The 64,296-nt window shown below is 39.2% G+C and overlaps 1 protein-coding gene across 4 annotated transcripts; it reads left to right on the top strand.

The window, feature by feature from the left end:
* The first annotated feature begins 3,927 nt into the window (after positions 1-3,927).
* Positions 3,928-33,188, top strand: LOC131246363 (uncharacterized). Of its 4 annotated transcripts, XM_058246415.1 has the most exons (7): positions 3,928-3,974; positions 9,395-9,437; positions 12,772-12,873; positions 12,948-13,278; positions 13,391-13,473; positions 32,119-32,206; positions 32,776-33,188. In XM_058246415.1, exons 2-7 carry the CDS (start codon positions 9,411-9,413, stop codon positions 32,880-32,882), a joined length of 738 nt encoding a protein of 245 aa, XP_058102398.1. In that variant the 5' UTR covers positions 3,928-3,974; positions 9,395-9,410; the 3' UTR covers positions 32,883-33,188. The 4 variants fall into 4 exon arrangements, with proteins under 4 accessions (XP_058102398.1, XP_058102397.1, XP_058102400.1 ...); XM_058246414.1 differs by lacking the exons at positions 3,928-3,974; positions 9,395-9,437 and adding an exon at positions 9,443-9,463; XM_058246417.1 differs by lacking the exons at positions 3,928-3,974; positions 9,395-9,437; positions 32,119-32,206 and adding an exon at positions 9,443-9,463.
* Positions 33,189-64,296: the final 31,108 nt, after the last annotated feature.

Genomic DNA, 64,296 nt, shown 5'->3' with positions numbered 1-64,296 from the left:
TTGAGAAAGAAGCACGGTGACAAGGGTTCCTTTGTGGATGAGTTGGTTACTAGGGGAAGGATTTCTGAGCGAGAGAATGAAAATTTATGATCGAAATCCAAGTCTAAGCAAGATGAAGTACTGAAATTGTGGGAAGATAGGATATATAAAGAATGAAGGATGGGAATTCAGATAATTTGACTAAGGAGGCCAATTCAGCGAAATCTCGTGAAGGTTCGGATGGTTACCATGTATTATCGGTGTCCAAAATGGGTCACTTCTATTAGGAGTGGATTTTGGATATGGGGGTTTCATACCACATGACCCTTCACCAAAGTTGGTTCATCACATACCGTGAATATGATAATGGTATGGTTCTTATATGCAATGATCATGCCTGTAAGATGATTGGAATTGTATTCGTTTGCATCAGAAAGTTAGATGAGGTGGAGCGTAATTTGACCGATGTGAGGCACATTCTAAATTTAAAGAAAAATATGATTTCTCTAAGTATTGTTGATGCACTAGGATGCAAGTTCATCAGCCATGATGATCTTATGAAAGTTTCAAATGGAGCACTCACTTTTATGAAGACACAAAGGTTCGAGCGACAATCTCTATAGGTTGATTGGGAATATTGTATTGGGTGGAACTATAACATTTGTAGCGGAATCCACGTTTATACATGTGTGGCATGCGCGCCTGGGTCACATAAGCAAGAGCGGTATGAATGTATTCTTATATCGTGGTTTAATTCATACTTTTAAAATATTTAATTTGAATATATGTGAGCATTGCATATATGATAAATATTTAAAATTATCATTTTAATCTGAAAAATATAGTAGTAAAGAACCATTGGATTATGTGTACTCTAACGTGTGGGGCGCCGTCGCCCATGGTTTTTAGAGGAGGGTTGTCATTCTTCGTAATAATCGGTCACGATTTCTCTGTAAAGGTGTGAGTTTATTTCATGAAGAATAAATCTGAGTAATGGAGAATTCATTATCCCAGTATTGTATGTTAATGACATGCTTATCGCCAACCATAACATTTCTAAGATCAACATATTGAAGGCTCGATTATCTAGAACATCTAAGACAAAATTTGGAGGCTGCAAATAGGATTCTCAGCATTGACATACAATGATATAGGAAAAGGAGCAGGCTATGATTGTCTCAAGAAGAGTATCTTGAGAAGTTCTTGATCAAGTTTGAACTTGATAAGACTATATCGGTTAGCACACCCCACACCGTTCACTTTCGACTTTCTTTAGAGTAATTCCGAACTATAGATGAAGAAAAGCAGTATATTCTTGTGTGCCCTACTCAAGTGTAACTAACAATTTGATGTATGCTATGGTTTGTAATAGACTAGAATTTCACATATAGTATGTGTTGTGAGTAAATACATGTCAAACCTCGGCAAGCAATAATGAGAGGCAGCGAAATGACTACTTTATTACATACGAGGTATGACTGACTACGTCTCGACATTTGAAAAATTTGAGGAAAAACTGGTAGGCTATGTGGACGCCGATTATGCTTGGAACGTGGACAATAAAAAATTGACTTCCAATTACTTATTTTTGTTAACGGGTGGAGTGATTAATTGGATGTTGAAGCCTCATTCTGTGATTGCCCTTTCTATGACTGAAGTGAAATATATGGCGGTGAGAGAAGCATTAAAGGAAATGGTTTAGTTGAGAGGTATGATGAATGAGTTTGAGCTTTAGTAGGAAGCTGCGCGTGTACATTATGATAGTGAAAGCGTGGTCAATTTGGCCAAGAGCTCAATATACCATTCCCGATAAACATATCAATGTGTGTTATCACTTTATTCGACAGATGCTAGAGGAAGGAGATATCATTCTTAAGAAGATTCACACAAATGAAAATTCAACAGACACGCTTATGAGAGTTGTTCCTATAGAGTAGTCCAAGTTCTGCTCAACTTCTCTAGGCTTGGCAAAGGATGAATAAATTCCTGTAGAGAAGTTTAGATTATGTTCAACTTCTCTAGCTTTGGTGAATGATGAAGAAGACAGAGCGCACACAAGAAGCAATGATGGAGACAATTAAAGGTAAATGAAGCAGCTTGAAATAACGAAGCATGGAGATTGAAGCCACAATGGAGATTGTTGAAATTGATGCCTTCAATCTATGTTGAAATAGGAGATTTTGATCGATCGATGACAACTTCAATTGGATTGAGAAAATCTAGAATTTTTCAGTTGTCTTTGGATAATTTTGGACATGTTCAATCGATCAAACATTGAGTCTCGATCGATCAAGATAATTTCAGACAATCAAGTTAGCACTTTGGACACTTTTTGAGCAAGTTCTATAGAATCGAACTTGTGATGTCGATCAATTGAAGATCATTGATCAGAGTCATTCGATTGACGGTGTGCGCAACTTCTGCATAAGTGGATGGTTTTGTTTCTAATTTTGAAATTGTGTTTTATAAACTCGGTTACTATAGGATTATGGTATATACATAATTGTTCTAGAGAGAGAGAGCTAGAGTTTGGAGAAAGGGGATATATGGTTTTCTACTTTAGGTGTTGATTATAAGTTGTCAATATCTTGTAATTTTGTTTTGTAGTAGATTGCCTATCGTTTTGTGCTGTGATTTTTTCTAGTAAGAGTGTTTTTTTAACATGTAAATTATTGTGTCATGTGTATGCTTGAATTTTATTTCTCAGTACTTATTTGATTCAAATATAGGTCACGTAGGTCACGTTTGAGTAATGCTTCTGTGCCCAACAGAACTCATGTGTTGTACAATCTTATAGTTGTAAATGATTTGTCCTTTATTCAAAAATGTCTAATCATTGATGTGAACCATTCATCCTGTGGGGCACACCCTCGATGAATCACCCCTCTCAACAGCAAGAAATTATTTTTCCTTAAAAATGTTAACCAAAAATATTTATTGAGAATCAATTTTACACAATTTTATCCTTGCTAGAAGCACTTTCTTGTTGATCATTAAAAACCTGAGCTGGAAAATTTAGACCACCTGTAAAAATCACCTGAGATTAAAATGGGTGCAGTCATCAAGGTGGTTAATCGTTGAAATATATAGACAGTCTAATACGAAGCAACAGACTGATCTGATTGTCCTAGCTGATCTCCAGAGTACCCTTTCTATGGCTGGGATGTTCTCTGTAACTGATACTTTTGATGGAAAGAAAGCCTTGTATGTGAAAAAGGTTCTCATTCAAATCACATGAATTTTACTTAACATCGATTCCTTAGTCATAGTCGTCTCTCTCACTCTCTCTTCCAAATACAGCTCGCTAAATAAAAATTGATGATTTCAGTTACAAAATTATTAAATTCGAGTAAATTTCGATTACAAGCTTTCAAATATAATTAATAATTCCAGTTCACGTGAATTGCAGCTGATCTCAATCTGTATGGATGCAAGCTTAAAAGTAAGTTGCCCAGTTCGCTATCAATTGTAAAGGGGATAAATGATGCACAATCACTTGGAAATTGCATTGGTGGAATGCAATGCATTTAAGTTAAACAGTCTAAATTATGGTTTCAAGTTTAGATGTATCAAACAAAATAATTATACTTAGCGGATTATCTTCCTATCATATCGTTGGACATCAATTAGGCGGTTATAAATGCAAATAATCCAATGGTCCTATTCCAACAAAGATATGTCCATGAATCAGAGGTTAGGATTGTTTAACCAATCTAAAATTGGGGCTGTACCTTAGAGATAGTGAGGTACACAGTTCAACTGGTTTAATAACGTGTACTATTGAAGCGCCTGAGTATTAAGCCTCACATGCCGGAGTACCAATTAACAGGCGAAAAGAAGTGCCGGGAGAAGGGTATTGCTGTCATTTCGGTTCGAAATTTAAACAACCACCGACCCCTTTCCCTCTTTCATCTTCTCATTACCGTTGAGCTATTTGGGATCGAGGGTTTTCTAAAGGGAATCGGGGATTTCGGATTTTAGGGTTTGGATACCAGGTTTTCATCTTTGCCTTTTCGTTTTTGTCTCAAATCCCTCTTCGAATATTGTTTATCTTCTTCTGATCTCTTTCTAGGGTTTGCAATTTCTGTTTATGGTGCCATCATATATATGAGGAATGATCATGAAAATCCCCAGCGTGGCAATATTTTACCATACATGTGATATTTGCGGGACATTTGAGCCGTGGAAAAGGTGGGACCTACTATGAAGATCGCCTGGTGGAAAAATCAGGCCGATTCACTCATCGTGTGGGCCACACATTGTTTGGGACCGATCATTGTCCATCCATTGTTTTCAATGGTGTGGTCCTCTTGATGGGTGGGCATGGCTGATTATTGCGCCATTTCATCTTCACAGTGTTTTGTTGCCAATTCAATCAAACTGGGCCACTCGTGTGATCAAGGGCCTAGATTGGGTTTTTGTGTGTGGGTAAAGTGCACAGGCGTGCCAGAGTCTACTCGACTCAAAGTTTGACTGAATCGCTGGTGTCCCCCTGCGATGAGCTGAACAGATTGGAGACTGGGATCAAAGATCCAGGATCCTCTCAAACACCAATATTTGTGCTTCCGCTCAGGCAATTTGTGAAAGGATAGGGGTTAGCCCTTCCGAGTGGATTCTTTTTGCCTTATGACAATAGACGTGGGTTTACGGACTTAAGGACTTGTTATTTCACTCTTTCACCAACACTCTCAGTTCAATATTTCTCAAAGGAACAAGGATACACATGGAAATTAAAGAAGGCAAAATGTTGCCGATTTCATTAATATTTGGAAATGATGTTCATTACAATCGACAAGTTACAAGACAACCGAATGAATAAACAAGAAAAGAAAAGATAAATACTTGATGCGTCTATCGAAATAGACGATCGAGGTAGGTGTGATAAGCTAAATTGGAACTTAGATGATCACAGTCCTACAACTTAAGATTGCAGAAAAATTACTTTTATTCCTAAGACACTGTAGAGGGAGCTGCTAGGCAGTAGCTATGTAAAACTAAGCTATGCTAAGGTGAATGAAAGATAATCTAAAAGATAGATTGATGTGTTTGGCATAGGGTTCCGAGCTCTTCTTTAGTTGCTCGTTTTATAGATTGTTAAGGCGGTGAAACCCCTGCTGGGGTTTCCTTCCTGATCCTGGATCTTTTACTCTCACATCGCAAGCTTTCCGAATAAGAAAATCTCCTCGACAGATCCAGAACTGGCCACTTTAGATTGGAAAAAAAGGACTCCAGTCAGAGCCGGACTCCTTGGCTTCTCGGAACTTCTCGTAGGTGATCTGTCGTGGAGATCTTTGTGGTCCACTAGATACCAGGCCTAGATATGTCAAGATTCCTTTGATCAAAGACAACTAGGTCAAGGGCTAGATCTGGATCAATCCTGGCTACTCAACATCTTTGCTGATGGTCCACTACACGGAACGGGCTATGGACCACCAAAGTTTTTCTGGATCTGGGCCACCAGATCAGATTCCGGGAACCTCATGGGCTTATTCGGGTGTCAAATCGACCATGGCCACTCTCTTGGTAGCCCCCCCTCCTTCACATAAAGGTACCGGACGATCCAAATCAAACCTCCTCCTGCACTTAACCATCCCACAAGTGATGGTTTGGAGTGACGGAGGGATTTGACTCTCGATATGGATATGCCATCGGCCCAAATCTGATATAGTTCCCCCATTCTCTTAATGCCGATTAATGTACGGTGGGGAAGGCTTGATCTAGCCGATGCGTCTATTTCTCTTGACTTGGGTCCGAGCCATGGTTGGGTTTGCTTGGACATCGGTCCGATCTTTGGATCTTCAGAATCTTCTCAAATGCTACAGCTACTCCGAATGTCTTTGGGAAGATCTCCCATTTTCAAAGGACTGAGAGACGGCCTAACCGATAATATCATAGCCAGATTTGTGATATATCTGTTTTCTCAGCGGGTCTCTTATAGACGTGCTGGGTATGTTGCCTCATTAACCGAATGCATATCGCTGAAGGAAGATCAAACGATGATACTCTCGGATGAGAGTAGGTTTCATGCTAGTTGCAGTCACGTAGTGTCGACCGGTGGCGACCTTTGATTGGTCCATGTCAGGGCACGGAAAATGGGTGTAAACACAGTGCACCCACTTTTTGCACATCATGGATGCAACACACGCAGGACATGCTGGTGGGAAAAAATGGTGCTGCATGGTAAAAGCCTAGCATGCTGGGAGCTGCATGTGATCATTCCTCCATAATCAATATATATGTTTGAATTTAGATTATTATGAGAAAATGGTTGATTTATAATCCGTATATGTTTTAATTGAGATGATTATGAGAAAACAATTGATTCATAATCTGTATATGTTTGAATTAAAATGGTTATGAGAGAATGGTTGATCTATAATCTGTATATGTTTGAATTAAAATGGTTATGTGAGAATGGTTGATTTGGAGAAGTTACAAAGAAATCTTAGGAATTGTTTAGCAACCTGCGAGTTTAATAGTTAATAATTTGTTTTCATGAAACAAATTAACAAATTCCCTGAATCTTTTTTGGGTGTTGAGAATTTAATTCTAGGAGGGAATCCATTCCCTTGGAATTTGCAAGCCAGCCTCTGGCTAGGAATCCAAAAACTGGTCCTTTGCTAGAATCGGTTTCCAACTGGAAACTGTTTCTAACCTTTTCCAGGTTCTCAAATGCATGAAACGACCCTGGAAAAAGAAAAAAGTTTCCATTTCTAGAACTGTACTTTTTCAGGTTGCCAAATGATCACCTAGAGATTTTCCCCCTTTTCTTGAAACGAGAAGAGAATACATCTATATACAACCATGTGTACGGCATCCAGACTGTTTCATCTGGTGGGAAAAGTCTAGTTCATGGGATGATCCTGGGCATCAATCAGCAGGCTTTCTCGTCCACTGTTGTCCGCTACGGATGGGGCATGGTGTCAAAAAATGAATTGGTTGGACAGTCATGGATATCCAAATGGTAGGTTTTGCCCCATTCATTGATCAATTTTTTTTTAATTTTTTTTTCCTTGTTGGTTTTTACATGGGTATAGATTTTGATGAACTTCCGATTGACAATTATAAAATTCCAATCTCCTTCAAGAGCAAGGAGGCCATACGTGCCGTTAGAATAAACCATATCTACGATAAATGTTCCCCTCTTTTTTTTTTTTTGCTGAATTTCACCTTGATCCATGAGCAGTGATCATCAGTCCTTTACAGGAAGTGCCAAGTCTTTTCTTCTAAAAACCCAACGTTCATACCTTTTTGATGAACTCTGCTGACACCCGAGCTTGGTACAATTTAGTTAGCTGCCTAGCTTCGAGTCTTTCTCATTGAGAGCTTCCAAGAGTTGGTATTTTCCTCTTTGGTGCTTTCTAGAGCTATCCGTAGCGAAGGAATTTGCATCTCCAGTGGTAGTACCCCTTCAGATCATAAACTAATGAGAAAGGTGTCATTTTAGTTGCTCCTCATATTGCAGTCTGATATGTCCATAATACCTCTGGGAGAGATTCATGCTGGACATGCTTATTCTTTGAACCATCTTTTTAAATGAATTACATATGGTTTTTATTAAGGCTTCTGTTAACTTGTTTGGAGCTGCATTATAAGCTGTCGAAGAAAAGTTCTCTGTCTTGTGCTTCGCGCAATACTTGTTGAAATGTTGGTCTCTGAATCGTGGTCCATTATCATGTATAAATTGCTTAGGGACCCCAAATCAACAAATAATATCAGACTAAAGTGGTTTAGTAAGACCAATGTTTTTACTTCAGTTAGTGTGTTTTTTCCTCCCATTTTGAGAAGTAATACGTCACTGTCAAAATAAACTGATGGTATTGGCGCTGACGGTAGATTAATGGGCCCTACAATGTCCATTCTCCTTACTTCAAAGTGCCGTGATGCCATTGTCAAATATAAGCGGTTCAGGGGCTTGATGGATAAAGTTCGCATGAAATTGTTCACATCATGGAGAATTCATTGGCATCCTTCACCAGCGTAGGCTTGTAGTATCCCAACCTTCATTTTTTGAAACGATCAAGATGACATTATGTTCTTCTTGAAGAACTTCCTTTACATATTTATTGTATAGGCAATGAAGCAATATCACATTGAACGATTTTTTATTTTATGTTTTTCACCTTGACGTCATCTAGGCCTTTTCTTGCTCCGGTGGTAGACTCTTAGGAGTTTCAACACCCTGTCAAGGGTTCGAGTACCCATAGGTGGTGAAATTCCATTACGCCGTGAGTGTGTGCGGTGTGTGTGCGTGTGAAAAAAATAAAAATCTAGGCCTTTTCTTTTATAGCATTGGGCAGTATTCCATTATGGATGTAGTCGATGAAGGCATTTTGCTGGTCTACAGTTCTGGACTCATTAATAGAAAATCAGCCATTTCCGTATTTCTTGGCATTCTGCAAAGGTTTGATAAGTGTCCAGTGGTAGTGTTGTAGTCGTCATGAGTACCAGTAGTGGTTAAGTTTGTCTGATTGTTGGGCCATGACATCTCTGTGGTGGGGTCCATATGAGCGATCCAGATTTCACATGTTTTCCACACGTAGATGGAGCACAAACTTCTTTGTGCCATCGAAAAGAGCAACAAAATTTCAGTCCCGAGGATATTAGGGTCTGGAAAAAGGAAGCTGTGAATTGTGAGGAAATGGTAGAACTTATTTCGGGATTTGTGTTCTCGAGAATGCCTATATTTCTTTAGTGCTAGTACCTGAGATTTTATGATGTTCATTTAGGGAAAAGATTATGTGCTCCCATTGCTAAACATAACATTCTGTAAAAATCTTCCACCGTTCTTTATTGTGAGCAGGATACCCACTCTCATTTCCCATGCAATTCTTTAGAATTTGGCAGGTGTTGAAATTTGGATGTTCATAGGATTTCCACCCAAGCAGTCTTTATATGTGGGTATGAGAACATGTAAGTTGTGCTTGTTTATTTAATGCTAAAAAATGCAAGATGTATTATTTTTGCTGCTGATTGTAATTTGCTGAATTCATAGTCAATGAGCATGAAGCTCTATTTTGTAGAAAATCCCAAATCAGAAAGTATCAGCTGCTAAGAGCTAAATGCCTAGGTTAGGCATCATGCACTAAATCTGCATACACGTTGGGCCCACCATGTGTATGTAGTGGCCTGGCCAGTTCTTCTATCGCATTGTACAATAAGCTTATTCTGCAACGCTTTTCATGTGGGGTCCACTGTAGTGTATGTATGGAATGCAACTCGTCCATCATGGTCAGGTCACCCCACCATGACGCTCCAAAAATTAGTTCGATCCAACCATAATGTGAGCCACTGCTTGATTTTGGGGGTTTTAGGTGGTTATCGATTGTTATCTATGGTGTGGCCCACTTGATGATTGCACAAGCTTGATTTTTGTGTATTCCTATCATCATGATGGGGTTCATTTTATGCACAGGTTGGATGACATACACATGACATGGTGGGCCCCACAAGGGCAGGTGAGCAACTTTCACACACCATGCAGGTGATTTTTATGGTCATGTTAGTAAGTGCTGTAGAATAAGCTTATTTTATAGTGGAACAGGCCTCCAATCATATCATGCACTAAATCTTCATAAATATGAATCACATGTCTGAGATTTGGACTGTTAATCTGTTGGATGGCTGCATGAATGGCTGCACCCCTACAAACTCAAAACGAACTAATGATCCTAGCAAAAGTAATGATGTGTGAAATGTGGTATATTGATATGTTTGAAGGACACAAGTGGCCCCCACCATGATGTGTTTTAGAGATCTAATCTCTCTATTGAGTGCACACCATCAACTTCTCCCTGAGCCCAAAATTTAGGGAGAATGGAAACTCAGATGGGCCACACCATAGGGGATGGTTGGGAAGGGACGCCCAACCAATAACCTTACAGATTGATTGTTGATTCCACCTTGACATGTATGTGCCGTCCAATCCATTCATCAGATGCAACCCACCAAGATGAAAGGACACCGAAAATCAGGCCCATTCCAGGACTCAAGTGGGCTGCACCACATGATTTAGAGTTTTAAGCATGATTTTACATTGCTCCCTCTAGTGTCGGCCCACCTGAGTTTTGGATCAACCTGTTTTTTGGGTTCTAGGGTGAACATGAGGTGGTGGTGTACATAATGGACGGGGTGGATGTCTGATACACATCACGACGGAGCCAACTTTGCTCAATACTATTGGATCAAGACTCTCTGTGTATGTAAACACAAACACACATCCTTACCATCAAAGCCTTATCCCAACTAGCTTGGGTTGAAGACATGACTACCGTTCACTATTTCACTTTATCTAGGACTATATCCTCAGTTAAATCATAGGCTCAGATTGTTTCTTACTACCTCCACCTACATCCTTTTGGGCCTTTCTCTTGCCCTTTTAAAGCCTTGAACTTGAATCAGTCCTAACAGATGTAGTTCTTAGCCTATGATACACGTGACCAAACCATGTAAAGTCTACTTTCCCTCATCTTATTACCTATTGGGGCTACACATAATTTCCCTCTAATGCATTCATTTTTAATTCAATCCTTCCTTGTCTTGCCACTAATACATTTCAACATCCTTGACTGCCCAACATTCTGTCCCATAGAGCATTGCTGGTCTTATAACTATACTATGAAATATCTCCTTCAATTTGATTATTATGTGGCAATCACATAGAACTACACATGACATCTCCATTTAATCCTCCCAATTCTAGTTCTATGATTAACATCCTTCTCAATCTCTTCATTCTCATGAAGTATTGACCCAAGAATGATATCCGAAGTGGTCTTTCTGGGGTACTTCTTGGCCATCAATTTTTAATTAATTCCTTGTTCTCACTTATACTAATTCTAAAAATTGCATTTCATATACCAGTGTCTTAGATAGCATGTAGCGTAGAGCGTAGCATTTGACCCTCTATAGCATGTAGTGTAAGCTACACAATACTTAATATTTTTTAATTAAAATAATAGAAAACTATGATAAAATTTACAAAATGCATAATTCCTATGAGTTCTTGATTGCGAATCTGGATCGTCAACCACATATTTCCATGCAAAATCTCTATCCTCTTTGCCTTTGGACATCTCTAAGTGTGACCTCTTTTCTTTATTTATTGAAACATTACAAATTCACAACATGGACCACAATTTGGATGGTTTGGATTGATGTAAGTGCTCTATCCATGATATGGACCACAATTTGGATGGTCCGGATTGACCTAATGTAGTGCCATGTGTGATGGGGATGAGTCACACTATTTTAAAATAGGCGCTGAACTAGCATAGAAGAAAAACTTAAAAAAGGGGAGATTTCGGGTTGCATACACTACTTGTGCTACACGCTACATATTGCGTATGCTACATGCTCTATAGCTTACGCTACATGCCTTGTAGCTTATGCTACTAGGGAGCTATGCTACCTGCATATGCTACGTATCGTTTTAGCTATTCTATGCTACAAAGCGTAAGTTACACACTACGCTACGAGCGCTACCAAAAACACTGTCGTATACTTTATTTTTGTTTGGCTATTGTAAAACCTTTAGAAAATGTTTTAAATATCGACGATGTCGGCCGCTACATCCCATGATATATATTGTATCCCACCTATGCGATATGAAACGCACAGGTAGTGCCGATATATCCCACATGTTCGATCCAGCGATCATTTTCAATTTCCGATCCTTTTTTTTAGTTGAAATTATGTTAAATCAATGTCAAATGGTTATAAATTATTGGTTCTTCATGTTTTGCTTGAAAAATCATGGAGTTGGAGCTTTGATTTCAATATCCACTGGTTCTTCATGTTCTCCATATATATATATTTTTTTGAAAATTTCCTTAAACCAATTGTCGGTTGAGACTAAGTTCGAAGTATCCAGGAGTATTCAATGAAACGATCATCACATACATTCTAATTTCAAAATTTGAGTGTTGGTGGTCCGATTTGGGAAAAATTGAGGAAAATTCAAAAATTTCCAAATTTCTCCCAAATTGCTTGCAATGTTGCACTCTAAACATGAAATCAAGCATGTATGAGGGCTGATCTACTAATTTTTTAAGTCCTTGTCAATTTTCAGAAAATAAAATTCATTTTTTAATTAAAAATTAATAAAAAAATAAAAAATTATTATTATTATTATTTTCAAAAATTTCCTTCAACCAGCTGTCAATTAAGACTAATTTTGAAGTATTTAGGAGTGTTTGATGAAATGGTCATCACATACACTCTAAATGTTATGCATTCAATTCGAATATAGTTGCGTTAGATCAGTTAGACAGTACATAGCTTAGGACCCTATACAAAGGAAACCTAATATGTGCACTTCTTTTTTGAGATGTTATGATTTAAAAGTTTGTATTAAGGTACTTTGTAACAATCCTTGAAGTTGCATTGAAAAATTCAACCATTTTCCTAATGTTTCCCAAAAAGTGCGATAAATTACCTGATACAAACGATATATCCCGTGGGATAACCGATATGTTTATGTATCCCAAGGTTGCGATAAGTAACATGATACCGATATTTTGAACACTGGCACTATTGACTAGTGGTTGGACCTCTTTAAACTGATCCATAATTCAATGAGTTGGCATATGGGCCAATTTGTAAAACTTTAATTTCATCTACTAGCTACTTTTTTTAGCCAATTTAAATAAAACATAAAATTTTTTGAATATCATTATTCAAAAAGAAAACATACAATCCTGAATATAAAAGAAAATGAAAACTTTAACATTTCAAGTTGAGTTATTTGTGCTGATTATATGATTGCATCTTCTTAATATGAATATAATGCAGATAATCTGTCTCTACAAGTCTTCAAAGGTTGATTCAAGCAAATTTAAATGGCTTCTCAAATGCCTATGGCAATTCAAAATGAAAATGTACACATTCATGGAGGTATTTTTCTTTATTCTTTTGCTTACATGACGAAATTATCAAGTGTTCTGATGTTTGAAATTTTTATGATCTAGAATGGCATAATAAGCATTCTATTTTCAGGAAAAGGTGCTATTGGTGCAAAAGTGGGTGTGCCAAAACCTGAGCAGAAAGGGCGTAAGGAGCGAAAAGCTCTAGCAGATCTTTCAAAGGCTGGAAAACCTTCAGTTTTCAACGCATCAACCCCTTCTTTAAAGGGGAAATTGGCCTCACGTGGCAATGAGAGCACAAAGAATGTTCCTAAAAGCTATATATTGACTGATGAGGAAATAAAGCAATGCAACGAATGGGCCGAGGAAGGGATAGAGCATGTTTATTTTTCGGGGAATGACTTGAATGCCCTTCTAAAAGATGTTGAGGAAAAACGTTAGTCCCCATCTATTCTAACATTCAACTCACTTCCCTTTTTGCATTGACCTATCGGTTTTTGTGCTAAATTTATAATTGCTCATACTCTTTTTTTTTTTTTTAAACTCAGGCGTGGAGAAGAAAGTAGAGAAAGTAATGTCTGCCTTGAGTGGATGGACTCAAATGGCTTATGGTCAGGAAAATCCATTAGGGGTATGTGGTCAAACTTAGTTCTAGGAGCATTTTAACTTAGTTCCACTTTAGAATTGTTCTCTTACTCTTGCTTCATGGCGCTCACACTTCTTGACATTTTGAGCACTGTTGCTCTTACTCTTGAACATGCTCTCCTTCCCACTCACTGTCCACAAGACCGCAACTATGGGTCAAATCATTATACAATTGCTTCCATTCCTTATTTGTGAAGTATTGTGGTGTGCATCGTTTGTGGTATGCAATGTTCGTGGTATCATTGATGTTATCTATATCCCAAGTCAACGATACAAAAACTAAAGTAAAATAAAATTTGCAAGATATTGTCAACAATATTGATAATATTGTGGGTATTATCGCATACATCAACAATATTGAAGATAATGACAACATCCCTTCGAAAAAAAAATGCACTTTATCATTGATATCGTGCGATCTTATCAATATTATCGACGATACTAGATTTAATACTTGTAAAATTTCAGAAAATATAAAAACCCTAATTTTTTCTTCTTCTTTTTTTGGGATGGTCTTTCCTAGGGGTGTTTTATATTAGTGCATTAGTTGTGTTGAATTATTGCAGTATTCCTTTAAAACTAGTGCATTAGCATCCTATTTATTAATTAAATATTTTTTTGTGACAACTATAATTTGGGCCCTTTTACAATGGAAAACCTTTTTTTTTTTTTTTTTTTTTGAGGATTAATGGAAACCTATTATTTATAGTTCGTTTTCTTGTAATATTTTGATTTCTAAGTGTATATCATCTGCCTTTTAACATCTCTTAAAGTTCCACTGAAAATTCTAACATGATCCTATTGTTTCCCTAAAAAAGTGATAAATTCCCCAATATTTGTCATAGTATTGACGATATCGATACATGTTTCCATATCCCAAATCATCAATGCATGTAACCAGTGTTTAAAATTTCACCGATAGTATTGATTTTATTGTGATAATATCAGTATCCACAAGCGAATGATATCGAACACCCATTTTTTTGTTTCCTTTCCTGGAATCGACGAGAAATTGCAGATACTTTTGATATTTTCGAGTTTTTGAATTGTTGATGATAAAGTCAACAATAACCCCATTCAATCCATTATTCCCACCTACTACCATCACGAGATTGTCGTTAAATATTGACAATTTCTCACTGGATGCGCACCCAACTCAAGGTAGAGATGGAATAGTGTCTGTGTAAATAGTTGAAAAATAAAACATAGAAGAACGATAAGAGTGTTTGGGATTTCATCAGGTGTAAGTGCAAGATCGAATTTTGACACATCTTGTTAAAGTTATTGGGGGTGGAAGTCTTATTTGAGGCGGACATCTTATTCTTCTTCCTCTTTTTCTTCCTTGCAACGACTCTCTCTCTCTCTCTCTCTCTCTCTCTCTCTCTCTCTCTCTGACAAAAATAAATGAGATGTAAAATCTCTCACTCTCTCTGTCATTTTCAAGGCAAAGTCTCCCATTCTCTCTTTCATTTATAAGGCAAAGGCTCCCGTTCTCTCTATCCTCATTTAATGAGCTCGAAAAATGCTCTATTGTAAAGAAGCAAGGGCCTGTTTGTTTTGGTGTAAATACAGGTAAATATGTGGTAAAGGCATAATAATTGCTTATGCAATTTGTTTGGAAATAGTAGAATTGCTCCTTGAAAATGGAACCTTGCCTCGTTGTTAAAACTCGGTAGGACCCACCATGATGTATGCGTTATATCCACCGTCCATTTATTTTTTCAGATAATTTTAGGGCATGCGCCCAAAAATGGGGCATATCCGAAACTCAAGTGGACCGCACCACAAAAAACATAGGTTTAACGGTGGTGTCATTATTCCCCTTGCTTCCTGTGGTGTGGTCCACTTAAGCTTTGGATCTGCCTCATTTTTTGGGCTCATGCCTCACAATGATCTAGCAAAATGAATGGACAACTTGGATAAAATACATACATCATGGTGGGGCTCACAAAGTCTGCTCCATTTTTTGTGTTAGACCTACCAGAAGGTGCAAATGTCAACATCGTGATATGATAGCTCTAGGAATTTACACATGTAATTAATAAATGCTTAATGCAGTGAAGTTATGAATAAATACAACATAACAAACATGCCCTAAATTACAAAGGAGTTTAATACTCCGACAGTGTATGATGCTATACACCGACACTCAGAAATTATATAGTTGCATATATATTAACTCATAAGACATCGACTAAGTTGTAGAACCTATAGTAACTGTGTCAGGACTTACCAGAAGGTGCAGATGTCAACATCGTGATATGATAGCTCTTGAAATTTGCATATGTAATTAATAAATTCTTAATGCAGTGAAATTACAAGTAAATACAACATAACAAACATGCCCCAAGTTACAAAGGAGTTTAATACTCTGCCAGTGTATGATGCTATACACTGACACTTAGTAATTATAGAATTGAATATATATTAACTCATAATACATCGACTAAGTTGTAGAACCTACAGTAACTGAGTCAGTCCCAAAATCAGATTGTTTGAACAATCCAAACCTTTGATTTGTGGGCGCTTGCAGAAAATTAAAATAAAATAAAATTCTATTTAAATATTTTCAAAAATTATTTGGATGAATGGGATGGATGCATGTTTGGATGGACAGATGAGATGGATGGATGTTTGGCTGATTAGACGGGGTAATGGATGGTTGGATGAATGGAGGGATGAGATAGTTGGATGGTTGGATGGATGGCATAGCTAGATGGTTGAATGGATGGATGGGATGGAAGGATGAATGTTTGGATGATTGGATGGGATGGATGGATGATATGGTTAGATGGATGGATGGATGAATGGATGGTTGGATACGGAAACAATATCATTATCGTTGATACCCAGAAATGAGGAGAAACATGGGGAGAACAGTGGAATTTTTTAGTGAAACTTCAGGAGATGCTAAAATACATAGTTGCATCCATCCAACCATTAATCCATTCATCCATCCAACCATACCATCCATCCATCCATCCCATCCAATCATCCAAACATGCATCCTACCATCCCATCTATCCATCCATGCATCCATCCATCCAACCATCAAACTATCTCATCATCCCAATCCAATCATCCAAACATCCATCCATCCATCCATCCCATTTGTCCATCCCATTTATCCAAATAACATTTGAAAATATTTAAACAAAATTTTATTTTATTTTAATTTTTGACAAGTGTCCAGAATAAGAGGTTTGGGTTGTTCAAACAATTTGATTTTGGGACTGACTCAGTTACTATAGGTTCTACAACTTAGTCGATTTATTACGAGTTAATATATATGCCACCTATACAATTTCTGAGTGTCAGTGTATCAAGCATCATACACTGCCAGAGTATCATATGATTGTTTAACTCCTTTTTAACTTGAGGCCAGTTTGCTATGTTGTATTTACTTGTAATTTCACTGCATTAAAAATTTATTAATTACATACGTAAATTCCAAGAGCTATTATATCACGATGTTGACATTTGCACCTTCTGGTAGGTCCTGACTAAGTTGAGATATTAAAGCTGATTTGGGATGTCGCATATATTCCTGCGAATATACCGAAAAATTCAAATGCATTCCAAATCCTCCCATTTACTCCATCCAAGCAGAATATTTGGATTTCAAATGCATTTCATTTACTCCCATCCCATCCAAACACAACTATGTAAGCCATTTACTCTTAATTCATTCACCTCCAATTCCATTTCCCATTTACCTCCAATTATGATCTCCCAAATGAGCCCTTACAGTAGAGCCTTTTTCAGGCTCATTAAATGAGCCTCGAAAATGACAGGGAGAGTGAGAGCTTTTACAAGTCATTTATTTCCATGAGAGAGAGAGAGAGAGAGAGAGAGAGAGAGAGAGAGAGAGAGAGAGTCGTTGCAAGGAAGAAGAAGAAGAAGAAGAAGATTTCCACCTCAAATGAGACTTTCGCTCTAATAGCTTTAACAAGAGGTGCCGAAATTCTATCCTACACTTAGACCTGATGAAGTCCCAAACATCCTAATCGTTCTTCTATATATATATATTTTTCCAGCTATTTATGCAGACACTATTTTGTTTGTTTCAAGTTGGGTGCAACATCCAGTGAAAATTTGTCAATATTTAACAACAATCTCGTGATGGTAGTGGGTAGGAACAATGGATTGGACTTTGTCGTTGACAATTTGAAAATATCGAAAGTATTGACAAATTCTTGTCGATTCTCGGAAAGCAAACAAAAAAGGGGTGTTTGATATTGTCCACTCGCCGATATCGATATTATTGCGATAAAATCAATACTATCGGTGAGATTTTGAACACCGATCCAAGCTATTGGTTCACTTGTGTTTTACGATTTATGCTCATAATAGCATAAATGTTTTGGTTTAAAAAATGTGGAAAAATATAAAATAGGGAAATATAAGAATTTATCACTTTTGTGCTTTAACATGTCCTCAATGATGTATTGGACCATTCTTTTGAAGAATGTTATCTTTCAACTTGACTTGAGTTTTAGTCTTTGAGCTCTAAATTCGGAGTTGAAACATTTGAGAATTTACTAATTCTTTGGGTTAATTATCAATTTTTGTTGTTGAAGTTTAAGATTTTAACCAAACATCAAGAATTAAAATATTTGTCGTTACAATCACAAATATAATGAACAACACACTATTGCAAGTAATTGTATGCATGTTATGCCAACTTAAACCGAACATTGATAGGTGAGGGACTTCTCCCCTACATATTTCACTGTAAGGGGGTGGCAAAAGAAGCCTGAAGCGCCCCCAAAGGTTTGAGGGCAACATCACCATTACATATAATATATGCCGTTTTACCATGTAAACTCATAGTTTATCTGTTCAATACATACAATTCTAATCGTGATGTAATCGACAACAATGGTTAAAATGTGAGTGAAAAAAAATGAACCAAATAGGCCTTAATCTAATAGAAGTCAAGCATGATTTGGTGGCATGGTGGCGTATCGTTAAAATTTGAAGCTAGTTGGGGTTCTCAAAAGGGTAAGGGAGGGTGGCATTGTCTTTATGAAAGGGGGAGGACGGTGCATGTTTGAGATGATTGATGTATGGAAGCCAATCGAATATTAATTTGCTGGAGGAGAGTTTTGGAGAGGGCAATAGCTGTCACCAAGATATTCCGTAATGGCCACCACCATTACTGTTACGATACGGGCCATAGTGGCCCTCATTACGGCCATTACGATCCTTTTTTTTTTTTGGGTTGAAAAAACCCAAAAAACTTGTATTGGCCTTGTAACGGACTGTTATGGCCATTATGGGGGCCGTAACGGCCTTTACAGGGTTGTTACGGGTTGTTTTTTTTTTCCATAACAGCCATTATGACCCCATAACGTGTAATAGTTAGCATTGTTACCTTTACATAACAGCTGTGATGACACACCACGGCTGTCACTCTCTCTCTTCGCATGTCGAAGATATTCCGATACGTGGCGCTAAGGTGTTTGGTGAGGTAGACGCAAGGGAATGTCTCGTGTCTTCAATTGCATGTGCGACTTGGGCTGAGGAGGGCCTCACACGTTAGGGAGGGACATCTCCCTCCCTCTCTCACGAAATGGTTATTTATTCCCCTCCCTCGTGCAAATTAAACGTGTTGAGAAACTCCTTTCCTTTCAATAGGGAGTTGGTTTCTCCTATGGCAATGGAAGTTAGTCAGATGGAGTCATCCTAGTTGAGGTTGGATAATCATAGGAGAGAATAGGGAAAGAGAGAGAAGATAATAAAGTTTTGAAGAAAATGTGTTTTGTGTTTTTTAGGTCGCAAAAACCCTAACACACTCTTTTATTATAATGCTATAGCACAACTACGTACTCAGAATAACCGAGCATTGTGCACATGCACACACGTAAAAACCCATACATACAAAATAAAACTATATATACACATACACCCTACTAACTCTCTATATCTCTATACTCCCCCTTAAGTTGGAGCATAGATGTTAACCATGCCCAACTCGCTAGTGATACAATGAAGAGCATCCTGACTAAGAGATTTAGTGAGAACATTGGCTAATTGCTTGCTAGAGCGAACAAAAGGTGTGGTGATATCCTTGTTAGTGACATTCTCCCGAATAAAATGATAATCAACTTCAATGTGCTTCGTGTATTCATGAAACACAGGATTGCTGGCAATGTGAATGACAACTTGATTGTTACAATGCAATGGAATGGGACCTAAAGGAGAATAACCAAGTTCCTGGAGAAGGGCGCGAAGCCAAACTAGTTACATGTTGCATGAGCTATTGCCCTATACTTAGCTTCGGCAGAAGATTGAGCTATAAGGGACTGCTTCTTGTTCTTCCAGGTGACAGGATTTCCACTAAGAAATGTACAATACCCTGATGTAGACCGCCTATCATGTAAACTGCCAAAATAGTTAGCATTGGAATAACCGGAAAGATGGAGATGACCATGCGGTTGAAGTAGTAAACCTTTGCCTGGAGCAGATTTGAGATGTTGAAGAGTACAATACACTGCAGTCAGATGTGCTGTACGAGGAGCATGCATGAATTGACTAACGATGCTCACAACATAGGATACGTCTGACTAGGTAATAGTTAAGTAGATAAGTTGACCAACCAACCGGTGATATATCCCAGGATCTGAGAGCAGTTCACTGTCATCAGGGGTGATTTTCTAAGTAGTCCATTGGTGTAGCAACAGGCTTGCATCCAAGCATCCTGGTCTTAGAAAGAAGATCAAGTGCGTATTTCCTCTGAGAGAGCACAACTCCAGTCTTTGATTGGGCAACTTCAATTCTTAGGAAATACTAGAGAGTCTTAAGGTCTTTGATCTCAAATCGAGGATTGAGAAAGTACTGAATGGCCACCGTACCCTCATTATGACTACAATGTCATCAATGTAGAGAATGAGCACCATAATCCTGGTGGGCCGCCGACAAATGAAAAGATAATGATTCACGGGGATTCGAACAAATCTAAACTCAAGGAGAGCATGACTAAATTTACCTAAACACCCTGATACAAAAAGTGAAGGCCAGAGAGGAATTGCATGCTTTGAATGTTTTCATGTTGCTTCCATGCATGATCATAGTCTCTTATACAGTAGGAAGGGGCCGATAGAGATCTAGTTTATCCCACATACCTCAAAGAGCCAAAAAAATACTCCTTCAGGGGTCTTGAATCATATTAACTTGCCAATATCAGAGATCAACTCAAACACTTTGGATATATTCTGTGCCTTTGAATACATGTCATGGAGGGTGTCCCGAATTCTCTTGGTCCGGGTCAAGAACATAACAGAGTTATTCACAGTGGAATCCATATTATTAAGGAGCCAAGCCATGACTTGGTAGTTCTTCTTAGTCCAGGTCTTGAAATTTTCATCTGACGGATCTGGAGGTTCATCCAATATGTAGGATAGTCTATCTCTACCCCCTAAAAATAATTTTACGGATTAGGCCCATTTTAGATAGTTGTTACTGTTCAGCTTGATTGTAGTAATCAACAAGGGATTCAATTATGAAGATCCCACACCGGATCCAGAAGAGTTTTTGTCCTCCATAAGGGCCCACGAAGAAGAAAATCAAACAACAAACAACTCAAATAAGGCACACACTATATAAGAATCTTAGATCCACACAAATCTAAGTTCTAGATGAGGGTCCGGGTCCAACAATAGCCTTAGAATTGAAAAAAATACTCCAATAATCAGAAATAGACTTGAATCTGATGTGAAAACATCTCACATACTAAAAACACCAACCTAAACATACACTAGAAGTTCCAGTGTATATCCAAAATCCCTAGGGCCCCAAAAACAACCCAATTGGACTACCATAGGCTTCACAACTTACTTAAATTTCCCCCTTAATGCAAGAAAAAAAAAAAAACACCTTGAGCTGTCAGATAGGGCAAAACTGACCTATCGTGTGTAGAAGATTCCAAGAAATCTCTATCGATTTGAGTAGAGTTGCAGAAAATTGAAGTTTGGGTTTTTTTTTTTTTTGTTGGATGAGAAAAGTGGTTCAAAACTTACCTCATATGACCTCCACAAATTCCACAAAAATCACTATAAATCTTCTAAAATTGAGATGCATCAAATCATGTTCTTCCTGATCGAAATAGTCTGTACGAATTGTACATTGCTGATGTCAGCTGTACGGTTGCTGACGTCAGCAAGTCCTTGTAAGTTCTAATCAACTTGAAAGTTGCTCTGATACCAAGTTGAGGTTGGATAATCTTAGGAGAGAACAAGGAAAGAGAGTGGAGGAGAAGAAAGAGTTTTGAAGAAAATGTGTTTTGTGTGTTTTAGGTCTAAAAAATCCTAACACACCCATTTATTATAATGCTATAGCACAACTACATACTCCTCAGGATAACCTAACATTGTGCACATGCACACGCCCAAAGACCCATACATACAGATTAAAAATACACATACACATACACCCTACTAACTCTCTATATCTCTATGGTCTTTCCTTGCTCAATTGGATGGAACTCTTCAAATGGTGGAGGGGATGACGTAGGACAACTAACCACTTGCTCTAAAAGCTCAAATTGATAGAGCGTGGTGAATCAATCCCTCTATCTCATAGCCCAAGTTAGGCCCTTAGCAGATCCCCCTTCGTGGGACTCTAACCCACAGGTCCTGGGATTGAAACCTGGCTCTGATACTACTTTTGATGCAGGACAACTAACCGCTTGCTCTAAAAGCCCTGGCTCTGATACTACTTTTGATGCAGGACAACTAACCGCTTGCTCTAAAAGCTCGAACTGATAGTGTGGCAAATCGATCCCTTTATCTCATAGCCCAGGTCAGGCCCTTAGTCGAACCCTCCTCGTGGGCCAACCTTCACATGGGTCTCGCCTCACATGAGCCACCCGCCTCACATGGGCCGCCCACCCCAAGTGTGCCCCCGCTTCACACAGGCCACCCCACTCGAGCCCGGTGTGAAAATGCCCCTACGTTAGGGGAGGCGGGTCAAACTCAATAGTCCCAAGGTAGTCAGAAAGGTAATCGTGATCTCGAGCTTCTTCAGGCACTCTCGGCTGGAGGTAGTTTCGTCGCATTGATGGAGGTTTCTTATATGCATGTATCAAAGGATAATTGCCAAATCATAGAGGGGATTGGGTTCTTATGGCTTGTGGCATGAAATGGGCCAGGAAAGTTAGTAGACTCTTGGGGATTTCTTTCGAGGAAGATTATGTTGTGTTATTGCAAACAATATGAGAAAGGGGTGCACAGAAAGAGTAGGAAGTGGCAATGGGGGATAAATTAATTTTTCTAAGAGGCATCAGGGAATTGAAAGCGATTGCGTGCTCGATGAATTATGACCGTCCATCAGGCTCCCGAGGGGGGGGGGGGGGGGGGGGATGGGGGGGATGGTAAGAGAGTGATTCCATGAAGATCTTAAGTTGGCTTGTTAAGGGTATGGGATGCCCCCAAAAAAGGGCTCAGATTGGGGCAATTTGTAAGAAATATAAAGCTTAGATGATTGTTATTCAAGAGACTAAAATAAGTAACATGAATTAGAGGGCGGTGAAAGATATCTGGAGAGGATCTTCTAAGGAGTGGGCTATTAAGGACGCCATTGGAGCATCTGGAGCTATTCTGATTGTATGAAATTCTTCACTTTGGCTCAAAGAAGATAGCTGGGTTGGGGAGTTTTCGTTCAGTTTGGTTCTTCGTGATAGGATGTTAAGGTTCAAATGGGTTCTCTCTATGGTGTATGGACCAAATTCGCTTGATCTCAAGGACTCGTTTTGAGTGGAGCTTGATTTAGTTAATGCGAGATGGGGGCTTTACTGGTGTATGGGTGCAGATTTTAATGTTCCCAGGTTCTCTTTTGAGAAGTTGTCTTGTGGGAAAATAACACAAAGCATGGTGGGTTTCTCTACTTAGGTGAGTAAAAATGAATTGGTTGATCTGCCTATGGAGGGAGTTAGATTCACATGGTCGAATGGTCAAGCGAATCTCGTTAATACCAAGCTAGATTCCTTTCTTCTGTCGGGCAATTAGATTGATACATTTCCCCTTCCAACCAACGGGAGCTATCAAAGCCTATATCTGATCACTGCTCAATTATCCTTGAAGTGGAAATGGAAAGTTGGGGCCTAAGACCTTTCGTATTTGAATTAGCTTGGTTAGAAGTGGAGGGCTTTGTTGAGTTGGTGAATTAGCCGTGATTTGTGCTTTTTCAGAAGTTTTGCCTGTTAAAAGTAAAGATCCTTATGTGGAAGGAGTTTTTTCATGATGACGAAGCACTAGTGGATAGTGCTTTGGAAGAGATTCAAGCGCTAGACATCAAAGAAGAAGGGGCAGAGTTATCCGATGACGAGCAAAGTCGTAGGGATTGTAGTTTACGATAATCACTTGAAGCAGGAGGAAATAAATGGAAGCAACGCTTGCGAGTGACGTGGCTTAAGGAGGGGGTTCATAATGCCAAGTTCTTTCATGGGTTCGCTAGCACAAGATCGAGTGTTAATAGAATTGAAACTGGTGGATGGGGTTAAAAAAGAAGGGAAATTGAACGTATGCTATTGTGTCTTTTTATAAGGATTACTCTTTGATGCTAATATCGCTAGATATCGGCTAGATAATTTGGGGTTTGAGGTATTATTTATTGAAGAGGCCGTATCATTGAAAAGGCTTATTTCAGAGGAGGAGGTGAAGAAAGCTATTCAAGAATTGGTTCCATATTTTTGGGACATGCTTAAAAAAGATGTTATGGGTTTTATTGGTGAGTTCTCAAAAAATAGCATGTTCGCGTCAGAGTTGGGTGCAACGTTTATAGCTTTGATTTTGAAGAGGGAAGGTGTTGATTGTCTAAAAGATTTTTGCCCTACCGGTCTCATAAGAGCTCCACAAGATCCTTGCCAAGGTTTTTGCTTCTAGGCTTCGTGCTATTTTAGGTCGAATTATTTCTAAGGTTTAGGTGGCCTCGTGGAAGGTAGGAAAATTTTGGGTAACTCGTTGATTGCAAATTAGGCAAGGTGTGCCAAAACGGTTACGTATCGGCCGTAACGGCCGATACGTAACGGTAATGGTGGGAACCGTTACGCGTTTCGGGGTCGTATCGGCTGATACCCGATTTTGTACCCGTATCGGCCGATACGGGCCCGTTACGGGGTGTAACGGCCATAACGGGCTTCTTTTTTTCATTTTTATCTCATTTTTTGCTGTTTTTTTGAAACCTTTTACTTCCAAACTGTTTCTCACTCCTTCTACTACTAATTTCGACCAACCTTGGCTAGGTATTTGAGATAAAAACACATTATATTACAGATTTTTTTGAATCAAAGCTTGGTGGGCCATTTTTCAGAAATTCGTCAAAAATAGGTATTTATATTTTTTTGAATATGTTTTGCTGTTTTAATCATGTCATATGATGTGTTAATCATATTAGAACATGTTAATGTGCATTTTACAGATTTGGGGTGCCATTTAATAATTTTTTCTATTTACGCATGAATTTTGGCCCCCTTTTTTTAAAATTCGAAAAATCAATTTTTAATCGTTGTTTTGCTGTTTTAATCATGCCATTTGATGTGTTAATCATAGTAGAACATGTTAATGTGCATTTTACAGATTTGGGGTGCCATTTTATATTTTTTTAATATTTTTTTCTATTTACGCATTTATTTTGGCCCTTTTTTTGAAAATTCGAAAAATCATTTTTTAATGATTCTTTTGCTGTTTTAATGACGTCATATGATGTGTTAATCATAGTAGAACATGTTAATGTGCATTTTACAGATTTGGGGTGCCATTTTATATATTTTTTATATTTTTTTCTATTTACGCATTTATTTTGGCCCTTTTTTTGAAAATTCGAAAAATCATTTTTTAATGATTCTTTTGCTGTTTTAATGATGCCATATGATGTGTTAATCATAGTAGAACATGTTAATATGCATTTTACAGATTTGGGGTGCCATTTTATATGTTTTTTATATTTTTTTCTATTTACGCATTTATTTCGGCCCTTTTTTTGAAAATTCGAAAAATCATTTTTTAATGATTCTTTTGCTGTTTTAATGATGTCATATGATGTGTTAATCATAGTTGAACATGTTAATGTGCATTTTACATATTTGGGGTGCCATTTTATATTTTTTTAATATTTTTTTCTATTTACGCATTTATTTCGGCCCTTTTTTTGAAAATTCGAAAAATCATTTTTTTAATGATTCTTTTGCTGTTTTAATGATGTCATATATGATCTGTTAATCATAGTAGAACATGTTAATGTGTATTTTACATATTTGGGGTGCCATTTTATATTTTTTATATATATATTTTTTCTATTTACGCATGAATTTTGGCCCTCAAAAATAATTGCAAACACCTAAATGTAAGATATTTTCATATTACATTCATTCTAATATATCTATCATTGATAGTAGATAGTTAGAAAATTAAATATATGAATTTTGCAGTCAAATTCAGGTTATCTGGTTCATAAATTTATCAGACAGTCCGATGAAACTTCTCACCAAAGAGTGGACCGTTACACTACCATAAACATGTTCCAATTTATAAATGAATGCATATTTGGAATGCTTAGAATATTCCGGATTTAATCCATATTTTTTCATATTTTTTTGACAAAAAAAATAATTTTGCGCCGTTACGGGCCGTTACGCCCCCGTATCACCGTTACGCCCCCATATCCGTATCGGTTTTGGAGGTCACCATTACGCCAACCGATACCGATACGGGACACTTGAAATTAGGTTATCAATTTGTGCCATAGGGAAGGGAAAAGGGGAGTAGTTTTCAAGCTGGATTTGGAGAAAGCTTATGACCATAGCATATTGTGCTGGATGTTGTGTGGGGTTAAATGAAGAAGCTAGATTTTAGAGTGCGTGGGCTTGGCTGGGTTTTCAATCCTGGTCAATGGAACCCCAAAAGGATTTTTCAAATTAGCTAGGGGTGTAAGGCAAGGGGATCCTCTATCTTTTATCCAAAGGGGTTAATGAAGGTTTATTCTCGGGCTTCAAGGTGGATAGAGGGGATTTTCAAGTGTTTCATCTTCAGTTTGCATATAACACCATCATATTCTATGAACTTGAAAGTCTCTCAGGATGATAATCTTAGGATAACTATTTCTTGGTTTGAAGTGGTGTCGGGTTTATCAGTGAATCTTCATAAGTCAGAAGTTTTGGAAATAGGGTTGTCCAGGGAGGAAGTGGGGTCTCTTGCAAGGAGGGGTCTTTTTCTATAACTTATTTGGCCTTCCTCTTTGCAGCGGGAAGGTGAAGAAGCAGTTATGGGATCCGGTCGTTGAAAGATTAGAAAGGAAGTTATATGTTTGGAAGAGTAGGCTCTTATCCTTGGGGGAAAGAATTATTCTCATAAAAGTGGTGCTTTCATACCTTCCTTTTTATTTCGTCTCTCTTCAAATGTCTTGAAGGGGGTGCTAGAGAAGTTGGAGAAATTTAAAAGGGATTTTCTATGGCAAGGCTGGGAGGTGAAAAAGAAATTTCATCTTATGAAGTGTGTTGATGTTTGCAGGCTGAGAGAGGAAGGGGGTGTGGGGATTCGTAATTTGGGCCTCATGAACAAGGCTCTTTTGGGGAAATGGATTTGGAGATTTGGTGTAGAGGAGGGAGGTTATATCTAGAAAGTTTGGGGTGGAGTGGGAAGGTTGGTGGCCTAAAAAGATCTTCTTGAATAGAATTTCGGGAGTTTGGAATTCTATTATGGACTCAAAAGATGTTGTCCTAAGAGGGGTGAGTGATCGTTCAAGGGTGAGGTTTTGAAAGGATGTGTGGCTTGGTGATGGAAACTTCAAGATCAAGGCTTGCTCATGTGGTTGTGGATCTTGAATGTTTCAGTTAATCCTTGTTTTTCACCCTAAGAGGATAGGGGGGTTTGGGTTCCCATATGTAGATGGGACCTCCATGAGAACGAGTTTGTTTTTCTCTTGAATTAGTTGTCAGGGTTTCTCTTTTGGTAAGGATTGATTCAATAAGGTGGTTGGAGGCAAAATTGGGGAAGTTCTTGATCAAATCTCTATCCTTTATGATGTCAGGTGGCCCTAGTGTAGGTGCTGAAGTGCACACGTTCTTCCTTTGGTCTTATGGGCCTCCTCTAAGGTGGTGGCTTTTGCGTGGTTGGTTGGATGGAATAGGGTGTTAACGATTAATAACTTGAGAAAGAGGGGCCTCATTATCATTAATGCTTGTCTTAGCAAGATGAGGAGTCGACGAGTAATCTTTTTATGCATTGTCCGTTCTCTAGGGAGGTGTGGGAAAGATTCTTCGGGCTTTTCGGTGTTTCTTGGGTTTTACTGAGATTGATTGATGAATTCTTTAGGTAGTGGCATGTAAGTGGCTATGGTGAAGGTGGATCTGAGGTGTGGAGACTCTCTCCTAGCCGGGCTATTTGCTATTTGGAAGGAATGGAACAACAAATGCTTTCAGAATGTGTAAGGGTGTCAATGGGTCGCGTTGGCCTGCCTGGATTCCACGCTTAGCCCACCTTGGGTTGGAGTGTTAGGCCCAGGGGCTGGGCTCGGGCTTGGGCTAAAAATTCAAGCCTATTGCTAAATCTAGCTGGGCTTGGACTAGATGTCCAAAAGCTTTTTAGCTCGATCTAACCCGTCAAGGTTTGGAAAGGGCACTTTTGTAATATATTTTGAAATATGCATTAAGATATGGGTTTTGAACGAAGGATTGGGAGAAATCTTGAGGAGGAATTTGTTTGAGTAGATAAATTAAAAGTTTAAAACATAATCGAAAAGGAGTAGGATTGGAATCAAAGGAAATTGCAAAATGGGAATTTGATTTGCAGAAGGAGAGATGGGAAGATGGAATCCATACATCCTTTTAGGGCGCAAATTTTCTCCTGAGGTGGAAATTCCAACGATTTCCTCTCTATCTCTCTCTGTGGGAATGGCTGCCTCTTCAGCCACAGCTCCTGCTCTCTCAATCAATCTTTGATCTTTCCTTCTTTTTATCATATGGTGGGCACCGTTTTGGGCTTGGGCTCGGGCCGGGCCCTACATATGTACTCCGGCCTGAGCTCAAGTTAGACTATTTTGGCCACTTGAGCCAGGTTTGGGCTTATGTTGAAGAATGCGGGCCGAGCTTGGACAAAGCTTGGCCCGGCCCTCACCTGGTTCGTTGACATCCCTAGACATGCGTGGTAATCCAAGGGGAGTATTTCTTTGAGCGAAATCTAGTGTCTTTGAATGGGCAGTGGCTTCTTCTAAAGTTGAGGCCTCTAGTTAGAGCGGGTTGTAGTGCAAGTGTGCACTTTGAGGTTTTTCTTTTCTTTTCTTTTTCCTTGTATTCTTTTGGCTTTGCGGTCTCACTAATAAATGGTCATCTTTCCAAAAAAAAAAGAAGATGAAATAAAGTGTTGTTAGTTGGTTGGCTTTGTTATGATTTTCCCCAAAATGGAACGCTTCTCAAATCTTGTGTTTTATAAAAAATAGGCCATTATTTAGTCAAAAATGAGTTTCTAAGCTCTCTCTAAGGTTCAAATATAGAAGAAAAAAAAAATGAAAAAATGCGAGAAATTTTGGAAAATAAAAATAAAAATTCAAGAAGTGGGCTTTTAAACATGTCATCATTGATCTAGGTCAATAGGAACACCAATTTTTCAGGATACCCATTTCACACCCGTTTTGTTTATGGGGGTCGGTCAATCCAAACTGATATTCAAAAACAGGCTTTTGAGCTCATGGGCGAAGTGTGCGCTGGGTAGATGTTGAGCCAGTGGGTTTGAATTCCAATCAGAAAATACAAATGGATTATCTGGTGAGTCATTCACAAACAGAAACAAGTGTCCTTAACTCCATCTAGAACGAAACATATTCTTAAGGCCAATGACACAAAACACCACTTCAAAGACATGCTAAACAATAACAATGTAAAACAAAGGAGAACTGACTACATTTCTGGTATGAAGTTATAGGTCGAACCGAGTGCATATCTGGTATCTTCTCTCGTGTTTCCTTGTAAACGTCAGAAATGCCTCTCATGAAGGACAAAGCGGATTTACATTTAGCTTAGTAACTGAACATTTGAAAAGAAACCAACAGGAAGGTGAGGAGTAACCTTTACACTAGTGAGTAATACTTATGGAATCCACCAAATTCATATTTCATAGTGACATTGCCTCTAAGATCAATGAGGATCAAATCTCATCCCACTTGCCAAGACTAACTTATTTTGCAAGATTACATTGGAGTGGTGGTTCCTAAGAGAACCTTTTTGCCATTTTTATCAACTTTCCCTTAGTGCAACATGAACCTTCATGTCGCTGGTTTCTGTCTCCAATCTCTTCAATTAGTGAATCAAATCATCAATAGATTTCCAACTTTCAGGGATCTATAGACCTCAAAAAGAATTGTTTGAGTGGAAACTTTGCTAGAGAGGTTTCGAAAGATCTACTTTGTTCTTCCCTTGAGATCGAAGTATAAAAGGGGAAAAGAGGGGTTTGAGAGAAGGAAGAGTAGAAAAGAGGAGTGATTAAGGCCTCTCTGTTTGTCTGTCTGTCTCTATTCTTATTTTATTTAAGGGAACCCTGATAAAAAAGGAATGGTTTCCTGAAGGAGCTCCTAATACATAAACTCACATACCTATCATAATGAAAAGTACATTGCGTCACATGCATACAAAGACACGTACACCATCACACATGATCTCCAATAGAGACATTGCATTATTCCAACATTAGCCCATATTTTGCACCTCAACTTTTCAAAATGCATTCTCCTCCGGATGCAAGGCAAGGACTTTTAAATTAGGAGGAATCAACGCAGAAAAATCATGCGGGGGGGGGGGGAGATTGGAGGGGGTTGGTTGTCACTCAACAAATATCCAAGCCAATATACAATACACTACAAAATGCCCAATACATTTTCCTGCAGTAACATTCCTCCAAAGTGCATCTGCTTTCTTTGCCAAACCTCCACCACCATATTTTCCTACACCACACTTATTTGGGTGCATTTTCCCTTTACACTCAATCATGCCATATATTCTACTACTTCGCTGCTCCAAGTAACCAAGTAATACCAATCTGGCATCTTAATATCATCTGTAGATATTTACTTCTTTCTTAATCTACGATAACTATTAAATTTGGCTTGACATCTTTCCTGGGTTGTGGGAAAGTGTTTGATATTTTCTTTCATGTTCAAGCAAGGTGGTGTTTTCATCCAATGATGCCTGATGTTGAAATAGTTGCGGTGCAACACTTCTCTGTTGTTAAGATTGTCGTGAGTTTAGTGGTCTTGTGTTGGATCGTACCAAAAATAGCGTGACCCGTGATTTAAGTGGCCCCACCAAAAGAAACAGTTGGGAGAGGGATGTCTACCCTTATTTCTTACACGCCCACTGTGAGGATTCTGTGAAATCCACTCAAACCATCAGATGCCTGACTAAAAGTTACACTTGGGGCCCAAAAATCAGGCCCATTCGTGATTTATGTGGGCCACACCAAGGGAAACAGTTTGGAGGGTGGGCACCCCCCCTGCACTGCACAGTTTCCAATCATGTGGTCCACGTGAATAAAAAATGGGCCTGATTCTTGGGCCTAGCATTGGGTAACACACCTGATGGTCAGAGTGGATTTACATGCACATCACAGTGGGCCCCACCCTTTGTTCACACAGATGGTCTCCAGCGGTGCTGCTTGGAGGAGCCCATCACTTGGTGGTCCAAATTCCACGTGCAGAATCAGATGGTTACTACAGTCTTCTCTGTGTGATGTTTTCTTTTTTCTCCGTCCACAATTGATTAATTACTCGGACAGTTTGGATTGCCATAAAGCTGTGGCATATGAGACCAATATTTTTTGAGGGTGCTGAAGTAGGATGGAAGTCTGGCCTATGTTACTTTTTTTTTTTTTTGGGTTAGTTTGTTAGTACACACCCATGTCAGTACACACACTCCATGTTAGCCACCCCCGCTAGGGATCGATGCCAAGACCTCGAGTGTTGAAACGAGGTATCTCCACTCAGTCTGCCAGTTGAGCTATGGATCTGGGTGTAGTGGCCTATGTTACTTGAACAAACTCTAGAACTACGTATTCAATCTCATGTCTTAAAGAAGAGAAGATTTTATTATGGCTATATAGAGCATCTTATACTTCAAGACATAACATGCAGATAGAAAAGAAGGTAAAAGAAAAGGATAGAGAATCCAACAAACAATCACTGTCACTGTTGCACCGTGGGCTTTTTGTTGTTCATCAGTTTTTGTAATCTGATCATAAATCGTACGATTCGATTTTGCTCTGCACCCAAATGCGATTCGATAATTTTTCATAGTAGATCCAATAGCACGATTCAAACTGTTTAATATTGTGTTTGATAACATTGGATGTATGAAACATTCAGTTTTACACAAAAAATACCTTGTTTTAAGGTTTCATTCCTGTGTCAGTATTTCTTTGTTGTTCACTCGTTTGTTTGCTTTTTGATGGTTAGCAATTTCATACGTTTCAAAGTTTAAGGTCCACCATAACAAAAAGGAAGAGGATTTGTCTCTTTCCCATGCTAAAGTATTCCTCACTTCTAGTGAACTTTCAGTAACTGCAATCCCTTTTTTTTTTTCCCCCGGTAGAAAAAGCAGCTATTGGTCCGAATTTGGTAGAACTAACATCGCAAAATTGGTATAAATTAGGAAGCTGACAAAGTCTCTAAAGATTTTATGAAGCTGGAGTTGGAGCCAGAAATGCTACCTCCTCTCAACTGTTCGCTGCCAATTTCAGGTCTCTCTCTCTCTCTCTCTCTCATGTTAATAACTTAATATCTCACCTTTACTAAACTCTCATCACAACCACATGTGCTAACCTGTCACGTGTGTGAGATAACTACGCTATGTGCTTGCTGCTGATCCAGCGGGCAAGAAAATGGAAAATGCTCAAGAAATTGGTAAAGAGAAGAAAAGAGGGATGACTGCTTTGATTGAGAATGTATGTGACAATACACTATATGGCTTGAGGATTCACTCATCCAAGGTTGGGGATTCACTCACCCAAATACAAGAGGATTCACTCACTCTCAAAGGTGATCAGGAGATCTCACAAAAAAAAAGAGGAAAAAGTGAGAGAGGGATTATCCTCTTACCAAACTACATTTATAGAGGGAGGGAGGGATGGAGTTAATTGGAGTGCCGTTGGGGGATGGAGCCCACGGAGACTGTTGGCCCCACTCCCCTACAGACCTACCATGTAGATGACCTAGCCATGCCAGTAGACTCATCAGATGTACATTGACTGTGGACAGCTTTCAGCTCTCTCATGTTGGGATGGTATTGTTAAAATTTCTTTTCTTTCAGGTAATGAAGAAACCAATGACCTGTTTCCCGAAGAACACTTCTGTCTGCAGCTCTATCCAGATATCAAGTTGAAGGAAGAATACGAGGGAGATGTACACTGCCTTTGAGACGAGCACATCTTAGACCTACTTATCGATGATTCGATGATTTTTCTCTTATTCTGGGTTGAGCTTCAGGCTGTTGTTATCCATGTATAACATAATGCGAAGGCTCACCAGCTGCATTCCATGTAATGAAGATTATCACATGCTCATGCTCATCTATGCTGTACTATTACCGTGGAGTTCTGAATTGGAATAGCATATGCTGCTCAGCTGAATGAATTCTTCCTTACCGGTTATTTCTCTTGTTCTGTTTTGATGTATTCGTGCTTTTGCATTTCATAGGATTATAAGAGATGAAGTTAGATTTCACATGCTTGTGTAGTCAATGATTCCCTCTCTCACTGATAAGCATACATGTTATTTTGTGATGGAAAGAATTAAATAGGATATAAATCAAAACAAGAATTAACCCAACACTGAAAAGTTTCTGAATTGAAAGAGTGCATTCGATTACAGAAGGCTACGATGAATTTGATTTCTTGCCAGAAATGACGCGTGGGCTTAGTTGCTTTGTAGGAGATAGTTCACGTGGTCATGGTATTAGGTAACGGTAATGGCTGGCATAACAGCCCGTCGAATGACCTTTTATGATACGGGCCATGATGGCTGTTACGGCCCTCACAATGATCAATTTCTTTAAAGGAAAAAATGTATTGGCTCCTTATCAGCCCATTATGGGCCCACATTTTTCAAATTGGGTGTTACAGCCCTGTATTATGTAATGGGTACATCGCATGTGCGTTCTGGATAAGATCTATTAACTTTCCCTTTTTGCGAACCGGCGAGCTGATCTTAGCAAAACGAAGCTGCTCCTCTTTCCATCTCTTCTCTAGAAACTTCTAGCCATCTTTTAGGGGGCTTTTGGATGGAAGTTACTTTAGATAAGCTACTTATGTCTTAAGTCGCTTATCTTAGTTTCTACTTATTAAGCATATAAGTATGTTTGGTAAACAATATACTTATCAGTTTCATCTCTCTTTCGTCTCTGTTGATTCTCTCTTCAACAACTTACGAATGGTAGAAAAGCTTAAAAATGAGCTGAAGTGATTAAATAACTTTAAGTAAAAAAGTTACTTATTACTAATCATAAACCAAACTTATACGAAATAAGTTATATAAGTAGAAAAAGTAACTTATTTGGTGGTATCCAAATGGGCAAATAAGTAGGCTTTTAAACTTATGTAAGTTAATAAGTTACTTTTATTAAATCATTTAAGTTTGGTTATTAAACTTAAATAAATTGCTTTTTAGAAAAGGTAATTTTTTTTATTACTTTTCAACTTCCAAAAGTAACTTATTTCCTTCATTTTTATCGGTGACACAACAACTTAGGAAATTATTTAAGAGAGTTTACTCTCTTTAGGAGCCATGAACCCCTTCTAAGTTTATGAGATTGGAAAATCATTCAATGAATGGATAGATGATCTAGTGGGCCTTACATTGGCTCATATTGAGGTGGCCCCAGATAATAGACCTTCCAGATCAAATGTCCACCCCTAATGATGAATGACCCACATCGAAGGTGAGCCCCGCATAATGGGTAACCCGCATTGAAGGTGTGGCCCACATGATGGGTAACCCACATCAAAGGTGGGCTCCACATGATGGGCAATTAATAATGTTGGGCCGCACATGATGGATGATCCGCATCAAGGTGGGCCTAATGATGAGTGAGCTAATGATGAATGGTCCATATCTAAGGCGGTTCCCACATGATGGACGGCCCATGTCGGAGGTAGGCCCACATGATGGACGGTCAGCATCAAAGGTGTGCTCCACATGATGGGCAGTAGATATTGAAGGTGTGCCTCACATGATGGACAATAACATTGATGGTGGGCCCCACATGATGGACAATAACATCAAAGGTGGGCCCTGCATGATGCACGATTCACATCAAGGGTGGGGCCACACAATGAATAATCTACACCAAAGGTTGGCCCTACATGATGGATGGTGGATGTGAGGGGAACCAAATAGAGTTTTAGGATTGAAGCTTGGCCTGTAAAAGGATTGCAAACCTTTTTTGGTTTGCATATACTAAGTTGCTCATGAAAGCAAAGGAGAAATCTTGAAAATACAATGATTTATTTGAAAGACACTAACATGTCCAATATCTCCAATGGGTTAACCCTATTCAATGTTCTTAGCCTAAGGTATGTAGATGTACTGTTATTCAGAGAGGAGATTTGAGGGAAAATAATGTGTTAGGGAGCAAATGATCTCCCCAACCTATTGTAACTTGAAATGTTGGTTCCTTACTCATGCCTTGGTGATAGACTCACAAGAGTTTCAACATGAGGTCATGGGTTCAACTACCCATTGTGGTGTGAGTGTGTGGGCGTGTGTTAAAAAAATAATAAAAAATAACTTGACATGTTCAATGACCTATAAGGCGTGTGGTATGGCTAACTGAGGGCTACTTTGGTGGCAAGCCCAATAATCGGAAATGTAAGACAGTAAGAGGGACCACAATCATAATGGCTAATTAACCCTCCTAATAATAATGGTAAAGAAAAGGACAAGGGTAAGGGAAAGAAGGCATGTTGAGACACTATTAGAAGTAAGGTCACTTCTAAAATGTGTGCGTGCCCTAAAGAAGCAACTGGTTCGTGAAGGCAATGCATGTATAATTCTCCTTTCCTTTCATTTTCTATGATATCCTCAAATGGAAATATCCCACATGATAATGTTTGATGAGCTACTAATTATGGTTATGTAAAAGATGGGAAAAAAACAAAATGGAAAGTAAAGTAGAGGACAAGTATACATTTGTTAGGAGGGGAGGAGGATTGTAGAACAAAAAAAAAATAGTAGAATAGTGCTAGTGGATGTGTTAGTTTAGGGCCGGTGAGATTGTATTACTAATCCCACTTTGGAATTCGGGATGTCATGTCTAGAAGGTATCTGAGATGGGATCAAAATTAGCTTTATATGCTTTGGAATATGAGCCTTGTATTAGAAAGGGTTATGAGAATGTCTCTCAAAATTCGTCATTGTTTCCCAAATTCATCTGAAATTCAGAACATACTGTGTCGATCCTGCCCTGCAATATGCCGATCCAGGGAATAGGTGTGGGATCCACACTAGCAAGTTATGTGGATCCCACCATGATGCATGGGATATATCCAGACCATCCATCCATTTTCCGATATCATTTTAGGGCATGGGCCCAAAAATTAGGCAGATCCAAAGCTCAAATAGACCACACCATAAAAAGTAATGGGGATTGAATGCATACCATTGAAAACTTCTTAGGGGCCACAGAAGTTTTGGATCAATATGATATTTGTGTTTTCCCTTCATCCAGTTCTTTGTGACCTCATGAACAAGTTGGATAGCAAATAAACATCACAGTGGGTCCTAGGAAGGTTTCAATGGTGGGTATCACTGTCCCCATAGCTTACTTGTAAGCTCTGGATCTTCCTCATTTTTTGGCCCATGCCATAAAATGATCTCGTAAAAAGGATGGGCGGCACAGATATAACACATACATTATGGTGGAGACCACAAAACTTGTTGACGCCAACACACTAAGGTCACGTCGGGCTTGTGATAGTTCCATACAACGTATCCAGGGATGGTGGATTTTGCTGCATCCATGTTCAATCCAAACATAATTTGAATTTAAATTATAGGATTTACTTTTTTTTATAATTACATACCTAACATGGGATAAACCTTACATTTGCATTTATTGCAACTTTTACAATTCCATCCACCTTAATCTCACCTAATACAGCTGCCCAAACAGGCCCAGAGTTAGTGACCTAGAATAAACTATTTAGTTTGCTAGACCTAGTTATTATTATCCCTTCGTTTTACAAAATTTGATGGCTCGATTGTTCGTGTGTATGTTTTTTTTTTTTTTTTCTTTTAAAAGAAAAAACCACACGCACACACAGCGCCTCACACTCAGGCCATACTGAAATTTCACCACCTATGGGTACTGGAACCCTTGACCAGGTGTTGAAACTCCTAAGAGTCTACCACAGTAGCATGAGCAAGGAGCCTTCACCAGGCTTGATTGTTTATATGATTGACCATTATTCCTCATTAGCAATGGCCTGCGCTTTACAATTGACCTGTGTGTGATTTATGATGGGATGTTGTGTGATCGACTCTCTTCACTCTCTAAAGAACCTGTAATTCATTACCGTTATACCTGTAATTTGGAGCGTTGGCTCCACCGTATTCCAGTTCTCCCGGCTCCATCCTACACCGACACACAACGTCTGCAAAACACGTTTTACGAGGGCGAAGCGTTATGAGTAAATTCTGTGGGGCTGCTGTCTTGTATGTGTCTTATCCACACCTTCCAATCCGTTTTCCATCTCATTTTAGGGCAAGAGCCTAAAATTGAAGCGTATCCAAAGCTTAAGTGGACCACACAACAGGGAATAGTGGGAACTAATGAAAAAGTTGGATAACAAATAAACATCACTATGGGCCCTACAAAGGTTTTACTGGTAGATGTGATTATCTCTGATTTTTCATATGGTGTGGTCCACTTTAGTTTTGGATATGCTTCAATTTAGCCTCATGATATAAAATGAGCTGGTAGAACAGATGGGTGGCTTGGATAAGACATGCATTATGGTGGGTCCCACAGAGTGTAGCATACCGACTTACTGCAATCCTCATCCTTTACAACCAAGCCCTGTTGAGCACACCGTGTTTTATACGGAAATCCACTCCGTCCATCAGATGGCAACCATTATCTTAACCATACATTTACAGGATCAGCCTATAAAAAAAAACTCTGACGAGCCACAGGAATGGCCACAATGTAAAACTACTCGTACAACCTCTGGATTTGCACAATGTTGCTCGCTAGGATCAAGCTGATTATTGTATTTTCCCTTCATCCCTTTACACCTGATCAACTGGTTTGATGAAAGATGCTCATCATGGTGGCCAATACACAAACCTACGGTTTGTATACTATCTTCATTTGTTCATGTGGTGTGGCCCACCTGAGTTGTGGATCAAGCTGATTTTTATTTTTTAATTTCCTTTTGGCCATGATGGAAAGGGACGCAGATTGGCTACTCACACGGCTAGTGGCCACTGGTAGGTGCTATGTGGACCCCACCATGATATATGTATTTTATCCATGCCATCCATCGTTTTTTTCAGGTGATTTTATGGCACAAGCCAAAAAATGAGGCAGCTCTAAATCTCAGATGAACCACACCACACAAAATGGGTGATTGAACGGCCGACCACCATAAAAACTTTCGTGATTGAGGGCGTTGAAAGTTTTGGATTAAGCTGATTTTGTGTTTTCCCTTCATCCAGGTCCATGTGACCTTATGAACAAGTTGAATGGAAAATAAAAATCATGGCTGCCGCCCTTGGGAAGGTTTCAATAGTGAACATTATTCTCCTCACTATTTCCTATGGCATGGTTCTACAGTTCTACTTGATGTTTGAACTGCATCATTTTTTGGCTCATGCCTTAAAATGAGCTGTCCAAATGGATGGAAACTGTGGATAAAACAAATACATCATGGTGGAGCTCACAAAGCTTTGACACCAGCTACCTCGGCTCACCAGCCAAATTAGCCAAATCCCTGTGTTTTACTTGCGGGATAAATAGTTGTCTAAACGTGTCATTACTTTTTTTATAGTCAATTTTTTATGCACAAGAAATGAGATGAACTATGCTACCAGAATACAATATTGTTTGCTATTCAAACAACTTCCTCAAAATTGAAATCTATGTAAATGCATGTTTGAAAAATGTCATGAAAAATCATCCTAGAAAGAATCACTGGACATTTCATTTTCTTTACTTTAATTTCCTTCTTATGGAACTCTTTGGAAGTTGAAGGGCGGATTTTCCGAGAGGATAGGAGATCAACTATCTCTTCCATTGGTTGCCTTGCTCGAAGACTTTTATTTGGGGGTAAAATGTGTTATATTTGACCAGAGTTGCTACTAACTAATTATTAAGATTTTATAGTCAGTTAGACATTGTAGAAACCTTAAGATTGAGAACTCGAATATCCTTAACTCTAAGATAACTCGTGAGTTTGCATTATAGAGATTTCAAGTAAGGGACTGTGGTTACAGAAAGAGATTGTGTTAGGCACCCCTTCTGTTTAAATGGATATAAGGTCTTAATAACTTAATAAGATTCGACTAATTTACGAGGAATATGATTAGTTCTCGTGTGCAGAAAGTGTAATGTGATGCAATGATAGTAACGATTGATTGAACTGAATTTTTGATGAGCAGGATCCGATTACATCGACAAGTTACAGAGCATACGTTTGAAAATGATCGAGTGCAGGGTGCAAAGTATGTAAAAAAGGTGATGTATGGGATGATGCTGTATTGATGCTTATGATAAAATGATGGCTAACTGACTAAGGTTTTTGATGGATGTGTTCCGATTATATTGGCAAGTCTCAGAGCATACGCCCGCCAATTAGATACAAGAAAATAATGAAATGCAATATAATGTTGATGTATATGAGGGGCAAGGGGGTTAAGAAGGGAATGAGTGTTGCACGATACTCATGCTCTAATTTGATGAAACTAATTGATGCTTGAATGGTTAGATAAATGGTAGTATCGTAAAGCTTAGATCGAGTAGCTCAGATTTGAACTTAGGTGGCTTAAGAGGCTTGGACTCTAGCTAGGCTAAGCTAGACCAGGGCCGGACTCTATCTTTCTCTCTCATTCTTTCTCTCCTTAGTGGAGGAGTGGATCAGGATCTACTGGATGTAATGGGGAGCTCATTCTGAATTCTTGATGCTTGAATTGAGAAGGGGAGGGGGCTATTTATAGCATCAAAACTCGATTTTCCTGTAATTTCTGGTGATCCTAAGGGCAAAAGGTGGTTGAAGGGTTAGGATTGGAGATTGCCACATGACATCATCTCATGGGTTGGATGAGGTGGTAAAAGTATAATCTTGGTTAAGGAGATGAGCATCGGAGTAAATACACCCCAACCACACACTTAGGATCTGAAAAAGAGAGATTCCACATGCTCAAGGGACGTTACCCCAAAGATGGGAAGTGTCATGTGGCCAGCGGCAAGCTAGTCGTCGCTGGTCCCCACTTAGACTCCCTACTTTGATAGGCAGCCTCCTCTAAGCTTATGGAGGATCTGCTGTGAAGGTTGCTACTTTGAGGTTTTACCTATTTCTTTCTTTGAGCTTGCTTTTAGGCTTAGGTTTGGGCTTGGTTTTGGGATTAACTAGGTGAGTTGACTGAGTTGTTAGATTGGGTAGGCTGACTGCGTGAGTTAACTTGCTGAACTGATTCAAGGCTCTAGGGTTTTTGGTTCCTAGGGTTTAGGACTAGGTTGACTGGGTTTACTGGGTTGAATGTGCTGAATTTAGGGCCTGTTTGATATTTAAGTGTGGGTTTAAATACCTTGGAAATGGATAATTATTACCGTTTCACCTGTTTGAATATTCATGGGAATTTCCGTTGTGGAAACCGGTTCAAAAGAAGTAGCTTAAATTTTTGGACCCCACCTTGATGTATATGACATATCTGTTCCGTCCATCCATTTTACAACAACATTTTGAGACATGAGATAAAAAATGAGGTAGATCCAACCCATACAAAAAGAAACAGTGGCCCCAGGAAGTTTTTAATGGTAAGTATTTGATTCGCATTTTATTGTGGTGTGGTCCACTTGAGCTTTGGATATGCCTCATTTTTTGGCTTATATCGTAAATTTATCTCGACATAATGGATGAACGGTGTGGATATATGATATGCATCATGATAGGACCCACAAATATTTCACAGTATTCTCCGTTTTTACATGAAAAAGTAGGTTGTTAAATCAAATATAGGGAAGAGTGCGGCAATTACAGATGATTATTACCATTTACGGGGGCATTTCCCAGGGAATTGGAAAATCAAACACGCCCTTAGGGTTTAAGATTGGAGTTTTTAGGATTTAGGCTTCTAGAAATAGGGTTTAAGATTGAGATTTGGTTGACCATTCATCAGTTCAAACTCAATCAGCTTATCAACCTAGGGTGGCGTGTTTACATGAACATACCTTGGACTTCTCTTTTCTTTTCAAATCCTTCAAAACTCTCTCTCTCTCTCTCTCTCTCTCTCTCTCTCTCTCTCTCTCTAGACTCCATGGGGCCACCATGCGGTGTATTTTACCTATATCATTCTTTTGTTTATTTTAGGAGACGAGCCCAAAGTTGAAACATATATAAAGCTCAAGTAGACCACACCACAAGTAACAATGGAATTGAATGCGTAGCCACAAGTTTTGGATCAAGGTGATACATATGTTTTTTTTTTTTCCATGCAGGTCTGGTCCGTGTGACCTTATGAATGGATTGGACGGGAAATAAATGGAAGCAGATCAGCCATTGTACCACACATTGATCTAGATGGTGTGTTGACATCAGCAAGTTATGTGGGTCCCATCATGAGGTATGTGTTATATCCAAATCATCTACCTGTTTGGCGAGTTCGCTGTAAGGCTGGAGCCAAAAAATAAGACAAATCTAAAGATCGAGTGAACCACACAGCAAAAAGCAATGGGGATTGAGCGTCTACCGTTGAAACCCTTTTGGGGTCACATAAGTTTTGGATCAATATGATATTTGTTTTCCCTATTCATCCATATCTTTGTTACCTTTTGAATATATTGGATGGAAAATAAATGTTATGGTGAAAATTATTATCCCCACTTTTATTTGTGAATGTTTAAATGGTGAAAATTATTATCCCCACTTTTATTTGTGGTGTGGTCTAGTTGAGATTTAGATACGATTCATTTTAGCTCATGGTGTAAAATGATCTCAAAAAATGAATGAACGGTGTGGATATAATTAATAGTTGGGGCCATGTAACTTTGATATCCTTTGAATCGTTCGTACAGCCTATGTTGGGGATTTGTATTGTGGAATCACACAGATCTAGATCTAGGATAGCAATTCAATAGTAACAAGCAATCATAGAAGAACACAAAGTTTAACGTGGAAAACCCTTGTGGGAAAAAACCACGGCACAAAGAGATAGAAATCCATTATGAAAAGAAAATGACAAGAGAGAGGACTTACCCGATTCGAACAACCTCGAATGTCACCCTTGCAACACCCTTTGATAGCCCTAGAACCCTTTAGAATACCTTTAGGAAGTCTTAGAATACTTTAGAATAGCCCTAGGGACCCCTATTTATAGTTTAGGAAACTCTACTTACACACCTAGTCCGGAAAAGTCCGAAAACCACTTCAAATTTACCCAGTTCGTGCAGGATTTGCGTAACCTCGACTGGTCGAGCGGCCCGGACACCAAAAATAATAGCACGCTGGAGCAGTGCTCGACTAGTCGAGCAGCTCACTCGACCATTCGAGAGACCCAAAACAAATTTAAGGCATCTGTCTGTCAACAATCTCCACCATGCCTTCAATCTTCAACCATGTAGCTTGTTGCCCTCGTCTCTTATCTCTGCATCACATCATAGCTTCAATCAACACTTCTCGTGCACACTCCGTCATTCTTTTACGCCATCTCCAAGCCCAGAGAAGTTACACAGAACTTGAACTTCTCTGTACGAACAACCTTGGTGAGTATGTCTGCTGGATTCATGCTGGTGTGAATCTTTTCCAGTGTGATGCCTCCTTCCTCAAGCACCTATTGGATAAAGTGGGACGAACATCAATGTGTTTAGTACGTGAGTGATAAACAAAATTTTTAGCCAAATTGATAGTGCTCTCACTGTCACAGTTAACCGACATGGTTTCCTGCTGAAGTCTCAATTGATTTATCATGCCTCTGAGCCAAACACCTTCTTTAAATGCTTTCGTCACTGCCATATATTCTACTTCAGTCGTGGAAAGAGCCACCACGGACTGAAGCTTCGACATCTAACTAATTGCTCCACTCGCTAGTACAAATGAGTATCCTGAAGTAGATTTCTTGGAATCTATACTGCCTACGTATTCGAAATCCACATATCCTACCAACTTTGTCCTTGTTTTTTCAAAAGTTAAGATGTAGTCTTTCGTACCTCGAATGTATCGAAGTAGTTATTTCACCGCTTCCCAATATTACTTGCCGGGGTTTGACATGTATCTGCTCACAACACCGACTGCCTGTGAAATATCTGGTCTTGTACAGACCATGACATATATTAAACTGTCAACCACATTCGAATAAGGCACATGAGACATAACTTGCTTTTCCTCATCTGATTTAGGACATTGTTCTGAGGAAAGCTTAAAGTGAGCCGCATGGGGAACAGTCATCGGCTTTGCTTGGTCCATCCCATACTTGATCAACACCTTTTCAAGGTATTCTGCCTGTGATAACCAAATCCTACTCTTCTTCTTGTCTCTATGAATATCTATGCCGAGAACCCTCTTTGTAGCCCCCAGATCTTTCATCTCGAATGTCTCTGATAACTGAGTCTTCAGTATGTTGATTTCGGACATATTATGACAGGCGATCAACATATCATCAACTTACAGTATTAAGATGATGAATTTTTCATCACTCAGTGTCTTGTAATAAACACAGTGATCGTATTCACTCCGAGTAAATTTCTGACTCACTATGAAAGAATCAAATTTTTATACCACTGCCTAGGCGACTGTTTCGGGTCATACAACGACCTTATTAACCTATAAACTTTTTTCTCTGCCCCTTTCACTTCTTAGCTCTCTAGTTACTTCATGTAGATCTTCTCTTCAAATTTTTCGTGCAGGAATGCAGTCTTGACATCCATTTGTTCCAGCTCGAAATCGTATTGGGCAACTAGCGCCAACACGAATCTGATAGACACCTACTTAACCACCGACGCGAATATCTCTGTGAAGTCGATTCCTTCTTTCTGAGCGTAACCCTTTGCTACCAATCTAGCTTTGTATTTATCTTATTTCCTTTTGAATAACCACTTGCTTCCGATCGCTTTTTGGTCCACAAGAAGCTCCGCCAGCTCCCATGTGTGATTTTTATGCAAGAGTCTATCTCATCGTCCATAGCCGCCTTCCACTTTTCTGCATCAGGCTCATCAAGAGCCTCCTAAATAGTAGACGGGTCCCCCTCATCTGTAATGAGGGCATATGCAATATTAGAGTTGTCCCTGTATCTTGCCGGTAACCTGCGATCACGCGGTGGATTCCTTCTCACAGGTGGCTGCTCCACCTGATCCTTTACCTCTGTCTTAGTATCTGTCTCTGCCTGAGTATTGTTTATGTTAATCTGGACATTTACGATTACCCTTTCTGGTTCCTCTTGCTCATTTTGATCTTTCTTCCGAAATAGGGAGCTTTCATTGAATCTGACGTCACGGCTAGTGATGACCTTGCATGTGACCTTGTCGAATAACATGTAATCTTTCATACCAATGTCATAGCCAACAAAGATATACTTTTTGGTTCTATGATTTAGCTTATCTTTCTCAACTGACGGTACATGAGAGTAAACCTCACAACCAAATATGCGTAGATCTAAAAGTCAATTTTTTGACCACTCCATACTTATTTTGAGATTTACATTCAATTGCTACTGAAGGAGACCGGTTCACCAAATAATAAGCCATGTTAATGGCCTCAGTCCATAGGTTCTTGCCCAACGCAGCATTACTTAACATGTATCTGACCCTCTCCAAGAGAGTCTGATTCATTCGCTCAGCCACACCATTTTGCTCAGGCGTGTGGCGCACTATATTGTGCCTGATGATCCTTTCATCCTTGCAATAATCATTAAACTCAGTGGAAGTAAATTCTTTACCATTGTCAGTCCTTAAAAGCTTTATTTTTCGCCCTGACTGTTTTTTCACCATTGCCTTCCATTGTTTGAATATGGTGAAAACTTCAGATTTACGTTTCATGAAGTAAACCCAAACTTTCCTGGAGTAGTCGTCAATGAATGAAACAAACCATGACGACCCCCAATGGAAACTTCTGGCGATGGCTCCCATATGTCAGAGTGCACATAATCGAGCACTTCCTTACAAACATGTTTTCCAGATTAAAAGACAGTTTAGATTGTTTACCATATATATAATGCTCGCTATATCTAAATCAGAATGTTTAAAAGTTAGAATCAAACATCGATCAGAAAGTACCTTCATGCCCCGCTCACTCATGTAGCCCAGACGAGCATGCCACATACGTAGAGACGTGAAGTCTGTAATAGCTGCTGCCGTTCCACCTACTAAAATGCTCCCAATCAACCTGTAAAGGTTTCCGTGCCTATGCGCTCTCATAACCACGAGTGCCTTCTTTGAAACTTTAAGGACACCATCAATACTGGTGAACTTGCATCCTATAGCCTCGAGTGCATTGAGAGAAATAAGACTTTTCTTCATATCAGGAATGTACTTGATGTCAGTCAAGGTATGCTCCATCTCATCAAACATCCTGATGTTCACCGTGCCAATAGCCACAACATTACAGGCATTGTCATTGCCCATAAAAACCTAACCACCATCGCATTCTTTGTAACTGGCGAACCAACTCCGATGATGAGTCATGTGATATGATGCTCCTGTGTCTAGGATCCACTCATCTGCATGATTATCGTGAACATATCCGATCATGGACACAGATAGAACTTCACCACCACTTGTCTCTTCATTAGATGTGACAACATTGGCCTCCTTGGAAGAAGCCGCTGAATTTTCATTCTTCGCTTTAGGATTTCTATAATTCTTCTTCATGTGTCCAGACAACCCACAATTCTAACACTTTAATTGTCCTTTGCCCCTGCCCTTGGATTTGGATCTAGGCCTTGAGGATCCTGTATCTCGCTTAGAATCTTTGCCCCTCGTAATCAGTGTATCGGAAGATGCCCCCATGTCGCTATTTAGCTTTCTCATAGCCTTCCCTTGAAGGGCTAAGATAACAGTGACAACACGTAGAGTTTTATTTATGGTGCACATCGTGTCCCTGAAAGACTCATATGATGCAGGAAGAGAATTCAATAATATACATGTCTGTTTCTCATCTTTGACCACTTCCTCCATATCCAGCAATTTACACATCAATTTATTAAAGTTACTGATATGGGCTTTTAGATCTCCCCCCTCTGCCATCTTGATGGTATAACACTGTAGCTTCAAGTGTAGGCGATTTTCAGAGGACTTCTTTGCATAGATGTTCTCTAACTTCGCCCACAAACTAGCCGTAATTTTTTTCCTCAAAATATTATAAAGAACCTCATCCGTGAGACAAACGAATAGAGGCTAAAGCATTAAAACCAAGGTTTTCCCATTCATTATCTTTCATGGTAGATTTCTGCTCCTTAAGAGCCTTAATGTCGCCTTACTTGGTTAGCAGACTAATCATCTTAACATTTCATAACTCAAAATTATTTTTGCCCGAGTACTTCTCAATATCAAACTTGCCGTTTTCCATTATTACTAATCCTGTAGATTCAGATTTGTGCCCCAACGATTGCTCCGATACCACTTGTTGGGGATTTGTATTGCGGAATCACACAGATCTAGATTTAGGATAGCAATTCAATAGTAACAAGCAATCACAAAAAAACACAAAGTTTAATGTGGAAAACCCTTGTGGGAAAAAACCATGGCACAAAGCGATAAAAATTCACTATGAAAAGAAAATTACAAGAGAGAGGACTTACTCGATTCGAACAACCTCGAATCTCACCCTTGCTACACCCTTTGATAACCTTAAAACCCTTTAGAATACCTTTAAGAAGCCTTAAAATACTTTAGAATAGCCCTAGAGACCCCTATTTATAGTTTTGAAAACTCTACTTACGCACCTAGTCCGGAAAAGTCCGGAAACCGCCTCAAATTTACTCAATCCGCGCAGGATTTGTGTAACCTCGACTGGTCGAGGGACCCCCTCAACCGGCGAGCCATCCCCTCGACTGGTCGAGCGGCCCGGACACCAAAAATAATAGCATGCTGGACTTTGAGTTGAGCAGTGCTAGACTAGTCGGGCGGCTCACTCGACCGGTCGAGAGACCCAAAACAGATTTAAGGCATCTGTCTGTCAATAGGCCGGAGCTCCAGTAGCGTCGGCGCTAGTATTAGAGCGACACATACCCACACCAGCTATATCGCTGGTGGTTGGTACATCAGCCAATTCGGTTCCTAGATAAACATTGTATTATCGAGCTCATGAAGTTTCAGACGCGGTTTGGCCAGTGATGCTGCCACCAGCTGGATGGCTAGTAGTCGGTGCTATGTGGACCTCAACATGATGCATGTGTTTTATCCACGCCGTCCATCCATTTTGAAAGATAATTTTAAGTCTTGATCCAAAAATGAAGTAGATATAATTCTCAGGTGGACCACACGAAAACAGTAGTGATTGAATGTCCACCATTAAAAACAGTCTTGGATGAAGAGAGAATATATATATGGGAAAAGGTTCTATGCTGTCCAGCTCATGGGAACTTACCATGAGGTTGAGTTGTGTGGGCCCATCGTCACATGTATCGAACATCTACCCCATCAGTCAGATACACCATTCCATATCCATGACTTGTGTAGGCCACACCACATACAAAAGTTGAGAGGGGTTACCTTCCATTAAAATATTTATAATCATTTGTTGGGCCCACAGAGATGTGGTTCACTAATCCAGCCCATTCATTATGTGTGTCCCACTTGGATGAGGGGCTAGACCAAGTTTCAGATGCATCCAAATTTTAGGTGGCCCCACCAAGTGCTTTTATATGTTTTAGGCATGTCTTCACATGATTTTAGATGGTATGGTCCACCTGAGTTCCGTATACGGCTCATTTTTGGGATATCCCATAATTTAAAGGGGACTAATCAAATGCACAGTGTTGATGGTCGACACGCATCACGATGGGCCCCCAAATGTTAACCTTTAATGATAGTCCAAATTTCACACACACACACACACACAATATATATATATATATATATATATATATATATATATATATATATTGACAGAAGGATTGGTCCCAAAGAAGTTTTTAATGGTGGGCATTTAATAAAAAATGTGTGGTCCACTTGAGATTTGGATCAACCTCATTTTTAGGCTCATATCATTTTGAAGAATGGGTGGACAGCAGGGATGAAACAGATACATCATGAAGGAGCCCACGGAGCACCGACCACCAGCCATTGGCTGATGGCAGGGTGAGTAGCCAATCCGTTTCCGAGAGTTCCAACCGGACTTGATCATCCCATAGTTTTTCGACGTATGGTCCACTAGAGCTTTGGATATGCTTCAATTTTAGGCTCATGCCGTAAAATGAGCTGGCAAAATGGACGGATAGCTGTTGCAAAATATTGATTTTAAAATATATATTTAATAATAAAAATATATAATATATATTTTGGAAAATACCTTTTTTGTGGGTTTTGGGAATAGTCCCACATTGGAAAAGGAGGAGAAGAAAAAGTAGTTTATATGAGAGTGGTGGAGTATTATAATACTTACCCATATGGTCCAAAGGAAAATGGACTTGCGTGTTCTAGTACGTAGCACTGGAACACCCGCGCGCGCGCCCGCGCTCAGGTTCGAGCACGGGCATGGGCTCGATGCTCAGCTATAAAACGGCTAGCCAGCTCTCACAACAGTCAGCATGCAGTTGCTATAATGGGCCATGCACAACAGTCAGAAACGGCCATAAAACAACTACTTTTCCAACAATTAGAAATTGTATTAATGAGATTTATGTCCCTGGACCATAACCCCCAGCCACCATAGCGTATAAAAAGAGGGTCTGGATGGATTTTCAACCCATCTCTCAACCCATTCCAGCAGACCCATACGAACTAAGCCTAAGCCACTCTTCTCATATACACCAATAATTCCAACAATATAGCGAGGTTCGTCTGAACCATTGCTTGAAAATTAGATTAGTGGTGTGGTCTAGAACGTTCATCTGAATCAATAGCTGAAAATCAATAAAAACAGACCAGTGCAGTGGTTTAAGTTCCAAATATTTTTCTTCTTTCCTTTTCTTCTGGGATTTTTTCTTTTTATGTATTTCTTTCAGACTGTGTAACAAAGTTCTATTGGTGGGCCTTCGTGTTGCTGAACACAGACCCACACCAGGCTCGTCGTATCCTAGAAGCGATTTGCCTGTAACCTCTTCAGCATACTCAATTCACTTGAATAGGGGCAAATAACGCTTTAAAGACAGCGTTCCCAACGTGCTTCAACCTATCCTTATTTCAGATCAACTTGGGTTTTTCGGTTTTCATATTTTACAGAAAATATAATTCCATAAAATTTCCAACAATAGCATGGATAAAAAACACATAAATCACCGTAGGCCCATAGATTCCGGGCGCTTCCCAGCCCGCCATCTCTCTTAAGCCTCTCTCTCTCACTCATATACCATTGATTCCATAAAAGTCCCACTCTCGCACTCATATACATTGATTCCATAAAAGTCCCACAACAGCCCATCTATAAAATTGCCATAATATCTTATAAAACAAGTACCATCAAACTTCAGTTCACTAACAACAGCCCCCTAAACTGTAATCTACTCTACAAGACGTTAGGAAAAAAAAAAAAAACCATCCAAGAAAAAGAGATTTAAAAAAATAGAAGAAGAAGAAGAAAAAAAAATTACTCTCCCCACCTTTTCCTCTCAAAACAATTCATGTGGGTGACCAATCAAAGACGAAGCAAAATCACACTCTCTTAGAAAAAGGGAAAAGAAAAACCCATGTCTGTGCCTTGCTGCTGCGTGCATCCAACCATACTCTCTCTGTCCCTCTCTCTCTCTCTCTCTCTCTCTCTCTTAGAGAAAGGAAAAAAGAAAAAAAGTCCGTGCCCTGCTGCTGCGTGCATCGAAGCATTCTCTCTCTATTCTTCTTTTTCTTCTCTTTCTTCTTCCACTTCTCTTTGGAAGGAGGAGGCCAAAACAACAAGAAAATGGAAGTTATTTCACTTTCTTCTTACAGATAACTCCCTTGCCTTTATATAAACGAACAAAATGCTTCTCTCTCTCTTCCTTGTCCCAATGGAAGCACGTCGAGACCAAAATCAAGGCTGGCATGGTTCCACGTCTGCCCCTTTGATTCGCTGCAACAAGCTACTGCACTAGTAACACGTCAGGAGTGGATTAGGTGCCCCCCGGCCTCACAGCCGACGGTGCAGCCCTTACCGTGGGGTCCATCTGGATGTACGTATTTTATATCCATGCCGTCCATCCGTTTTTTCATATTATTTTAAACCATCCTCAAATAAATGAAGTAGATATATATCTCAGGTGAACCATATTATAAAAAACAATCGTGATTAAATGTCCCACCATTCAAAACTTACATTGTTTCCGTGAGTTTATTTGATAAGGTCTTATAAAATTAGATATGGAAAAAGAAAATATCAGCTTAATAAAAAAAAAACTTACAACCAACGAAATGATTTTAATGGTCAATGGACAGTGTAGATATAGAATATATAAATATGTCCCTCAGATGATGGCCGCACCCAATCCGCTCTCTAACACGTCGCCCTTCCTGACGTCCTACGTAGCCATCTTTCTCATTTCCACGTCATCAAGAGTCTTCGCACCGAATCTCGGACTCATACGTGTCGCATGTGTAGAGCGACTTGGAGGCGCGCCGATTAGGTACTATCACCGCCTGTTCGGAGCCCGGGACAGGCGGAGGCTCCAATGACCACTGAGGGGCCACAGTGATTTATGAACTTTATCTAAACCGTCCATTCATTTTTTCATATTATTTAAAAACATTATCTGAAAAATACAGAAAATCGAAGTCTCGAAAGGACAACACGGTGGTAGTTAAATTTCTACCGTTGAAAAAATTTCTTAGGGACCACAGAAGTTTTAGATCAAAAATATATTTGTTTTTTCACTTCATCTAGGTGTATATGACCATATCAAGGGGTTGGATGGAAAATAAATGACACAGTGGGCCCTACAAAGGTTTCAACGGTGGGCGTCCTTAGCACCGTTGCTTCCTATGATGTGGTCCACTTGAACCTTGGATTTTTTTTTTTTTTAAATTCTTTAAAATGACATGAAAAGAGGGATGGACGGTGTGGATAAGATTCATACATCGCTGTGGCCCTCGGATCCTCCGCCTGTCCCGAGCTCCTAACCGGGCGGTGGTAGTACCTAATGGACGCCCGACTCGGAGTCAGGACAACAAACGCGCACATGTTCCACTTCCCTCGTTAGCAAGTCACTGAACGTGGTTTGGCTGGTGACCCTAACACCAGCCAGCTAGCTGGTATCAAAGCTCTGTGAGCCTATCATCTATTCCATTCATTTTTCTAATTTTAAAATGTGAACAAAAAAAATGAGAGGGATCTAAAGCTCAGATGAACCACTAACGGAAGCTTAGGGATTGAATACTTACCCATCAAGCTGAGATTTATATTTTTCCTTCATCCAAGTCGGTGTGGCGTGACCAAATTAATAGGCCCAAAATCAGCTCCGTCCATTTATCAAGTGGATCACAACGGATTAGCCAATGAACATGTGTGTAAAATACTCTGCGGAGTCTTTCTAGCCATACATTTATTTCCTGTAACGAGGCCCACCTTATGCATGGAGAGGCCTAATTTTTGGGCCAGCGCATCTAAAAGGCTGGATCCACATGATCCACAGTTTGGATGCTGTACACGTGCCTTATGCAGATGGGGACGTGGAACAAGTAGTGTTGGGCACACCACCCCAGCACTGCTGCGGTGATGTGTTGGGCGTTGTAAGCCCACCATGTATGTGTTTTATATGAAATCGGATAGCGTACATAGTAACTGAGTACGCTCTTAAGGAGCTGAGACTAAAATTGAAGCTCAGGTGGGCTCACCTTGAATGTATGTGGTCTTTCCATGTCATCCATCCGCTTTTCCATCTCATTTAAGGAGCTGAGACTAAAATTGAAGCATATCAGAAGATCAAGTGGATCATAGCTCAGGAAACAGTTGGAATAATGATTTCCACATTGAAACGTTTCTAGGCTTGATGTTTATTTGTCATCTAACCTGTACATAAGATCATACAGACGTAGATGAAGGGAAAATACAAATATATCCAAAACTTCTAAAGCCCCCCAGACCTTTTCAACTGTTGACTTTCAATTCAACTGTTTCCTATAGTGTAGTCCATTTGAACATTGTATATGCTTAATTTTTAGGTTAAAGCTTTAAAATTATCTGTTAAAATGGATGGACGGAGCAGATAAAATACATAAATTATAGTGGACCTCACAGAGTTTACTCGGTATGCTAAGCTTAGTTACTCACTACGCAATCCGCTTCCGTTTTTTATCCACTCCTTCTATCTGTTTTGCATTTTTAACCAGGGGCATATATGACTGTGGACCCCACCTTTTATCCATTGGTTTTTGTGAAGCAAAACAAACTTCACATACGAACTTGGACCTGCTCGTACGGACAATGAAATTCAGGATGAAAATACCCCTCTTTTCACTACATTGCTTTCACTGCCCTTAATGAAAAAACAGGTGCTTCCTTCTCAAAATAACTGCCTTTCACTCCCTTGCAACGAAAAACCGACGTATGGAGGTTTTTCTTCTCACTTTCCTGACTGGAATCTCCGTGAATCATATAGATATCATTATTCTACATTTGCCATTTTTCATCTTGGCTAGGGTTACGTGAAATCCCATGAACTGGTTGCATCTGCAATCCTTGAAAAGGTTCAAAATATTCCCTCACTCCAAAGCACCTCTTTTTAACCTACATTTGATCGGTACTACAGTAGTCAGAGGTACAGATCTTAAAAAAAAAAGTTACGCTCGTACAATTGCATTGCATACGAAGTTCGGTTAATTCCATGTGTTAGGCTTAGTCAGTTTCATGTATTAGGCTTAGTTAATTTTATGTGCTGATTCATCAAATCCATGTGAAACTCGCTCAATTCCATTTGAAGCTCACTTAATTCCATGTTAAGGCTCACTTGATCTTATGCTAGGCTCGTTGAATTTCATGTTTACCCTGCTCAATTTCATGCTAGGATCGCTCAATTGAATGTTTGCCTAACTTAATTTCATGGTAGATAAGGTCAATTTAATGTTTACCTCGATAAATTTCATGCTAGGATTGCTCGATTTAATGTTTGCCCAGCTTAATTTCATGGTAGATAAGGTCAATTTAATGTTTGCCTCGATAAATTTCATGCTAGGATCGCTCAATTTAATGTTTGCCCAACTTAATTTCATGGTAGATAAGGTCAATTTAATGTTTGCCTCGATAAATTTCATGCAAGGCTCGCTCAATTTAATGTTTGCCCAGCTCAATATCATGTTATGGTCGCTCGATTAAATGTTTGCCCCGCTTAATACCATGCTATGCTCGCTTGATTTAATATTTGCCCTGCTTAATATCATGCTATGTTAGCTCAATTTAATGTTTGCCCAGCTCAATATCATGCAAGGCTCGCTCGATTTAATGTTTGCCCCGCTCAATATCCTGCTATGCTCGCTCGATTTAATATTTGCCCAGCTCAATGCCATGCTATGCTCGCTCAAAATATCGTTTGCCCAACTCAATATCATGCTATGCTCGCTCGATTTATCATTTGCCCAGCTCAATATAATGCTATGCTCGCTCGATTTATCGTTTGCCCAGCTCAATATCATGCTATGCTTGTTCGATTTAATGTTTGTTTGCCTAACTGAATTTATAGTTTGTCTCGCTTAATTTTCAGTTTGCCCCGTTTAATTTCTAGTTTGCCCCATTGATTTTTTGAATTTTCCCGCTGAATTTTCTAGTTTGCCCCACTCAATTTCTAGTTTGCCCCGCTCAATTTCATATTTTCCCTGCTGAATTTCTAGTTTGCTCTGCTGAAGTTCAATTTTGCCCCGCTGAATTTCTAGTTTGCCCCACTCAATTTCATGTTTCCCTCGCCGATTTTCTAGTTTGCCTCGTTGAAGTTCATATTTGCCCCGCTCAATTTTCAGTTTGCCTCGCTGAATTTCATGTTTGCCCCGCTCAATTTTCAGTTTACCCCGCTGAATTTCATGTTTACCTCGCTCAATTCCATGTTTGTCCCGCTCAATTTCTAGTTTGTCCCCCTCAATTTTCTAATTTGCCCCACTCAATTTTTTGTTTGCCCCGCTGAATTATCAGTTTGACCCACTCAATTTTCTAAGTTTGCCCCACTCAATTTTAATGCTTCCCTCGCTCGGTTTCGAGATTGCCTCGCTAAAATTTCATACTTCCCTCGATCAATTCCTAGTTTGCGTTGATCAAGTTCTATGCTTGCCTCGCTCAATGTCATGATAGATAGTGTCACAAAATTAAACGAGCACGACATGAAATCATTCGTATCGTTGATCGCCTAATTCATATAGCTCTGGTTGTTTATTTCATGCTAGCTTAGTGAATTTCATGAGGGAGTTATTTGATGCTAGCCAAGGTCAATTTAATGCAAGTTGATGCGCATGTGTTAGGCTTAGTCAATTTCATGCGTTAGGCTTAGTTAATTTTATGCGTTGATCGGTCAAATCCATGTGAAGCTCGCTCAATTCCATTTGAAGCTCACTCAATTCCATGTTAGGGCTCATGCTAGGCTCACTGAATTTCATGGTTACCCTACTCAATTTCATGCTAGGATCGCTCAATTGAATGTTTTCCCAGCTTAATTTCATGGTACACAAGGTCAATTTAATGTTTGCCTCGATAAATTTCATGCAAAGCTCGCTCAATTTAACGTTTGCTTAACTCAATATCATGCTATGCTTGCTCGATTTAATGTTTGCCCAGCTCATGCTTGCTCGATTTAATGTTTGCCTAGCTCAATATCATGCTATGCTCGCTCGATTTAATATTTGCTTGCATAACTTAATTTATAGTTTGCCCTACTCAATTTTCAGTTTGCCCCGTTCAATTTCTAATCTACCCCGCTGATTTTTCGGCTTGCCCTGCTCAATTTTCTAGGTTGCCCCGCTCAATTTGTAATTTGCCCCGCTCAATTTCATATTTGCCCAGCTGAATTTCATGCTTGCCTCACTGAATTTCATATTTACCTCGCTCAATTTCTACGTTGTCTCGCTCATTTTTCCAGTTTGCCCCGCTCAATGTCATGATAGATAGCCTCGCTTAATTTAATAAAATACCACATGAAATCATTTATAATCCATATAAGCTTTGGTTGTTTACTTGAAATTTTAATGCGTTGCTTACCATTTATTTCCTTAAGCTTTGTATCATCTATAAGGGAAAACGAGTTGTCATTTTTTTATTATTTAATTGAGTTTTATCTTATGGCAAGCTTCCGTTGTTTAACGATTTATTGATAATTTGTCATTATATTGGTTTTCAGATAATGACTACGAGAATCATCTATTGTTATGGCGGGGAGTTAGAATGTGAAAACAAGCGATGGATGTACATCAGTGGAAGTACGAAAACTATTTCACTATGTGTCAATACTACATACGAGGAGCTTTTATCTAGAATGTACGGGATTATTAAGAGTAGACCAACAGATTGTGATATTAGGATGAAAGTATTGTATCCTTGCTCCAATAAATCAATCCCTCTAACCGTAATCGAAGACAACGATGACGTCAGAGAGTTCCTGGGAACATAGTTGGAGCATTCGAAAAAATTCATCTCTTTAGTCATCAAGACAATGCAACACATTAATATGACAGCACACATGGACAGTGTAGCTGAGGAGCATGGCGTGGAATTTGAATATAAGCCAAGTCTATTACAAGTAGGAGGAACAAATGATCAACTGCCCGAGCCGCCCCAAACATCAAACTTTGTGAGTAGCCAAGTCAGCGATGCACGTGACCTTGACCTCATTTATGATTACTTGACACTGCCTTTAGCAACAACAACAGATCTGCCGTTATCATCTACCACCCAAAGATACATCAGACATGAAAACGACATTCCGCTTCCAGACCTTCTCGAAACATCAAACTTCATCACTCGTCAAGTTCCCGCGCCGTTTGATGATGCTGTATTCACCAATGAAGAAATGCTGGAATATACGGATTCGTTGTGTGAACCGATTGATATAGCCGTTGGGCAAACGTTTAAGGACAAGAGTTGGTGCCAGTATGTTTTGAGCCAATTTGCAATTCGCAATAAATTCCAGTATAGGGTACTGTACTCAAATTCTAGGAGATTTACCGTGGTGTGCTTCGAACATACATGTGAATGGAGGGTTCATGCTTCTTGGGTGAATTATGCGGCGATATTCAAGATACGCACTTATACGTCAAAACACATGTGCGGCATGTTATGGATGAAGAGCGATCATCAACAAACAAGCAGTAAGTTAGCGTGTGATCTGGTGGTTGGCCGCATTGAGTAACACCTTGGGTTGAGGCCACGTGATATTATCTTTGCCATGTAAGAGAAGTATAATATTGTTATTAGTTATAGGAAGGCATGTGGAGTTAGGAAGCTTGTAATTAATCAGGTGATGGGGTCTTATGAAGACTCAACAATCAACTCCTCTTGTATTTGCATGAGTTAAGGACGGTCAACCCAGGGCCAGTGACTGCTTTGCTTGTTAACCAAGAGACTTTCAGGTTCGACAGATGTTTTGTTGCGCTCGGACAATGCGTTAGAAGTTTTCAAAAATCATTGCGGAGGGTATTAGCTATTGACGGAACACACTTAAAGGGCAAATACAAGGGTGTTTTATTCATCGCCACAGCCTTAGATGGGGACATTCATATATTTCCAGTTGCATTTGGCATCGGGGAATCGGAGAACAGTAGCAGTTGGAATTGGTTCCTTACTTACCTTAACGACGCGTTAGGGTCTCTGGAGGGTCTTGTGATTATATCCGACTGACATAAAGATTTACCGAAAGAGGTTCCCCAAGTCTTCTCACATGTAATCCATGGCTACTGCGCGTACCATATCTATAGAAATTTAGTGGACACTTTTAAAGATAAGTCGTTGGAGATGTATTACTGGCGAGCAGTGAAGACATGCAGGAGGGCTGAATTCGAAAAATTAATGCATGATATCGAAATGGCCAACCCCCCAGTACATGTATGCCTGACAGAAATCGGTTACGAGAGATGGGCATCTTCGCATTTCCAGGAAAAAGATTCAACTTGGTCAATACAAATATATCCGAGTGTGTTAATGCCCTCTTCAAAGAAGCACGCGAATACCCCGTTATAAATTGATAGAGGCGGTAAGATTTAAGATACAGGAAATGTTTTACAAGAGGAGAATCTGTGGCATCATTTGTAGGTCCGTTGAAACCATGGGCGGAGCAACAGTTAAAGGATCTTATGCAGAAGGCACGAGATGTTCGCTGTCATCCTATTTCTTGATATGAGTACTATGTTGTGGGATATTATAATGATACAGTCAAGCTCAGTGAGTTTTCATGTACATGTTGCAAGTTTGGCGTGAAGGGGTACCCTTGTATGCATGTCATGTTAGCATGTATAAACTACAATCTTTCTCATTACTCATGCTGCTCCCCATTTTACACGGCGCAAAATTACCTAGCAACGCATAGCGAATCGGTGTACCCAGTACGTGACAAGAGCGAGTGGGAAGAAATTTTAATAGCCTTTAAGGAGTATTGTGCGCAGATTAAACCCCCAGGACAGAGGAGGTCAGCTGGAAGACCCAAAAAGCTTAGAATTCCATCGTGTGGAGAGGAATCAAAAACAATAAAGTATGGACGATACAAACATATAAAGCATAATCGTTGGAAGTGAAAGTTTCCTATACCTGAAAAATAGCATACTTTGTAATTTATTTAGTATTTTGATGTATATCATACTTTGTAATTTTGGTGGATGATGAAATGAACTTTCTACTTTGTCCCACTGTATTTTCAGTTTGTCCCGCTATGCTCGTCGAAAAGGAAAATGCACATGGAACTCAATGCTTGGCAATTGCTCTAGATCTTAGAATGAGCAAAAGCAGAAACACACCTGATAGACAAGAACTTCACATACATAGAAGAGAAACCCCTTCGATTCGGGGATGTTTGAGATGATGCCTACTTGACATGCTTGGAATCAACCAACAATTTTAAACTGCTCAATTTGTAGCTTGCCCCGCTCATTTTCATGTTTGCCCTACTGAATTCCTAGTTTACCCCGCTGAATTTCATGTTTTCCCTGCTCAAATTTCAGTCTGCCCCGCTGAATTTAATGTTTGCCTCGCTCATTTTCATATTTGCCCCACTCAATTTCAGTCTCGAAGCGGAGATGCTAAAGTAGGAAGCAATCATTAGACCCTCTGCATCTCTTAAAAGTTAGGTTTGGCCACGCATATCAAACACAAAATTGAGTACCAGCATTTAAGTTTAATGCTTCAATAAGATTGATATAAAGTGAGGAACAGAGAGTGACAACTGCTTCAAGGAGAACTGTTGTAATATACTAAATATTAGATAATCAATAAATTGAAATCACATAAGCCGAAAAAGGAAATAATGATCTGAGTCCAAATAGCTGATGTTATATCCATCTTATTCAAATCTTCTAATCAAATGTTAAAAACTTAAAAAATAACAAACAAAAAAAATAACAAAAAGCAAAAAATAATAAATAACAACAGAAACAAAAACAACAATGACAATGACGACAAGGACTGGAAAAACAAAAACATCCATATTTAACGAACCTATTCATTCAATGAAAGCAAGCAAATGGAAAGTACATCGGCTGGTAAAGAAGATTTTTGTCATATACAAGGAAAAAAAGACTGAATTACAACAAAGTAATAATATGCATGCTACCGATATCATCAAGATACTATCAAGCACAACTTGAATTGGGATAAATGAGAACATGCAACATAACATGAAGTGCATAAATGAATATCATTATAAAACCACATACTGTAATCAAAATAACTACCCCAAGTTTGGGTAGTAAAATCATCAGTCTGCTGCATAAATCAAAATAATATTCATGCCACTATCTAAGGAAACAGTTAGAAAATAAGACCCGATAGGCTTGCCATCCCAAAAAGATATTTGATGCGCAAGCGAACAGTCATGACTAAGCACAGGCTAGCTGGATGGACCCCCATCCGGTGGAGTGACATCATCGCATCGGCAGGTGATTTTGGCGATAAGGGTGTCAATCTTCTGCTCCACTCACTCCAAACCATTCTTCATAGCTTCAGAAAGCCGCTCTAGATGCGTAAGTCTTCTGTCGTGCTCATCCATGCACATAAGAATGGATTCCCTGTGGTCACGGTATGGCATCCGCCAACTGGTACAACTATATGAGTGCCGTGGCACCTCACGTTGCTCTCCCTCTGTAGGATAGTTGGTGTCGGCTGCCTCTGTCTCAATGGCATCCGTCTCTACAGCCTCTGTCGTCTCCGCTGCCTTTGCTTCTGTCTCTCCCTCAAAACCTTCACTGCACACTGTTGATGTTGATGCACCTTTCGGGCCCAGTTTCATGCGCTTAATATTGTTTTGTGTAAACATGCGAATGGGTCTGGGTTGGTCAGTTGTGGAAATTAAGCCAACATAGCGAGAGAGCAAACATAATATGTATGGGAATGGAATGGCTGTGCTTCTCGTGGTCGCTATGCAGTCGGCAATGGAGTGAACAATGATGCTGGGAAGACACAAGGGAATACCCTGACAGATGCTGTATAGAATATCTACCATATACTGAGTTATGTCAGACTTATTTGAGCCCCTCGGATAAACATTCAGGTAGAAGATATTGTGGAGCACCTTGTACTTCTCTTCCATGTTCGATGCTCTCAGTGCATTACACTGAAGCCACGACACATTCTCTCCCTTACAGAAATATTTGGTGATTTCTATCCGTACATCCACGGAATCGAGGTCGTGATCAGTTAACTCTCGATTCGTAGCTGGAACCCCTATAAGCGATGCAATTACCCCAGGATCAATGGTAGTGGAGGTCTCTCCAATGGTGACCATAAAAGAAGCAGGGTGCAACACCAGCGAGTGACAGTAGGATAGAAATCTGATCACTTGTTCATTTTTAATCGTCCCTCCAAAATCTAGGATATTACTCCACCCAACTTTCTCCGAAATTTGAAGTATCCCAAATGGCCGAATACACTCTCGATCGGCCTTTTTCTCGTACACTATTTTTCAGACACGAAATTTGTCATACATGTTCTCAGGAGGAGGAGGAACCCGTGGGATCAACTGTTCTGGTTGGATAGGTGGAGGATGAGCCTGAGTGGGAGCACTCTGTTGAGTATGAGCTCGTCGAGCCGACGATTCAATTGGGGAAGTTGGTTCCTCTGCCCGTTCCGATCTACGTCTTGATCAGAGTTTAGTACGATCTCCCCTCGAGGACTCTCCAACCGTAGCCCTTTTCCCTTTATCCTTCGGCATTATGACTGTTGAGATGTTAGGGCCTGTTTCAGACAAAGGAAATGAGAACATAAATTCAAATAATCCATAAACTTACCAATTTCATCAATGTTCATCACTGTTCCATGTGTTAATCTGTCTCATCTTAAGATGAGGTGGGGCAAGTGATGGATGGTGTGGATGTCACACTAACATCTTAGTTGGCCCATATATCCTAGTTGTTATACACTTGAAGTATTGAAGCATAGTCAGTGGCAGTTTGAATGATTGGAATGACACTATTCTGTCAGTGTCGCTGTGGGGAACATCAACATCTATTGCTTCACTGGGAATCACATGCAGAGATGCTCTGATGTTTAGAAATGTCCATATTTAAATACCATTAAAGATGGGATGCTATTGGAAAATTTGAAACGCAACAGTAAAATAAATGTTTTCAAAACCTAATTTTACACTTTAAAATTCTATAAATTTCAGTTAAAAATATTCTCAGATTTTATTTTTTTGGACACAGTCACATCCACTGGCCCCACAAAGGACACTTGAACCCATGACCTCTGTATTAAAACTTAGACAGTCTTAGAGCCATGAGCAGGGACCCTTAAAGGCCTATTTTATGGCTAGGATTTATCTAAATAATGTGGTTGATAAAACGTTGATTTATCTCAATTGATAAGAGAAAATCTAAGTTAAATGTCAGTCCTTGCAGTCCCAATGGAATGTTAGAGCTATCTACACAAGTGAACTTCATGTATGTGAAACATGTGATGGATGGAAGAGATGAAAATATGTCTAACTCACTCTCTCTCTCCTTACTCTCTTGGAAGAACAAAGAGGCGACAAACCTCTCTTTCATTGTATGTGACTCCTCTCTATCTGAGATATAAATACTTCTAATATAGTGAAGCATGTAAAATGCTAGAAGGTGGTAGAATATTATAATATGTGACTCCTCTCCATCTGAGATATTCAAATTCACAACCACTATTGATGCTCATCAAAGATCATGGATTTAGAGTGAGAAACTTACCCAAACAATGTCGATTACTATGAGGAAGGGCTTCGAAGATCCCTTCCGATACTCTAAATGGGTTCGAAGAAGGCTTGAGAGGATGGCTTCAGTGAAGAAGCAATGCAATGTGAAGAAAAGGGAAACACAAGAAGTAATGAAATGTTTGGTGAAAATAATAAATGCAGAATACAAAAGGTTGTTGTAAAATCAATAGATCATTCGACATTATCGAGACATTCTTGATATATCAAGTTTTGAAAGTCGATATTATCGAGATATTCTTGATATATCGAGGAAAGATGGAAATTTTAAGGTTTGCTACTGGACAGTTTACAGGCAAAGTCGATATTATTGAGCCATGATCGATATATCGATTTTGGAATTTCGATATTATCGCTATTGGATCAATATATCGAGAAATTATGGAAATTTCATTGTTGGCTGCTGGACATTTCAAAGGCAAAGTCGATATATCGAGATATTTAGGGTCGACATTATCAATGTGTTTCAATACATGTCGATATGTCTTTTTTCCTTCTACCTCAATAGACCGAAATCATTAGTTGTCGATCCTATCGAGCTAGTCTTGATATTATCTATCACTTACCATTGATATACTCGACTGTACGTCGATAATATTGACGTCAAATTTTTTTCTTACATAACTCGATATTATCCACAAGGAGCCGATATATCGAGAAATTATGCAATTTCCATTGTTGCCTGCTGGACATTTCAAAGGCAAAGTCGATATTATTGAGAAACGGTTGATATATCAAAGATTGAGTCTCGATATTATCGAGAGACTCTCGATATATAGATATATTATGCAATTTTCAGTGTTGCTTGCTGGACAGTTTACAGGCAAATTCGATAATATCGATTGTTCCTCAATATATCGAGATATATTGAGTTCGATATTATCGACGGGTGGTCGATATATGTCGATGCATGTCTTTCCATCTACCTCATTGGGCATAAAAAATTAGTTAACGATACGACCGATCCATTCTCTATATTATCGATAACTTACCATCAATATAATCGACCGTATATAGATAATATCGACGACAAATTTTTTAGTATAGTGAATTGTGTTGGATCGATATCATCGACAATAAGTCGATATATCGAGGCTTACATGTCGATAATTTCGAAGATGCCTAGATAATATCGAGGAGCACAAAACAACAGTGATCTGATTGACATGAATGCATACCATGCTTATGCACATGAGTGGCTAGTTGCTGTAGCATACTTGAGCCATCGCAGATGAACATTGTAGACTGTGAAGTTTCACAGTCAAACCTTAAGACAAGTGAGTTTCCTCAATTTCATGTTTGGATGTTACCAACTTCTTAATTATATGAAATAAAATTTGGGAAAATAGTGTCAATACGGGGGAGTTTGGATTGTAAGTAACTTGATATAAGCTACCTATACGTTAAGTAGCTTATCTTGGTTTCTACTTCATAAGTTGAAGTGATTAAGTAACTTTAAGTAAAAAAGTTACTTATAATTGATCTTAAACTGAGCTTACTTATCTCGAATAAGCTACTTATCCAGTGCTGTAGGTATACAAAGTAACTCATTTTGGGGTATCCAAACAGGCCCTATGCGCTAAATACCTTACACCAGCACAAGTTAGTGACAAGTAGACATCATTTCAAGCTAGCCTTTGAGAACAGTACTCTTTGGTTGATGTGTTTTGAACAGTAGTTGTTGTGTTTGACAATCTAATCTCCAATATGTAATGAACGACAACAATTTCATTAGAAGTGAAAGAAGGGATACGTCAAGCCAAATGAAAAGAATTTACAGTACATAGAGATTGTTTCGTGGGGTAAACTGAAAGTTGAGCAGGACAAGTATGAAATTCGGTGGGGTAAGACTAGAAATTTAGCAGGGCAGACTAAAAATTCAGCGGGGCACACTAGAAATTGAGCGGGGCAAACATGAAATTGAGTGGGGCAAATTAGGAATTGAGCGGGGCAAATATGAAATTGAGCACGGCAAACTAGGAATTGAGCGGGGCAAGCATGAAAATGAGCAGGGCAAACTAGGAAATGAGCGGGGTAAACATGAAATTGAGTGGGGTAAGCATGAAAATGATTGGGGCAAACATGAAATTGAGCGAGGTAAACTAGGAATTGAGCGGGGCAAACATGAAATTGAGCAGGGAAAACTAGGAATTGAGCAGGGCAAACATGAAATTGAGCAGGGAAAATATAAAATTGAGAGGGGCAAGCATGAAATCCTTGTGCTCTTTAATCTACCAGCTAAGGGACCACACATGGTATCCCATTAGATAACCAAACTTTCTTACATCACTAATGAAGTTCAAAACAAGATTACTTGAAACCTCAAATAGGATTTTAGGACATTTACTTGTAATCATATCAGTCTGTACATCTCTAAAAGGTTGAAAATTAGCTAATCAACTTTAGTATATGAAAATTTTTGAATTTCGTTGTTAATCAAAGGTAGGTTAATATCATTCCTTGCCTCTACAACTGAACCATACAACTTAAAGGGAAAACTTAGGAAAATCCCACAATTTGGCAGTTTGGAATTAAGGTAGTTGCCACGGATATGCATAGTTTCGACACTTGGCCCATCTTCAAAATGCAGAATACAATGCCAATCTTTGATTCTCTAGCCTTGGTGAGTAGATATCTAGAAGAGATTCTGGTTATTGGAAGTCCCAGATAATTGCTGTGGGAATTGCCATTAATGACCTTAGTTCTGATATATGGCAGCAGATGAGGCTGAAAAATGTATTGTACTTGGACATTGAATGATTAAAAGCATTAACCACTTCTGTTGGTTTTCTGCATATACACGAGATTCATAGGCTGAAAAATTGCCATTGAGTTCGTGTTTTATGTTCGGTTAGTAGAGAAGGACAAGCTCTTTATACCAGATGACCTATAGCTGATAAAAATTTTCAAGTAAATTATATGAGATTTACAGTAATCTTAGAGTGCAGAAAATTTTCAAGTATGTGCATTTCAGTTTGAGTTATTTTTCTAATCACGATAGCCTTGAGAGGGTTGATCTAAGGGATGAGTTAATTGCAAAAGGGCTGATTAAAACTATATTGGGTTATCTTGCTGGACATAATAATTTCACGACCAGTAAGATAACCCAATATAGTTTTAATCAGCCCTTTTACGGTCA

Source organism: Magnolia sinica, chromosome 5 (assembly GCF_029962835.1).
Source record: "Magnolia sinica isolate HGM2019 chromosome 5, MsV1, whole genome shotgun sequence".
NCBI classification, from domain to species: Eukaryota; Viridiplantae; Streptophyta; class Magnoliopsida; order Magnoliales; family Magnoliaceae; genus Magnolia; species Magnolia sinica.
Note: the sequence above shows the minus strand (reverse complement) of the source record. Positions and strands in the feature narration are given on the sequence as shown.

Bases quoted from the DNA above. Each gene is read 5' to 3' on its own strand.
- LOC131246363 (XM_058246415.1), top strand. From the start codon at position 9,411: ATGACATGGTGGGCCCCACAAGGGCAG. The intron at 12,874-12,947 runs GTATTTTTCTTT...TTTATGATCTAG, and splicing joins AAATGTACACATTCATGGAG to AATGGCATAATAAGCATTCT. The intron at 13,474-32,118 runs GTATGTGGTCAA...GGTATAAATTAG, and splicing joins GTCAGGAAAATCCATTAGGG to GAAGCTGACAAAGTCTCTAA.